Here is a 72,089-nt window from a genome sequence, read left to right on the forward strand (position 1 = left end):
ACATTTAATAAGAGGCTGTTTAATTATCACAGACTACCGTATATCAGTTCCTTTACCTATGATTTTTCATTTGATTGATTTGCAGTTTTTTTCAAGAACCTGATTATTTCAGTGTCTGTTGACTAATGTTATCACACGGTGTGCCTGGCTGCTCTAACATGTTGGCACCATCTCAAGTTTACTCAATAGAGGTTGAGTGCAGCTCCAAGCACCTCTTGACGAGCACATTTTTTAGTCTACAGTTCAAGAGGAAACATGAAAGTCATCCTCGAGTATATATCTCTTTTTTTACTTGCAATCTATTCCTACATAGAGGAGCTCATCAAACTGTGTATGCCAGTGAAAAGAAAATCTGTTAGTGGAGATATTGTCTTGATCACTGGATCTGGTCATGGCATTGGACGACTAACTGCCCTTGAATTTGCCAAATTGCAGAGTATTCTTATTTTATGGGATATCAACAAGGTACATATTTTTCTTGTATGTTTTCTGTCTTACAAATATGTGCACTATCTACTACTTTTTACTATTACTTATGTTTAAGAAGTCTTCACCTGTAGGCATATAAGTCTAATAAGGGTTTGGTCAGTGAAAAACTGACATTTTTCATCATAGTTCAATCAGTTTTCAGTCAGAGTTTGTTCAGTGTTCAGAGTTTGTTTCATGCATGTTTTCAATGTATTTTCAATTCAATTTCAATGCGTAGGACTCAGGACTGAGCTCTATCTTTTCTATGGCAATTGATGCGTGAAAAACGCTTTGCACTTGCATGCGTCTCTGAGTGCAATGCGTGTTTGAGGTGTCTCCATAGACTTGTATGGTGCGTTTTTCACAAAAGTGACTTGCAAAAGTAGAGCATGCCGAGATTTAAACGCGCGCTAAAAAAGTGCATGTGTGCGTGAAAGAAAATGCAAGTCTGAAAAGGCACATTGATTACAATGGGTCAGAGTGCAATGCAAGTTCTGTGCATCAAAAGCACGCGTAAAACCACAAGTGTAGAAGGGACCTAAGTAAACTTAAAAATGAAGGCTATCTATAATAATTATTTCATAGTTACAGACGTCTAACCTGAATAGTTGTTTCTCTTTTTCAGCCATTCCTAAAGAGATTAACCAAGGGTGCTGTCACACAGTGCGTTCTTTGTCAGTGCTTGATACGTTTTTGGTGTTTTTTTAAACATGCTAAAAACAGATGTGTTTTAAAATGCATGCTTTTTTGCATGTTTACCAGCCAAACGGATGGGAAACATGCAAAAATGCATGTGTTTTCAGTGCAAGAACTGACGAAGAATGCACCGTGTGACAGCACCCTAATTGTCCGCCTAATAGGAAAGTTTCAGGAGTCTTCCTCAGGTATTTACTTATAATGTATTAGTACATTTATGTTAATAGTTAAAGCGGTTGTCCACTTTCAGCAAATAAATTATATGTTTTGGAAAAGTTATACAATATTACTATATACTCTCTGTATCAATTTATAATGGTTTTCTGGCTCTCTGCTGTCATTCTGTAGGAAGTTTTTATGTTTACTTCCAGTGGATAGAAATCTGTCCATGGTCACGTAGGAGTACGGCTCATTATAGCACACAGCTCTGATTTACTTTCTGTGATATTAACAAGACGTGCACCTGTGTGACATCACAAGACCATGAACAGATTTCTATCCGACTGAAATAAACATAGAAGCTTCTTACAGGATGACAGCAAGCAGAGTTCTAGAAAACCATGAGGAATTGATACAGAAAGTATATTGGAAACTTGTATAACTTTTTCTTGCACAAGCCATATCGATTATTTGCTGAAAGTGAACACCTTCTTTAAGAACATACAGGAACTTACACTTTCATAGGCTTTTTTCATAGATTTGAGCAAAACACGGCAGCCTATATGCTATGGTGCCATATCATATCATAGATTATAACATCATACCTTCATTTCTATTTGGTGTTGCCTTTGCATTATTCTGAAGTAAGTGGCCGTTAGCCATTACCACTGCCCCTAGAGAGGGGCTGGGTAAAAGATATTCCAATAATTTGTATTACTTAGTGAATATGTAATATATTTTGGGGCAGGTTATTCATTTTTTTAATCAGCACAAAATATTTACTTCCCTAAAAACGTTAACATGGATCAAAAAGACGTATATTTATCAGCTCATGTATAAACTTCACACAGAAAATCACACTGTTTAAGTATTTTTTTTTACTTATAATCCCTGATTGTCTCAAATATCACTCAATCCTGATTAAGATTACTGAAGAATGATATTTGAGCATGTTTTCAGTGTTGTACAATTGGAAGAATTAAAGCTTAAAGGGATAGTACACTTTTACCAAATAATTAATAATTTTTGTGTAATACGATTTTCCATTATACTTTCTGTATCAATTGCTCACAGTTTTCTAGATCTATGCTTGCTGTCATTGGCTTTATTGTTTAATTACTGAGGATAAAAACTGTTCAGAACTCAAAGTATTCAGTATTCACATGACCATGATCACTTTTTATTCTCGGGAAATAAACAATGAAGTTTCCTGTTGAAAAAAAGCAAACAGAAATCTATAAAACTGTGAAGAATTGATACAGAAAGTATGTGGAGTAAAAATATAACAAGGGAATTTGGGGATTGTAGTTACAGTTACAGAGAACTAGGTAAGAGTTTACTTATACTGTATCTGTGCCCTCGGTATTACTAAATTAAGGGAAAAATAAAATAAATTCTTGATTGTAAATTAAACCATTGAAGAACCCATAAATCGCCATGAGCTTCTAAAAAATAGTATCTGGGACAGTTAGAGGAATTTATAAGTAATGTATAAGCTGTGCAATTCCAGTGACCCTGGAAGCTGTCCACCAGTGACCCTGGAATGCGGAAGACGTGACTACTCGTAGACAGCTGCCGGGATTCTTATTACACTATCCTATATGCCTATCATTGTGTGGAACTAGGTGAGAGTTGGCTCACATCTTAGGAGAAATGCACTGGTCATCATTCAATACACAAGGAGAGCGCTCCTTTTGTCTTCATCTTTTCTATCACAGTGGGAAAGTGTTGTATACACATCGTTCCCAACAACTGCCTGACACCTTGGCCAGTCAGAAGAGATCAGGACTTTGTTCCATCCCTACCAGCCCAACCTGAAGCTATTTGGAGAGTGCTGCCACCTCACTAGAGGAGTATAAAAACCCCTTGTGGGCCGAGGGTTTAGTAAGCATTTGAGAAGCAAGTCCAGTGTGCAGCCCCTGCAGAGCTGCCACCCAGACACACTACCAGGAAGCAGAAGTGTCTCAGGCCATTGCCTGACACCTATACTCAGTCAGGAGACTAGGCTACAGCAGAGGTCCACTGTCTGTACTCAGATCAATCTTCCCCAGCCTAGCCTGAAGTTACTACCAGGCTGTGAGCAACCCTTCCTGCGGACCAGATATCTCCTACCAGCTCTCCAGCTCTGCTGAACCTGCTGTTGAAGTTAGGCCGTTGCCTGCTGTTCCAGTTCAAATAAAGAACTGTGAGTAGATTTGCACAATGTGCCTCCGTGTGATCCCTGAATCAGGCTACTTCACTATCACGGGCTCCACATCCTCCATAACCCAGGAATTACTATATACACCTCAGGGGTCGCCCCAGGGAGAAACCTCCTTCATCAGCCTCTCCCACCACTTTTCTTGCACTCACCACTTGCTAGAGACCTGCCAGGCTGTAGGCGCGTCCTCCGGACCCAATACAAGGCACCATGACCACAGCGTGCCCAATCCCGCATAAGCCAGCTGTGAAGAAAACGCATATTTTTTTGTAGTATCGAAAACAGTTTTTCTGTAACTCTGGTTGTGGTACATTAGTTTCCTGGTTTGGTAAACTTCTGTGTTCATGAGTGTGAATGACTTCTTACTCTACTTCTCTCATTAGGCCGGCCACCTAATGCTCTATTCCCTTCTGTCTAGTATTACCACCTGGAAGCTGTGTACCAAAACCAGGGAATGTGCGGTTACAATGTAAAGTTATGTAATATACTATGTAATATATGTTCTGTTCTACTTACCTGCAGCATGGTGGGTCTGCCCTGACCTTATAAGAGGCAGGCCAGCAGCAGCACTGGTGTTTTATTGGGGAAGCTGCAGAGAATTGTGGATATTTCAATTGTATAAAAGGTGTCACTGACCAGCAATCTGGGGGATTATGATTGTGGAGATTTGTGGTTTGCCTTCTGCTGATCTGTGGAACTACAAGAGCCTGGTGTTTATTTAACATATTATGTTATACAAGGACTTTTCAAAATAAACTCCTTTGGGATTATTTTCATCAAGCAAAGCCTGGTTGTGCATTGAAAAGCCTATGCCTTAGAAGTCATATCAAAATAAATAGTAAAAATCATAGACACATTAGGTATTGCTGCGTCCCAAAATGCCCGATCTATTAAAATAGAAGCTCGTAACAGTTCGAAGTTGAAAATGGCACTTTTTTGCCATTCTAAAAAATCTAAAACATTCAATAAAAACTGATCAAAAGGCAGTACAGTCCTAAAAAGAGAAGCATTGAAAGCATCATCAAAAGTCACAAAAAATGACACGACCCACACCTCTGTACACCAAAGTATGAAAAAGTTATTAGCACCAGAAGATGGCAAAATAAAAAAAAAATTGTGCACAATCTTTTAATTTTTGTAAATGTATTAAGACATATACACATTTGTTAACCCTGTGATTGCACCAGGGATAAAAGAGTTGTCTGAACATTGATAAACTTAGCTGCTTTCTTCACAATTTCCCTGTCCATGGATAGTGCATGATATTGCAACTAGGGTTCATTTATGTATCTACAACGAAACCACATTACCGCCACAGACCATGGTCACTTATAGCGCTATTTTTGGAAGAAAGCTGTCATGGTTTTTACTGTCTGGACAAACCCTTAAAGTTTTTGAAGTCCAGAAGCAAATTTACACGGCAATAAGGTGACATGTCTTAAAGCAGGTTTTTTACCTGCAGGTTAATGATCATCATTTTAAAACTATACTGTAGTAATTCAAGTTCAAGTTTATGATCATCCGGCAAGTCTGGCTTGGCTCCTGAAATGTCAGACACAGTTGGAATCCCTAAGGAGAAGGCAGAAGCAGTAACAAACAGCCTTTTCCTTAGGGATTTCTTCACTGCATAGCTCTGAAATATCAGCCAGATCTATAGACCTAGCAGTCTCATGGTTGCCAGGTCTGCAGGGGTTAATCAGAGCTGCAGCTCTAATCAGACATTAATCCCCACAGTTGTCATTATCCCTGTAACTGGGACTCTTATTGATGCCCCAGTTACAGGTGAAAACTTAAAAGTGAAAAAAAAATAGAAATTAGAAAAATAAAACTATGGAAATGTCCCCCCTGGTTTTTTTTATGACCTTATGGGGCACAGATAAGGTAAAACACACACACAGAACATATTAATATACATTTAAAATATTAAAATATCTAATACAATTCAAAAACATTGCTATAGTCAACCCGTTTGCCCAAGACTATAAATATTATACATCAAAACATAGAATATTCATTTTGAGTTAATTTGAAAACTAAAAAAACATATACTGTATATACAGAAATATATATTTTTCTCCCAAAAAAACTAAAAATGAAAACAAGGCCCTTAAAGGGGTTTTTCAATTTATCTAGTTAATATATCTGAAACCCCCACTGATCAGCAAGTTAGGTCCTATGCTGTGGATGCCCGCCCCGGCTGTACCCTTAGGGCAGTGGTAGCAAACCTATGGCATGGGTGCCAGAGGTGGCACACAGAGCCCTTTCTGTGGGCATCCAGGCCTTCACCCCAACACAGAGTTTGCCGGCTTTCTCCTGTGATCTAAGACAGAGCAGGACGTGCCATGCTCAGCGCTATTTTAAAGCGACATCCTTGGCTGCCAGGACTACAGGGGGAGTAAGAAGGTGTGGATAGAGATGGATTGTCATTGGAGCTCCTGCTCTGAGTCCGCTGATTCTTCCTCTTCAGGGGACCGTGGAGTGAAGCTACAATCCAAATTTCTCGACCATCTTTCTATTGAATTGGTGAACTCAGGATGCCAATACATTAAAACCTGTGATACAACAGGGATCAATAGCTTACTGCCTTAGGGCGTACCGCTGTGTGCTGGAGAGGAGTTGACCCCTTCCCCCTCCATAGAGAAAAGCGGCGCACGGCCGCACACACAGGGAAAGATAGAGCATGCACTCTCTTTTCCCTGTGTGCAGCGCGGAATGAGGCACCATACTGATGCCCAACTGCCATTGCCGTCTATGGGTACGTATCCCCATCCCCATAGACGGCTGCCTGAATGTACCCTTTGACCAATAATATGAAAATTCACTAAAAATGCCCCACTTATTAAAGCCTTTTAAGTCCTGGTTAGAAAGCGGTTAATAAGATTAGGAAACAACGTGTTTTATTGCAAAATAACTGGCTCAAAATTAGCTGGTGTAAAGTATCTTTTAAATGTCATGTACTTTTGCACTGCCAGAAAAGGCCAAAGAAACCACACATAACTGTGTGAGTCTTCCAAGCCATGCCAGCATTAAACATTACAAATCATGCATTCACAATATTTATTTAGCTTATCCTTGTACAAAGGATTGATTATTTGTCAGCAGTAAAGTGAACATTGGGACACTGTACTGGTCTAGTAAGTAAGTTCAAGTCTGTAAGTTCAAGTCCACTAGATAAATTGAAAATTATTTATCCTTAATGGGACTTGCTGAAAAATGTAACAACCTATACAATTAAGTTACCATAATATAAGTTTTCTCACAAAAAAGTGAGTTTGTATAAGCTGTACTGATAAAGTTATGGCTCATGGAATGTGGAAGCAGAAAACTGATAAAATCATACATTTTAGCCAGAAAAGTAATTTACAGGTGTAGCGCCAGCACTAAATTCATATTGATGACCTATTTGTCAAATATAGGCATATAAACTTAGCAGACCTATTTGTAGTCTTTAAAAACACTTGATATTGTGCCTGGTGATAAGAAAATTACAGATAGAGGCTTGGCTATTGAAATCTACATCACAAAACTCCTACACACAGTTTATGTGCTAATGTTAATACAACTGGAGGTTTGAAAACCTGCAGTGACTTGTATGCACTTTGCCCCTCTCTCTAGAAGGGAAGCGATGAATGAGTCATTCTTTCAAAAATGTTTGTACAATACCCTAGTATTGCATTGTATTCAGGTGGGATTAGAATATCCTCCTTTCCAGTACCCTCCCAGGACAAAATTAAAAAAAAGTGATGAAATAGTGAAAAAATATATAAAATTATAAAAGTAAAACTCAAAAATACCCTTAAAAACTTGTAAGATCACTATTCACTCATTTTAGAGAGCATAAAAGTTCCATTGGCAACGGAAAAAGGGCTCTGCGATTGATAGAACATGTTAAAGTGGCACACAAAGGCAATTCTGATGCACTGTCCGTTGCAGGGTTAGAACAAGTATCTGTACCAGCACATGAAGGGGATAGAAAGAAGAAATGACTAAGGAGAGAGGCATGGTGGATAATAAGAGTGGAGCCCACGGAGCATTAGGGCTCAATGATGAAAACAATATGGGGGTGTTCCTATAAAACTCCCTTTTCCACCTTCCTATTTGCTTTTCTCCCTTATTCATATACTCGTGTTATTATATAATAATCATTATTTAAAGTTTCCAAGAGATGGTTATTTGCAACATAAGTTTGTAGTAATTCTTAGGAATTGCCATAATCCATGTCTCGAAATCCCTTACAAATTGCGTAAAAATGATATGCGTTTGTCACCTCATCTCCAAAGAAGCTTGATAAAACTTTATTTAAAAGTCACCCATACCCCTTAATGGTACCAATGAAAATCATGTGCAAACTCAACTAACTAAAAAAAAAAAAACTTTAAGAAGTTAGCAATGCCCCTTCAAGATGGTGTGTTCACACATTGGGGCAGATTTACTTACCAGTCCCTGCGCAATCCCCGAGGTGCGTTCCCGGAGGAGAATTCACAGCAGCCACGCTTCACTACGAGCATGGACCCGATATCCTGCATCTGTCGCTTCCCTGATCAGGTCTGGCGGAGTTCACCTTTCTCTTCCCGGTGCATGTAAGTGCTTGGCTCGCAACACAATTTAAATGTTAAATGCGCCAAAATCCGATCACATGCGACACAATCCACGGCGCGATCCCTGAAAAGTTGAGAAACCCGATGAAAATGCGGCTGCAGGCCGCATAATCCCCATTGTGTTTAATTATGCTGTTCTGTTCACATAAAGTTTACATTACATTTAAATAAACAAAAAGTTACTTAATTGCGATGCAAATGGGAAGCATACATTATTTGAAAGCAAACGTGGCTAAAACAATTTTACCCCAAATGAGATGTGAAATCAAAGGTAAAAGATAAAAATTATTGGAAAAGATTAACCAGTTGTCAGCTAATTATGACGGCGCAAAGAGGAAATGTGTAAGTGGAATAGAGGTCCAGTATTCCTTATGGTCCGATAAAACAGTCTATTGGTTTTTCCTCAGGCATCTACACCATTCAGAGAAGATTGCAGTAAACAGGGTATACAATACCTTAAATCAGGTTAAGATGAATAAAATAAAGTCTCCGTGCACTCCCTCTGTGTGGCGCTCTTGTGGATCCCGTTGTTGCGCTAGCGGTGTACAGTGTGTGGCTGTGCAGACCTCCGGTCCTTCCGACTCGGGAACTCCACTGCAGCACTTTCCGTTCCGCTTTGGTCCAGTAGTGCAACACAATCTCTTTTTGGGAAAAAAAGGTTTCTTTAATATTATACTCACAAACTTTTCTATTAAAAAAAGTCCTTATAAAATCTCATAGAGTCTCATGCACGTTCAGCGTTGTCTGCCCGACTCGAGTTTCGCCAACTTATGGCTTCTTCCGGGACTCCGGAAGTTATGAAATCTGTTATGCTCTGTAGTTATGAAATCTGGTCTATTAGTGTATATGTGGTAAAAAAAAAATAAAGGGGAGACAAGGAAAGAAGGGAAGGTGTGAGTGTAGTTAATGCTTCACTTTTATTAAATACTCATTAAAAATGCAGACATAACAGCTAAAAATTAAGTCACCACTTTAATACAGGTATATTCCCGTGTTGGGACAAAGGGCTAAGCTAATGTGTCCCCCAAAAATATTTTTAGATTATTTAATATTATTCACTGAGAAGAAGACCCCAGAAGAAGCTGAGTTTACTCAGTGAAATGCGGGTCTAGACGATCACTCACACTGTAATATGGGGACTCACAATTTAGGGATATCGCTTACCTAATGTTACACTGGTTGCGGACAAATCCTCTGTGGTACATAGACACAGCCGACCACTCCGATCTAGATCGCAAACGGACTGTGCTTTTGTAGAGAGACATGGAGTCAGCAGCAAGACAGGAGCTGTGCCCCATAGCAGTGGAAGAAATCTTCATCATAGACAATGCTGCACTCTAAGGCTATATTCACACTGCCGTTGCCTGCCCGTACCGTAGCGGGCAACGGCAGTGCACGGGGAGAGGAGGAAGAGGTGAGCGCAGCTCACCCCCGCCCCTCTCCATAGCAACCTATGGCGCACAGCGCCGTATTACAGGAAAAGATAGGACAGGTCCTATCTTTTTTCCGGGTACGGAACCGCTCCCGTAGGGTGCCGTGCGCCCATTGCTGCCTATGGGGGACGTATATCTGCCGTATATACGTCCCCCATACGTTAGTGTGAATGTAGCCTAACATCGTTGTCTGCAACCAGCCTGATGTGTGTGAAGTCTAGCAGCATGATCTATGTTACAATGTTGCAAATCTAAATGTTAATATAAACACAAGGACAAGTGAGCTAAATCACTCCATATAGCCTTGTTTGCAAATCAGATAAATAAAGGCTTATGTGTATGGAGTTGAACAGCACAATCTGTGTAAAAATGTTGTAAACCTAGTGTCAATACATACACAATGATAAGCTGGCTGTGTTACAAATAAATCACCACATACAACCCTTTCCTTTCCCTATCCCACTATTAGAATCCCGCCCTTTCACAAGATATAAGGGAGAACCCTTATTTTTCTGGGCAAGCTAATAATATTAAATAATCTAAAAATATTTTTGGGGACACATTAGCTTAGCTCTTTGTCCCAACACGAGAATATACATGTATTAAAGTGGTGACTTAATTTTTAGCGTGGAATGCACTGCTTAATAGTACCTCGAACGTTCAGGGGTTATATTCCCCATTTTTAATTAGTATTTAATAAAAGTGAAACATTAACTACACTTTTTCTCATATCAGTTCTATTCTTTGGAAAACTGTTTTTGTAGTAAGTTTGGTTGTGCTGATGTATTTGTGCTGAAGTATTTGTTAACTAAATATGGGTCTGATACCTTGTATCTACACTTAACAAAAAATATAAACATAGAACTTTTGTTTTAGTTCTCATTTTTCACAAGAGGAACACAAGGAGACATTTATTAGGACTTATACTCCAGGTTTTTTTGGTTATATCTTTAGTCACAGTAAGTGACCTCGTATTACTATTGGTATTGTTATACTTAACCCAATACTGATGCATACTCTGTATTTTTACTTATCTGCCTTACACTCTATTTGGACCATTGTGAGTGGGTTGATGGTTGTAAGATTTTTTTTTTACCCTGGGTTTTTAGTGTTTTTAATATAGGTGTTATTTTTATAAGTTAATTATATATATTTCTCATGTGCCCACCATCAGGGTTTTCTGCAGATCCTGTGCTAAAAATCATGGAGAGAACCAGTCTAAACTGTGGACCTCAATATGTGTAGTCAGGTTGCACCTTAGGCACCAACCCTTGCTGAATTTACTGATTGCATAAATGTTTTCAGAGTTTTATTTAATTGTACCTTTAAACATATATTACAACTTCTTTTGCAGGATGGAATAGAGGAAACGGCAGAAGAATGCAGAAAACTAGGAGCTAAGACTTTTACATTTGTGGTAGACTGCAGCAAAAGGAATGAGATTTATGCTGCAGCTGAAGAGGTTGATATTTATCTTTAGTTTTTGTTAATATAGTTCTGCTATTATGCCTTCATAATGAATAACCTGTTTTTATAATATTATAAAGGTCAAGACAACCATTGGAGATGTGGATATTCTTATAAATAATGCAGGAGTGGTGTTTGGTGTTGAATTTTTGGAACTACAGGATCATCAAATTGAGAAGACATTTGACGTTAACATTCTTGCTCATTTCTGGGTTAGTAGTAATAATGTTATTGACTAATCCCTTCAATCAACAAAGAGTCTCTAGCACATGTTTAAATCCAGGATTAAGCTGATAAATAAGTTGTAATGTTCTGTTTAGCGAATCACATTTGAAGGGGCTGGCCACTTTCAATGATGCTTTTTGTAATGTGTGTGTAAGCTTGAGGGACAATATATTGGTTATTTTACCAATATTCATCTATTAAAAGTTCTGCACCGCTTTCTTGATATGACAAGTGAAGCCTCCTATCTTTTGCCTAATCAGCCAGACATTCCTGCCCATAAAATGGTTTCATGTGATCTCTATTGGTCCATAAACAATCGCCCACCTGGTCCTTAATTTTATATTCCTGAAAACTATCATAAGATCTGGGCAGGGCAATTATTTATGGACAGATAGGATGACATGACTCTCCATCAATAGCCATTTTATGGTCAGCAATGTCCATACCTCCCAACTGTTTCGGCCAGAGAAAGAGGGACAAAAAGTCCCTCCCTTTTTTCAGAAACCATACCCATTGTCCGGCTTTTGCTCCACCCCCAAACATAGTGTAATATCGACCTTAATGGCCCCCACATAGTTTAATGCCCCTTCCTGTGGCCAAACCCTCCTAATGACCCATATAATACCCCCCTAATTCAACATGTCAATATAAACTACCCCTCATTAATTTTTTCCTCCCTTTTATTTTCTGATAAATATCCCCAATACTGGGGGCATGTGCTGGCTTACATATATACTGGGGTGATGTCCCAGAATACGTACATACATACTGGGAGCATGTGCTGGTGCCAAAAGTATTGGCACCCCTGCAATTCTGTCAGATAATACTCATCTTTTTCCAAAAAATTATTGCATTCAGAAATTATTTGGTATTATTATCTTCATTTAATTTGTCTTCTATGGAAAACCACAAAAAGAATTGTCAAAAAGACAAATTGGATATAATTCCACACCAAACATAAAAAAGGGGGTGGACAAAAGTATTGGCACTGTTAGAAAGATCATGTGATGCTTCTCTAATTTGTGTAATTAACAGCACCTGTAACATACCTGTGGCACCTAACAGGTGGTGGCAATAACTAAATCACACTTGCAGCCAGTTGAAATGGATTAAAGTTGACTCAACCTCTGTCCTGTATCCAGGGGCGGACTGGGAATTTAAAGTGGCCCTGGAAAAAACTGTAAAAGTGGCCCCATTCAGTGGGTGGGGTCAAAACAAGTGGGTGTGGCCTTGTGATGTGGGTGGAGTTACTAAACTCCATAAAAACTGTTTATAGATGGTGTAAATCAACATGTACACTGCAGAGACTCATTCTGCCTCCTTGTAAATGAATAACACTTCTATTTTAAGAGCACACAACTTAATACTGCCATATATGTACACTAAAACATACTCTGATAAACAAGAATGTAACTACTATAATACTGCCCCAAGTAAAATATATTGTAATACTGCCCCCTGTGTACAAGAATATACCTACTATAATACTGCCCCCTGTGTACAAGGATATAACTACTATAATACTGCCCCCTATGTACAAGAATATAACTACTATAATACTGCCCCCTATGTACAGGAATATAACTACTATAATACTGCCTCCTATGTACAAGAATATAACTACTATAATACTGCCCCCTATGTACAAGAATATAACTACTATAATACTGCCCCCTATGTACAGGAATATTACTAATATAATACTACCCCCTATGTACAGGAATATAACTACTATAATACTGCCCCCCTATGTACAGGAATATAACTACTAGAATACTGCCCTCTATGTACAAGAATATAACTACTATAATACTGCCCACTATGTACAAGAATATAACTACTAGAATACTGCCCTCTATGTACAAGAATATAACTACTATAATACTGCCCTCTATGTACAAGAATATAACTACTATAATACTGCCCTCTATGTACAGGAATATAACTACTATAATACTGCCCACTATGTACAAGAATATAACTACTATAATACTGCCCCCTATGTACAGGAATATAACTACTATAATACTGCCCCCTATGTACAGGAATATAACTACTATAATACTTCCCCTATGTACAAGAATATACTACTATAATACTGCCCCCTATGTACAAGAATATAACTACTATAATACTGCTCCCTATGTACAAGAATATAACTACTATAATACTGCCCCCTATGTACAAGAATATAACTACTATAATACTGTCCCCTATGTACAAGAATATAACTACTATAATACTGTCCCCTATGTACAAGAATATAACTACTATAATACTGCCCCCTATGTATATAGCTTGACAGCCCCTGCCCCCGGTGTATATAGCCAGACAGCCCCTGCCCCCGGTGTATATAGCCAGACAGCCCCTGCCCCAGTGTATATAGCCTGCCAGCCCCTGCCCCAGTGTATATAGCCTGCCAGCCCCTGCCCCAGTGTATATAGCCTGCCAGCCCCAGCCCCAGTGTATATAGCCAGACAGCCCCTGCCCCAGTATATACAGCCCCTGCCCCAGTGTATACAGCCAGACAGCCAGTCGGTCACCCCTCTATACAGCAGCCCCCTGTATACATCAGCCCCCTGTATACAGCAGCCCCCTGTATACAACAGCACCCCGTATACTGCAGCCCCCGTATACAGCAGCCCCCCGTATACAGCAGCCCCCCGTATACAGCCAGCCCAGTCCAGTACATAAAAATAAAACACATGAAACTCACCTTTCCGACGCCCCGACGCTGCTTCCCTACCTGATCTAGTCCGGCCGCGGTGACAGCTCCGTACGCGCCGGCGTCGCACAGACCATGACGTCAGCCGCTTGCCGACGTCATGGTCTGTGCGACGCCGGCCCGTACGGAGCTGTCACTGCGGCCGGACTGGATCAGGTAGGGGCGCAGTGTCGGGGCGTCGGAAAGGTGAGTTTCATGTGTTTTTAATTTTGCACCGGCCCCACCAGTAGAGGACCGGCCCCGGACTGGCCCGAAACCAATCGGCCCACCGGGATTTCTCCCGGTGGGTCTTATGGCCAGTCCGCCCCTGCCTGTATCCTTGTGTGTACCACATTGATCTTGGAGAAAAGAAAAAAGACCAAAGAATTGTCTGAGGACTTGAGAATCAAAATTGTGAGGAAGCATAAACAATCTCAAGTCCAGCTCCAAAGACCCGAATGTTCCTGTGTCTACTGTGGGCAGTGTCATCAAGAAGTTTAAAGCCTATTGCACCGTGGTTAACCTCTCGAGATGTGGACGGAAAAGAAAAATCAAAGAGATTTCAACCCCAGATTGTGCAGATGGTGGATAAAGAACCTCAACTAACATCCAAACAAGTTCAAGAAGCCACTTCTTACACAGGAAAGCCAGGCTGGAGTTTGACAAAACTTACCTTAGAAAGCCTAAAACGTTTTGGGAGAATGTTCTCTGGTAAGATGAGGCTAAAGTAGAGCTTTTTGGGAAAAGGCATCAACATAGAGTTTACAGGAAAAAGAAGAGGCCTTCAAAGAAAAGAACACGGTCCCTACAGTCAAACATGGCGGAGGTTCCCTGATGTTTTTTGGGTTACTTTGCTGCCACTGGCACTGGACTGCTTGACCATGTGCATGGCATTATGAAGTCTGAAGACTACACAAAACAGTGTGAGAAAGCTGGGTCTCCTTCAGAGGTCACAGGTCTTCCAGCAGGACAATGACCCAAAACACACTTCAAAAAGCACTAGAAAATAGTCTGAGAGAAAGCACTGGAGACTTCTAAAGTGGCCAGCAATAAATCCAGACCTGAGTCCCATAGAACACCCGTGGAGAGATGTCAAAATGGCAGTTTGGAGAAGGTGCCTTCACATCTCAGGGACCTGGAGCAGTTTGGAGAATGGTCTAAAATTCCAGCAGAGCATTGTAAGAAACTCATTGATGGTTACCGGAAGCGGTTGTTCGCAGTTATTTTGTCTAAAGGTTGTGCTACCAAATATTAGGCTGATGAGTTTTGTGTAAAATGATCAATGGTTTGATTTTTTTTTCTCTTCTGTGTAAAATAAATGAAGATATTAATACCAAAGAATTTGTGATTGCAATAATTTTCTGGAAGAAAACAAGTATTGCCTGACAGAATTGTAGGGGTGGCAATACTTTTGCCGACCACTGTATACTGGAGGAATGTGCTGGCTTACAGATATACTGGGAGTATGTGCTGGGCTACCTATTTACTGGGGGTATGTGATGGCTTACATATATACTGGGGGCATGTGCTGAGATAAGTATATACTGGGAAAGTGTGCAGGGATACGTATATACTAGGGCATGAGCTGGCCTACATATATACTGGAGGCATTTGCTGGCTTACAGGTATAATGGGGCATGTGCTGGCTTAGATACATACTGTGGGCATGTGTTTCCTTTCATAGATATTGGGGGCATGTGCTTGGATACATATATACTAGGGCAGTGATGGCAAACGTTTTAGAGGCCAAGTGCCCAAACTACAACCGCAAACCTGCTTACATATTGAAAAGTGCCAATACGGAAATTTAACATAGTTAGTGTTACTCTTCATTTGGTAGTAGCAGTGAGATCTGTCAATCAGGAACAAAGAGACAGGGCAGTGCAGGGAATAATGAGTGGCTAGACTTACCTCAGAGTTGCATCTAAGTAGCCAACCTGTTTTTTTTAACATTGCAGCCATAAAAAGGAACCATTTAGGGATAATGGCAATGCTTTTGAATCAGTTTTTAATTTAGTATCTATTTTGGGTGGGTTAATTTGAATAGCAGGTTCCCTTCAGAGGAGTTGTATTGCATTCTGATGAGACTATAATTCTCAAATAAATGGTAACTTGCTTGAGGCCTGACCTCAAATTGATCACCTATGCTTCTTAATTTGAGATTTAATGTCCTACATGCTTGTTTATGTCTATTAAACACAATAAATATAAAAAGGTGTGTCTTTATTTCTTTTCAAGATTACTAAATCTTTCTTGCCTGCAATGATGAAGAAAAATTATGGTCACATAGCTACAGTGGCTTCTGTATGTGGTCATGTTGGATTGACATACCTGGTAGATTATTGGTAAGTTGAATTTTATTTTAATGACATGACTATAAAACTACAACTCATAAATCATTAAAAAATTGATTTCTTAATGTGCTGTGATACTGTGACAACATACCTCAAATATTAAGAATTTCTTTGTAAAATCATATTTGTCATATAGAGTTTCCTGGTAGAGATAAGATAATAAGATAAGAATTTCATCTTTTGTTTTTATAAAGAGACTAAAATCTTTTTTACCATTAGGGATTTAACCCCTAGGGGACACAGCCTATTTTGGCCTTAAGGACGCGGCCCCATTCTTCAAATCTGACCTGTGTCACTATAAGTGGTTATAGCTTTGGAACGCTATGAGATATCCAGGGGATTTTTAGATTGTTTTCTCGTGACACATTGTACTTCAAATTAGTTTAAAAATTTGGATGATATCTTTTGTGTTTAGTTATGAAAAAAAACAAAATTTGGAAAAAAATTGGAAAAATTCTTTATTTTCAACGTTCTAAATTCTCTACTTTTGATGCAGATAGTCATAGCTCCCAAATAAATTCATAACTTACATTTCCCAAATGTCTGCTTTATGTTGGCATGTTTTTTTAAGATTCCACATATTTTACTAGAATGTTATAAGGCTCAGAATTTAGGTATCATTTTTCACATTTTTTGTAAAATCACCAAAACCCGCATTTAGATGGACCTGCTCAACTTCTAATTGACACTGAGAGGCCTAAATAATAGTGAGACTCGTAAATTACCCCATTGTGGAAACTACACACCTCAACGTATGAAAAACCACTTTTAAGAAGTTTGTTAACGCTTTACGTGTTTTATAGGGGTTAAAACAAAATGGCGGTGCAGTCTGCAAATTGTAATATTTTTTCACAATACACCCATTTTGGGTGGAAAATTAAACATTTACAATGGATTAAATGAATAAAGGCTCCACAAAGTTTGTTACCCAATTTCTCCCGAGTACACGGATACTCTATATGTGGTGGTAACCTGCTGTATGGGCGCACGGCCGGGCATAGAAGGGAAGGAGGCGCCATCCAGAGCAGATTTTCTATGTCACATTGTACAGGCTATAATTTTTTTCTTTTTTTTAATGTGGACCTATAGGGGCTTATTTCTTTTGCCACATGAGATGCACTTTTCTGGTACGTAATTTGGGGGAATCTATAGGCTAATTGGTGAGATTTTATTAACTCTTTGTTGGTGGAGGAAATGAAAATCATCACTTTTCAGGAAGATTTTTATGGGGTTTTTTTTTTGCCCGTTTACCATACCATAAAAATAGTATATTATTTTTATTCTATGGGTCGCCACGATTACAAAAAGACCTCATTTATATAGATTTTTTATTTTTTTCCCATTTTTACTGCATAAAAAGTAATTTGGCAAAAATGTTGTTAATTTTAGCATCACCGTCTTTCATATGCATAACTTTTTTATTTTTTGCCTCACAAATCTGTTTAAGGGCTTATTTTTTGCTAGAAGGATTGTTCTTTTTAGTGGTCTTATTTTAGAGTGCATAACATTTTTTAAATCCCTTTTTAGAGCATTTTTATAGGGTATTAATTGAAAATGATCTTTTTTCTGGAGCTTTTTTTTGTTTTGTTTTTTACGGGGTTCACTTTGCGGATCTAATAACGATTCTGTTTTATTATGCAGATTGTTACGGACGCAGGGATACCAAATATGTGGGGTTTTGTGTATTTTATTCAATTGTACTGAATAAAAACCAATTTGGAGAAAATCTTGTTCATTTTAGCATCACCATCTTTTCATATGCATAACTTTTTTATTTTTCGGCTGACAAATCTGGTTAGGGGCTTATTTTTTGCGAGAAGAGTTGTTCTTTTTAGTGGGCTTATTTTGGAGTGCATAACATTTTTTAAATTACTTTTTAGAGCATTTTTTGATAGGGTATAATTAAAAATTATCTTTTTTCGGAACGTTTTTGCGGTTTTTTTCCTACGGCGTGTACCGTGCGGGTCCAGTAACGATTCTGTTTTATTATACAGATTGTTACGGACGCGGCAATACCAAATATGCGGGGTTTTTTATTATAATGTGTAGTGTTAAGTGTTTTTGCATATTTTTACTTATACATACTTGAACTTAAACCAGTGATGCTCTGATCACTGGTTTAAGTTCAATACACTGCTCTACAATACTATTTTATTGTAGAGCAGTGTAAACTGTCTGAGCAAGCTTGCGCATGCTCAGACAGTTTACAGCCAGACCCGGAAGGGGTCTGGCTGCCATGGAGACCGGGCAGCTCCGGGGCACATGCCAGTCCTCGGAGCTGCCCAGAAGTGGATCCGAAGGGGGATCCGATCCACAACGCAAACACCCTTACACGCCGCGGTCATGTTTGACCGCGGCGTGTAAGGGGTTAACACCCGCGATCGGAGCGATTTTCCGTTACGGGATTAAACGCAGTGAAAAACAGTTATCATATTTTGATAGATCAGGCATTTTTGGAAGCGGAGATACCTAATGTGTTTATGATTTTTACTGTTTATTTATATTTATATCAGTTCTAGGGAAAGGGGGGTGATTTGAGTTTTTGCGTTTTTTGAACGGGTTAAAGATTCTGATTTTTAATGTTTACAAACACAGTGCAAGCAAACCGGGGACTGGCCTCAGCCCCGCCTCATATGCATTTCAATTAAAATGCATACTATCTGTAACCTGCAGTGTCTTGCATTTAAACAATTGCTCCAGAATTCTGGTGCAGATAGATTGATATGCTGTGAAAAAGCAATGGTTGTTAAGTATAAATTGTGCATTATCTATTGACATAGTAGCAATGCAGTAGTAGTAGTAGTAGCAGTAATAGTGGTAGGAGCTACAGTAATCAGCTTTATCAAATGTGTGTAAAGTATATATAATAGGTGTATATTTGTATGTACATGTATGTGTGTGAGTATGTGTGTATATTTGTGTACATAGTACATGAGTATGTGTATGCAATATATATGTATATAAGTATGTGTGTCTGTGTGTACATGAGTATGTATGTATTTGTATGAGTGTGTGTATGATCTCTTGTTTCTCTGGTGTGCATCTTCTACAATCCTCTTTGCAGTGCTCACCACTGCAGGGTAGAGTTGTCAGGTATCAGAGCATTCTGTGGATTGGCTCTGCAACATAGCGTAGACCTTACAAGACTCATCCACACTCACTGATGCAAACTACACTGCATTTTATAGTATATAGTAGCACTTTCTGTACAAATATACTATAATGGATACAGTGTATATGATTCTTGTGCAGGAAGTTCTCACTGCAGAGGAAGCAGGAGGAGGTTCATTAGCATAATTTTAAAAGTTGATTTAAGAAGGAGGTCATGGATAACAAATATAGGCGGTTATCTTACAACCAGTAACAGGACAGCGAGGAAATAGTTGCGCTCATTGGAAATGAAAGGGGAAAAAAAGGAAGGCCGTGCAGGCCAAATGGGTTCCAAATAAGACTTTTTTTGTTTTCTATACTTTATGTCAGTACCTTCTTCAGATAAACATGGATTGTGTATCTGAAGAAGGATCTAAAACCCTGTTATACATGGGAATCAATAGTGTTATTTGGATTCCAGTTGGTTAGCACAGTTTTTCTTTTTTGACTGTGGGGGTGCCTCTTAGTTGTTGCACAACTTGTCCTGACTTTAATTTTTAGTGATGATCCAAGGATGCCAGCAGCTACATTTCTATTTGATTATTGCTGTTGAAAGTATGGCTAAAATATGGCTAAATTAAATAAAATGGGCGGTTGAGCCTCTAAAGATCTAATTGTCTCACTTTTTGCAGTTTAATACATTTGGCTTTTTTTCAGTGCCAGCAAATTTGGTGCTGTTGGATTTCATGAGTGTTTGACTGTAGAGCTTGCTAGTCTTGGAAAAGATGGCATTAAGACAAGTTGCTTATGTCCAGTATTTGTAAACACTGGATTCGTCCAAAATCCAAGCACTAGGTAAGAAAACTTTGTATTTATTTATTTAAATCTATAAATTCAGTTTGTAATTTACATAATGAAATCAACTCTTCAGGGCTGGTTAATTTCTTTCATTAGAAAGACTTGTACAGTACCTGACAAAGGTTTCCCGAAGTGTATTCATTGAATTGAAAATTAAAACTAAAAGTCCATGGCTTTAAGGTAATCCTGGGTGTTATGGTTATTAAAAAAATGTGTATAACTTTATAGAATCTTGCACAAATCAAATTCCCTTCTCCAACATAAAATATTATACAATAGACACTTTTTCCACTCCTGTGAGGTAAGTTGAAATACACAGAGTATTCTCTAGTAAAAGTTATATAATATTTTTTTATAGAACACTGGTACAGATTTATCATCTAAAGAATTGTACTGAAGGTTCCAGGAACCCACCTGGGCAGGCATAAGACAACAAAGTACCCTGCTCCGACTCAAGTTTCCCATCATTTGGCTGAAATCTTTATTAGTGTCAGCAGCCACAATATATATTTTTTCATATATTTACGTTAAGAAAATGTCAAAATCAAGCATATCAATCAAAATCAATCATATTTTATGCTAATGAACCAGAGAAGCTCTGGTGGGTATTTCACAGGCTGTCCCAATGAGCAGAGCTGGTCTCCCCTGCACTTCCTGCTGCTGCTAGATTACACAGGCAGAGGAAGAAGGGGGATGAGGGGCTCTGGAATCACCACCAGAGCCCCTCTGGCTCATTAGCATAAAATATGATTTTATAAGGTAGGAGGACATGGATAACAAATAAAAGAAGATTATCACAGACAGTGCCTGGATCTATGAGTACTCCCGTTTGTCATGCGTTTTATGTTAGATTTCCTTTAATTAATTTTTACATTTCTCATTATTTCTCTCTTATTTTCAGAATATGGCCTGTTCTAAAACCAGAGTATGTTGCTAAGACTTTTGTGGATGGTATCTTAACCAATAAAAAGATGATTCTTGTACCTTCGTCCGTGAAAACATACTTGATACTGTCAAAGTAAGAAAAATAATTAAGTGTTCCTTAAAGATTTCTCACGCCTGTACACAGAAGAGAGTTAAGAAATTATTTTAGTTATTTTAATTCATTTGCCATATGTAAACATTTCTTAAAGTGGATGTTCCTGTTTTAAGATAATTTCTCATAAATGTTGCCATGTTGTCCCTTAGAAACAAGATAGCTTCCTCGGATACGACCACCACGCACTCTGGCAGTGGTGGCCAGACAAGCGTTATTGAACCCTGTCTGATCACCTGGCTTCAGCGTTACCACAGAACAGCTGTGGGACATGCAATAACTCCCTGACATTTTATATACAAACACCCTTTATGTCTTTGTGTAATCACTCCAGCAGCGGTGGCCGTATCCAAGGACACAGTCTTATTTCTATGGGACCATATGACTACATTTATAAGAAATTATCTTCACACAGAAACATTTTTTAATAACATCCAATTGAAGAAATGTTTATATATGAAATATGGCAAATGGATTAAAGTAAATGTGAATGCCCAGATGGGAATACCCCTTTAATAATTGACTTGTAGCATACCTCCAGATTGAGATGTTTATAAAGAGAATTCTTCCCAGAGACTGACTGTGAATAGTTAAGTCATTAGAAGCATTATTTATTTCTGAGCTGTCAACTGAGTACAGGAGGGAAAGCTGATTTACACAAACTGCTGAAAGGGACACTGTCAACAGATTTTACCCTATTAAACTACTGCCCCTTTAGGTTGCGTATGAAATAATTTAGCTATTTTTTAAAGGTTTTTTAAAGTTTATTTTTAAAGTTAAGACTTTAATGTGAAATATTACCATTTTATATATAAAACAATCTCCTTCAAAGTCATTTGAAAATGTACAGTCATATTTTGATTGAGATGAGTCAAGATTAGAAGTCGCAGCGGGAAGCTGCAGATATCCATGTACCCTACGTCTTAGTTGTTAGATCAACACTACACAGGTTCACATTTACTAAATTTACTAATTTTCTTTTTTGCGTTCACACGTGGCAATTGAATTGTATTTTATAATGCAATTCAAAGGCAATGGGGAGGAGTTACTCATGATCACATGCGCTTAGACCTTGTGATTGGGAACAAGCAAATGTTTTGCAAGTAAACATTTCAGATTAAATGTGGGGCAGTATGTTAATGTTTAATAGCTATTCAGCTCTGTAGTTCTCATATGTAGCCTGTGAATTGAGCCAAAAGGTGGCAGGTAAAATGAATTGGTTTTAAAATAGAGCTCTAAATCCTAATATCTTTTTAGGTTTCTTCCTCAGCGTGTAATCTCGAAGATAAACAAGATGCAAGATGTACAATTTTACACTAAGTTTAGAAGTGGAACCAAAATGGATTAATGATACCCAAAAGAAAAATAACAAAAGCAAGGCACAACTTTTCATGTTTTTTATGTATTTAGGCTACAAATTAGAATGTTGCTTTTAGTATAATTTTCTGCAATAGCAAAAATAAACCAGTTTCTTGTGTGTTTTCTTTAAAATGTATGTTATTGTAATATGAAATGAATTCAATTTTCTTTGTAGTGAACTCCTTTTAGCCAGTGAAAATATTACTTTTGCGGTCTCATATGTAGGTATGTGGGAATTGCCAGCTTCATCTAGTAATATTATTAGTATTAGCCATTAGTATTTTAAATGTGTTAAGTTACAATTTAAAGAGAAATCTCAAAGAGCATCTATAAAATGGCTTATTTTTAATATCCCAATAATGGCCTGAACTGATCACTAAATTGAACTTAGCCTATAATACAATCCTCTTGTGATTTACATTTGTTATAGTAGAACCATACAGTAGAAAAGTCCAGGGGTGGAAGTTTTCTTTGCTTTTAAGCAGGAAAATCGCATTTATGTCAGCCTTTTATACACGCTACTTCATATGTATGTACATTTGATAAAGAAAACTATTTGATTATGCATTCTGAAATAAAATGATCATTAAAAAAATGAAAGTTTTTTTTTACTGTTGACTACAGTATATACTATTTAATGTTGCAGTTGTATTAAAAGATGTTTAGTAATTACTATGCTTTAAATACAAAGGAATAATTAAGCCAGATACCCGTATATACTCGAGTATAAGCCAACCCGAGTATAACCCAAGACCCCTAATTTTACCACCAAAAACTGGGAACACCTATTGACTCACGTATAAGCCGAGGGTGGGAAATGCATTGGTCACAGCCTCCCAGTATATAGCCTGCAAGCCCCCACTAGTATATACCCAGCCCCCAATAGTATATAGCCAGCCATCCCCAGTAGTATATAGCCAGCTAGCCCCAGTAATATATAGCCAGCCAGCCCCCAGTAGTATATAGCCAGCCCCCAGTAGTTTATAGCCAGCCAGCCCCCAGTACTATATAGCCAGCCCCCAGTACTATATAGCCAGCCCCTAGTATTATACAGCCAGCAGCCCACAGTAGTATACAGCCAGCCAGCCCACAGTAGTATACAGCCAGCCAGCCCACAGTAGTATACAGCTAGACAGACCCATGTATTATACAGCCAGACAGCCCCATGTAGTATACAGCTAGGCAGCCCGCACATAAAGCAAACACATAAAAACAAAACAACTTATATAATCACCTTCGGGCGGTCCCGATGCCCAACGTAGCTTGCCAATGTTCCGGTCCCCGCAGCTCCTCTTCCTTCTTCTCTTTGCTGTAACATGCAGCAGAGATGCGTCCATGCGATCTGCCGACCGGCACACTTTATGATGTCATCAGCGGAGACACCGCTGCATCATAGTGTCCGCTGGCCGGCAGATCACGTGGATGCGTCTCTGGCGGCTAATAAAGCAAGGAGAAGAAAGAAGGTGAGCCGCGCCGAGCATCGGGGACACTGGATGGTGAGTATTTAAGTTTTTTTTTTTTTTAATTGACTCGTGTATAAGCCAAAGTGAGGTTTTTCAGCACATTTTTTGTGCTGAAAAACTCGGCTTATACACGAATATATACAGTAAGTAAGTGGAGACCAACAAAGCAAAATGTGGCAACATTTGCACCAAATAAATGTCCAACATACTTTGTGAAATATTTCAGACATGGCGTGATTTGTCAAGGAATGGGAATGACTAAATTTCAAGTGTGACCTAAGAGTTTTGAAGCTTCATCTCCCATCTTTAATAGATGCTTCTCCACCATCAGTGGTATAGTTGAAATTGTCTCTCTAGCTCCCACTATACCCCTGCAATCAGTGTTATTATTTTTGCATCTCTACTGCTAGATTTGCCTTCATTTGTACCTATATGTTGGGTGGATTATACTAATAATAATTCCTTTATTTAAGCTTTTAAGTATCATAGTATGCAGTTAGGTGCATACATTGTTATATCCAGACCCGGAGGAGCAGGAGGAGGAGCTATAATCAGCAGCAGGCAGGGATTTGCTGTTTCCTATTTTTTGGTTGTCCTTGGGCGCCTGGGTGCCGCCATCTTGCTGAAGATCACTGCTCCCCTTGTCGTAATCGGGGAGCGGCAATCCGTTGCTATGACAGTCTCGGGCCTTAATTGCACATTGTAACGAATGAGCAGGAAAATCCCCATATACTGCCATACTTTAGTATGGCAGTATATGGTAGGATCGATCAGACACGGTTTTTCACTGTGTTTAACCCTGTAACGGAAAATGGCGGCCAAAGTAAAAAAATGGCACTTGTTTATCATTTTGAAAAATATAAAAAATTTCTATAAAAAGTGATCAAAAGGTCATAAAGTCCTAAAAATGGTAGCATTGAAAAAGTCATCAAAAGTTTCAAAAAATGACACCACCCATAGTTTCAGAAGATGGCAAAATCCCCCTTCCCCCAATTTTTTTTACCGGAGGTTTTAATTTTTGTAAATGTATGAAAACATTATAAAACCTATACAAATTTGGTATCCCCATTACAGTACCGACCCAAAGAATAAAGTAGACATGTCATTTGGGGTGTTCAGCGAAAGCTGTAAAATCCAAGCCCACAAGAAAACGGCACAAATGCGTTTTTTCACAATTTTCACTGCATTTGGAATTTTTTTCCTGTCTCCCAGTACACGGCATGGAAAACTAAAAACCATCTCTATGAAGTGCAATTTGTTACGCAGAAAACAAGCCATCACAGAGCTCCAAGGTATCCAGAAATCAATTATGGTATTGAGGTGGGTAGGGATCATTTAACTAATACGCTGTTTGCTGATGACATACTTCTGTTCGTATTGGACCCCATCAAATACATCCAAAAATACTAACACTAGCCAGCTTTGGGGAATTCTCCGGGTTTAAAATAAGTAAGTCAATGATGGTATTTTCAGTGCAAAAGGAGCTCAAGCAACTAGGATTAAGTATTGCAGTAGATAATATCAAATACCTAGGTATAAATATCGGAAGAACACCAAACAGCCTCTACAGGTTGAACTACCCACCCTTCATACACAAAATAAATAAAATAGTTGTCCAGATGGAAATCCCTCCCATTGAACATTGCAGGTAGAGTGCATCTGATCAAATGATCATCTTTACCAGTTGTATCCACTACAAACATCACCCCTGCTATTAAAAACAAGCAATATTAGAGAAATAAATAATGCCTTCACAAATTTCATCTGGCAGGGCAAAAAAAACCAAATCTCGCAGCAGAGATTAATGGCACAAAAGCATAAAGGAGGTCTCAATTTCCTTGAGGTTCGCCGTTACAATCTGCCGTGCCTTGCCCAACACATAATAGATTGGATCCATAATACTGATCACTACTCCAATTGTGGTATAGAACAAGCTATGCTGCACTCTTGTGGCCTAGTAGTGGCACTACACACACCATACGCTAAGCTCCCACAGACAGCAAAACACTCACTGTTGCTCAGGGACACCATTGCAGTATGTAAAATTTTACGGAAAAAATTCCAGTTATGATTTCAATTGTCCAAACACCTCACACTGTGGGGAAACCCAGAATTTCCAGCAGGGACAAAGAGTAGGTTGTTTTTATCATGGCGAAATTGTGGGGAGGGAGCCCAGACTGATATCTCTAGAGGAGTTATGAGAGGAATTTAATCTGTCGGGGAGGCCAGAAATCCCATATACCCAACTGCGTACATTTTGTTCCTCTAAGTTGAGGAATTTAGCAGGGGAATTTTTACGAAATAAATATGACCAAATTCTGGGTAGCCAAACAGCTAAACAGTTAATCTCCCTCCTTTATATACTACTAAACCCCAAAGAGGAAAGCATAGGAAGAGGTCTCAACTTTCCATATTGGCATAGAAGGCTCGGGGCCAATGAGACCTCAATCTGCATCCTTCAGGGATGGACAACTAAGCATGTAATAAGTGAAACATGGAGGGAATCCTTCTTTAACCCCTTCCCAACATTTGATGTAGTATTACTGCATGGCGGGACGTGCGTTCCTGCAATATGAAGTAATATTTTACAGCAAAAGAGATGAAAACAGAAATTGTACAGAAGTGTCTATATACTTGATTATAGAGGCTGTACAGATATTTACACCAAAAGGTAGGTGCCCCATATATTGAGGAAATCTACAAAAAACCTATGGTACCCCTCAGGAAAAGGGGAAAAGATATGAGGCAAAAGAAATTACTGACATTAAAAAGACCAAATTTTATTGAATATATGGTAAAAACATATAGCAAAGATACGACATTATGTAAAAAAGTTACAAGATTACAGGATTACAGAGTGACAATACAGCAGAGAAAAAGGCAGTCATACCCGGACACAGCACTTAACCAAAAAGTAAACCAAAGTAGTTGGGCTGGTGTATGGAGGTTTTGAGGTAAGTTAATGACAAAGGTGCATATGCATTAGTAATGACATAGCAGGCTAATGCCTTGTGTGTGGCTCAACAGTGGAGCAAAATTAACAGGCCTTACCGTGTGGATAGATGGTTGTGCAAAGTGTCCGGGGATGACTGCTGCCCCGACGCGCGTTTCGGCTCCTGCTGAGCCTTCGTCTGGGGGTGGCGTCTTCCCGGTCACAGATGGTATTTAAAGAGGAGTGGACCAATAGAACCATGTTGTTGTTAGTATCGCGAGAGTCAATATCACGTGACCGCACGGACTTCGCGCACGCGCAATTCGAAGGAGTTACCGTACAATAGACTGCCAAGATAGCATATCATCATGATCGCGCATGCGTAATAGCCTCATCGGCCGGTACCGCATACATCCTACATCGTGTATATAGAACGCAGCAAGTGCCGAGCACGGTCTCAGGTAGGTATATTGAAAGGTTACAGCCTATACATTTTAATGTTTCCACGTAACAAGTACTCTATATTTATAGTCTGTTAATACATATTATAAAGTGACGAATTAAATACAGTGTCAATATTTAAAGTATTATGTTTTGTTAACATTTAAGTGGAACATCATTGTTATAAAAAACAATCCTTGATGTGAATTGATTACATTTCATATATAAAACACATAAAATTGATATAGAATTAATATTAGTGACAAGCACGTAAGAGAGAAAGAAATATATTCTATTAAAATGAAAAACAGTGATAAAGTGCCCAGTGCAGGGGGGGGGGGGGGGGTGAGGGAAGTGAGGTGCTGGGAGTGATTGTGAATAAAGTGCAAGGGATGGTGTGCTGGATTAGTGACAACACATCATAAATTATTCTATTTGAAATATGCCAAAACCTTCAAAGGGATGGAGCTGTGGTTCTGTAGATAAAAAAGTTAGATATATTAAATATGCTGGTTATCATGACAGTTTTTTCATCAGGATGTGATCTTAGGTCACGCTGAACTTGGTATCAGAGTTCATTGGTCCTCAAAAGCAGGTAAACCGGAAAAGATATGGCGTATGTATGTCTTTTGACAAAAATCTAAAAACTTGTAAAAAGAAGGAAGAAAAAGACTTCGTTACATAAAATCTAAAAAAAGAAATTGTCAAAGAAATATGTTAAAATGAGTCCTACATTCGTGGACGCCTTACATGCTATGAGAGCGCCATGCAGAGAAAGGAGGTGGAGGTTGTAGGGAGATTGGAGGTGGTGATTAGAACGGTGCATCACTGGAGAAAAGGGGCAAAGCTGATGGTTTCATTAAGACCTTTGGGATGGATGGTCCCAAGGGTCCATTTCCACCTCGTTTCACATTGGGCCAATTTGTTTTTGATTGAGCCCCCTCTGATCCCGGATATAATTTTATCGATCCCTCGGACTTTTAATAGTCCTGGGTTGGAGTCATGTCTCAACTTAAAATGGGCCGCTACTGGTTTTCCTTCAGGGTCAAAGTGTGGGTCAGACGTGGCTTTGATGTCCCTCATGTGCTCTCTTATTCGGGTTTTTAATGCCCTAGTTGTAAGTCCTATGTAAATAAGATTACATGGACACGTCGAGTAATATACCACTCCTTTTGTGTTACACGTGATTGTATGGGTGATTTTAAATTCCTTGTCACCTGCTGAATTGGTAAAGGTGGTGGCATGTTCAACATTAGGGCATGCTACGCATTTGCCACAGGGCTTACACCCCCATGCTGTCGGTTTTGCTCCAAAGATAGTCTGCGTTTTTCCTGGGTCATAATGGCTCCTTACTAGGTGGTCTCGTAAGTTTTTAGCCCTCCGGGCTGTCACGGCAGGGTATGATGTGATGTATTTTGTTAATGTCGGGTCACATGTCAAAATTGGCCAATATTTTTGCAGTATTTCTCGCATTTGTGGCCACTGTGAGTGGTAAGTGGTTATATATCTTACCTGTTCAGATGTTACTTCTTTGTTTTTCGATACTAGTAGGTCGTGGCGTGCTGTTCCTTTTGCTCTCCAATACGCTTTTTTAATTGCCCGGTTGCTATACCCTCGTTGCTGAAAACGTAACCACAGATCCTTCGCGTGCTTCTCGAAATCTTCGTTTGTTGAACAATTTCTTCTAATGCGCAGAAACTGACCAATCGGGTCATTTTAATAGAATATATTTCTTTCTCTCTTACGTGCTTGTCACTAATATTAATTCTATATCAATTTTATGTGTCTTATATATGAAATGTAATCAATTCACATCAAGGATTGTTTTTTATAACAATGATGTTCCACTTAAATGGTAACAAAACATAATACTTTAAATATTGACACTGTATTTAATTCGTCACTTTATAATATGTATTAACAGACTATAAATATAGAGTACTTGTTACGTGGAAACATTATAATGTATAGGCTGTAACCTTTCAATATACCTACCTGAGACCGTGCTCGGCACTTGCTGCGTTCTATATACACGATGTAGGATGTATGCGGTACCGGCCGATGAGGCTATTACGCATGCGCGATCATGATGATATGCTATCTTGGCAGTCTATTGTACGGTAACTCCTTCGAATTGCGCGTGCGCGAAGTCCGTGCGGTCACGTGATATTGACTCTCGCGATACTAACAACAACATGATTCTATTGGTCCACTCCTCTTTAAATACCATTTGTGACCGGGAAGACGCCACCCCCAGACGAAGGCTCAGCAGGAGCCGAAACGCGCGTCGGGGCAGCAGTCATCCCCGGACACTTTGCACAACCATCTATCCACATCTATACACACAAGGCATTAGCCTGCTATGTCATTACTAATGCATATGCACCTTTGTCATTAACTTACCTCAAAACCTCCATACATCAGCCCAACTAATTTGGTTTACTTTTTGGTTAAGTGCTGTGTCCGGGTATGACTGCCTTTTTCTCTGCTGTATTGTCACTCTGTAATCCTGTAGTCTTGTAACTTTTTTACATAATGTCGTATCTTTGCTATATGTTTTTACCATATATTCAATAAAATTTGGTCTTTTTAATGTCAGTAATTTCTTTTGCCTCATATCTTTTCCCCTTTTCCTGAGGGGTACCATAGGTTTTTAATATGAAGTAATACTACGTCATGCTTCTGGTGCCGGCTCCTTAACGGAGCCGACGCCAGAAGCTGCGGGTGTCAGCTATATATTATCGTCCGATGGCCCAACCCCCCCCACCCCGATTTGTGTCGCGCGAAAGCCGGAACCGATGCGCCAAAATCCAATCACGTGCGCCAAAAACCCGTTTTAAAACCCTGTCCCAGCGGCGCATAATTGGAATTTTCTGGATGTTCGCAGAAAGTGCAGTCCGCGGGGCCCTTAGTAAATGAGCCCCATTGTTTTGGAGTAAAAAGCAAAAAGGAGAATGTGGGTGGAAAGAAATCTCATGATGCAAAAACAAGTAAAGTCAAAGCATCTAATGTATGTACAATAATTGTCTGACCATGTACAATGAATGCATACCACCCAAAAAAATTTGTCTGAAAAAAATGGAGCCAGACTACTCCTGATAAAACAATACAAATTAACACAACTGAGACCTAAAAACACCAGTGGGTAATGCAGAAACACCAGCAACAGTCAGGCTACATGAACCTACTAGAAAGGCCAAAGGACGCAGATTCAAATCCTGACACTACTTCATTGAAATAAGTGTGGAAAAACTTACTGTAAAAAAATGTATGCCAAACAGATTGACAATGGATGGTTTTCACATATGATTTTGTGATGACACAATAGACAATCAATGAGTTGTGTCCGAGTGGACAGCACTCCTACAAGAAATTTTTTTGTGGACAAGAGACCTAATACAGATTTCTGTTCAGGCATCTAAATACAGTCAGTCCCCGGGTTACATAGAAGATAGGGTCTGTAGGTTTGTTCTTAAGTTGAATTTGTATTTGGATTAGCAATAAAGCTTCATTGCAGACATCATTTATAACTGTTATAGCTGTTTATTGTAGCCTAGGACTAAAGTAGAGAAACTTACCAAAATCCAGAGGTCCGTTTGTAAATAGGGGTCGTCTGTAAGTCGGGTGTTCTTAAGTAGGGGACCGCCTGTACTCACTTCTGTCGGGATCTCCCCTTAACTGAACAGTTTTGGAAAACAAATTCCCTTATCCAATATCCAAACAGATTTTGTACAATACTCAAACTAGCTATTAAACTCACCCTGATCCAGACCAACCTCAATTATATAAATCACTAGAAAAATATTGCAATTCAAGCCCAATGTAACAAATTAGACTGAGGTATTTGTTGAGGGGGACATGAAATAGACCCCAAAAAGACTGGGAGTCCTACATGTGTTTTTTCACAAACTGTATGTGGCTTTTATATGTCTTGCACTGAGGAGAGGCTTCCATCAGCACACTCTGCCATAAAGCCCCGACTGGTGGACGGCTGCAGTAATAGTTCACTTCGTGGACTTTTCTCCCATCTCCCTACTGCATCTATGGACCTCAGCCACAATGATCTTGGGTTTCCCTTTACTGCATCTCTGGAGCTCAGCCACAATGCTCTTGGGTTTCTTCTTTACCTCTCTCACCAAGGCTCTTCTCCCACTATTACTTAGTTTGATTGGATGCCCAGACTAACTTAGTTTGGCTGGATGTCCCAAACTTCTTCCATTTAAGCATTATGGAGGGCATTGTGCTCTTAGAAACCTTGAGTGCTGCCTTGCAATAGTTCTGTCTCTGAGCTTCTTTAGGCAGTTCCCTAGAGCTTATGATTATCATGTGCTTTGACATGCAATGTGATCTTTGAAGTCTTATATAGGCAGGTGTGTGCCTTTTCTTATAAAGTCCAATCAGTTTCATTAAATGCAGCCGGACTCCAATGAAGGAGTAGAACCATCTCAAGGAGGACCAGAAGGAAATGGACAGCATGTGAGTTAAATATGAGTGTCTCACCAAAGGGTCTGAATACTTATGACCATGTGATATTTCAGTTTTTCTTGTTTCATAAATATATCTACTTTTCAGTTTTTTTCTGAGGGTGCAGAGTGTACATAAATGAGCAAAAAAGGAACTTTTTTGATCTTACCAATTGGCTGCAATGAAAAAAAGTGAAAAATTTAAAAGGGTACTGAATACTTTCCGGACTCACTGTAAATATAGAGTAGAGGGGAGAGCCTGGGGAGCAGTTTTAATACAGAAATCAAAGAAAACAATAGTGTCTGTTGGGTCAACACCTAACAATGACCAACATTTACTAAGGTGCCAGTTTTCTAGTAGACTTTGCACATTTTTTTCCATGCAAACTGCTTGCACATGTATTTAATTTCTGCACTGAAGGGGGCGTTCCGGTGCTCAGTTGAACCATGTGATACATTTATTATGCAAAGTCTGTTAAAAGTGTGTTGCACTCTGTAGGAGCAGTGCAGGGAGTGTCAGATTCATGAAGAACGTGAACATGAAATCCTGAAACTGGCGCACTCTCCACACTACACAGGCAAACTGCACATAGAGTAGTTTGCACTGTTTTTAGTAAATGTGAGCCACTGTCTGCAACTTTTTATGCTTTAAACTGCTAGTAGACCTGAAATTAGACTTGAACTACTTAAATCAAATTTTGAATGAAAGTTTATTATTAACAAGCAAAACTGCATTAGATATGTACATTACATTGTGAATAAAAGTCAATTGGTGCAAGTAAATACTGTATATTTCTTTATTACACTACAGTAGAAAATTCTAAATAATTTCAGGATTATCATAAAATTGTTATCATAAAAGATTAATAAACAACAATAATTCATGACCTCCAGGCCAGAAAACCGGCACAAAGCCCTTAGTAAATGTGCTCCAATGTCTATTACTTTGTGTTATTAATTTTAAAACCTTTTGTATAAATCCTCCACTTGATATGAGATTTCTGTATGGCAGTAGTACGGGCTGCCAACTGTGAATCAAAACAAATGCAATTACCAGGTTGTCGCTTTAAAAAAATATATAGGTTTTAGGGGTGCCTTTACTTTTTAATCTGTTTTAGTGCTCTATTTTTGCAGGTTGTGAGTGTCTTGTAGCCAAATTTGTAGCCAAAAGGCAGTTTTTTTTGTGATATTATGATGCCTTATTCATATGAACATATGACTATGAGGTAACCTTGAAATCTATATATGTTCATCTATTAAATTTAGGAGATGTAAAGCTAATTTTTTTCAGTTTGGGGCACATTTTTTGCCATCACAATCAATACACTTTAAATTTAAAATTGCATAAAGGTGCCTATGTCTATAAACTCTTTAACCTGTTGGCGCTCAGCCAATATCGGACGCAGCGCTGGAGCCGGTTCAGCTCAAGATCTGAGCCGAACCGGCATCGAGACACACACGGGGTGCCGGCTATAACTAATAGCCGACCCTGCAGTGTAACACCCGCGGTTGGAGTGGGCTCCCATCGCAGGAGTTTAACCCCTTAAATGGGTCACAGACAGCAGCAGACATGCCTTTGGGGGGGGTCTTTCCCCCACAATCGCCCCCCCCCCCCGCACCGTTTCCGGGGGCTGCCGATATGGCAACTCTGGGGTCCGATCTGGCCCCCAGAGATGCTAGTAGGCACTGCCTGAAAGATGGCGTTTTAAAGGCATGTGCATAGGCTGACACTGTTAATACATCAGTATTGCAGAGTATTATCATGAACAAGAAATCAGATGATTGCTTGTTCATGTCCCATGGTGGAAATAGTCAAAAAGAAAACAAAAAAAGGTTATTCAATAAAAAATAAAGTAATAAAAGGTTAGTAAAAAGTAAAAATGTTTTGCCACTTGGAAGACGGCAATGCAAAAATGATAGATTTTTCCCCACATTAGGTTTTATTTGGCAAATTTAGTAAAATGTAAGAAAGAATATTCATGTCTAGTATCCCCGTAATCGTATTGACCCATAGAATAAAGATAAAATTACTATTAGTCTATACGGTGAACACGAAAAGAAAAAAGGAAAAAATCCAGTACAGAATTGATGCTTTTCTAACACTGGAAAAAGCCTCTCATCCTGCAAAAAAAATGCTGTCACATGGCTCCAATAACGATAAACCGAAAATGGCCAATGAGGAAACAAAAATCCTGGCAGCTGCATGACGCTCCTTTCCTTCTGTGCCTTGCTGTGCGCCCATAAAACAAGTAACGGCTACATGTTGTGGGTCTCTGTACTCGGGGAGAAATTGCATAACAAATTGTAAGATGAGTTTTCTCTTTTTATCTTTTGGAAATGTGTAAATTTTAGGGCTAAAAGAACATATAACAGACACAATTTGACAATTCTAAATTTCACCTCCATTTTGATGTAATTACTATGAAGATCTCAAGGGGTTAACAATCTTCCTAAAAGCTGTTTCTGATCGTTTAAAGGAAACCTACGACTTGAAGTGGCAGGTATAAGGGGGAACTACCGAGCACCAGCTCAGGGTGAGCTGGTGCCGGAGCTTAGTTTTGTTAGTGTTTTAAACCGCAGTATCGCGGTTTAAAACACTTTTTAAACTTTATGGCTGAAGCTGCTTCGGCGCAGGGAGGTACGCGCTCGGCGCACCATGCGCGCGACCGTGCGCACGGCTCTCCTTCACTTCCTATGTAGCCGCGTGCAGGTCGCGCGCATGGTGCGCTGAGCGCGTACCTCCCTGCGCCGACTTCGGCCATAAAGTTTAAAAAGTGTTTTAAACCGCGATACTGCGGTTTAAAACACTAACAAAACTAAGCTCCGGCACCAGCTCACCCTGAGCTGGTGCTCGGTAGTTCCCCCTTATACCTGCCACTTCAAGTCGTAGGTTTCCTTTAAGGGATTTAAAAATGGGTTGGTTATATAGGGGGGGGGGGGGTTGATGTTAAATATGTAAAATTTCATTCAAAACTGTATTTATCCCCAAAATGGTCAATTCTGAAAATACGGAATGTCACGGGTGCTCCCACGATCCCTGTCTCGGATCGTGGGCGCATCCATGCTCCTCCGTGTGCCCCCGCTGCAGCCCGGTCACGTCACTCACCTCTCCCGGCTCCTGCTCTTACCCGGACTGCTGTGCGCGCACATGTCCCCGCCTCCTAGGGCGCTCGCGCGGCTCCTGCCGAAAATTTAAAGGGCCAGCGCACCACTAATTGGTGCACTGGCTGAACACCTCACCTTTAAGAATCCTGCCTCTTCCTGTGTCCCCTGCCAGATTTTTGTGCCTCACAGCCTAAGAGAAAGCTTCTTGGTGATTATTCCTGCGTTCCTGTGTATTCATGCGTTCCATTGTGTCTCCGCTCCCGAGTCCTGTGTAGCCGTGTTACCTGAGTTCCTCCGTCTTGCTGTGTTCCGTGTGCCTGTGTTCCCGTTCCCACCTGCCTGGACCTCCCATTGCTGACCCCGTATTTGGACTTGACCTTGTATCTCTGCCGCCTGCCCTGCCCCTGAGCCTGGACCTGACTACGACACTGTCTTCTGCTAAGGTACCTCGACCTCGGCTGCCACCGCGGGCTAGTCGCACCTGGGAACGACCTGGTGGTATCCAGCTGCAGCAAGTCCAACCCGCTTTGGGGCGGGCTCTGGTGAAAACCAGGTGCCACTTAGACTCCGGTCCCAGGTGTCGGCTAGTTCCATCTCTCCACTGATTCTGACACGGAAAACTGATATTCGATTTGTAAATAAAAATAAATTATCCAGACATTTCAAAAATTATTAAAATGTAAAGTAGACATATGGGAAATGGGGCAAGTGTCTGCTTTCAGAAAACATATGGTTTGTTGGGGTTTACCATATTCTTTATGCTGTAATTTTGATTTCCTTTGTACTTTAAGACTGTACGAACTGATCTAGCTAATAAAGTGACAAAATTTCCAGAAATGCCTGTCAGGGAAAGGATTAAACTCCAGATCCTCTCCAATTACAAAATCAACAGGAAAAGCAATGGGAGTGCCTGCATACTGTGCACAAAGGGATGATATGGAGAATGTAATGTGACACTTGAAACATGGTTGTGTAACTGTCCCTCCCCTTCACAGATTGCATCACCAAGACAATGTACAAACACTCTGAAAACCACAGTCCCTGCAGAAGGTGTTGGCTAGCCTCTGGCTGTAAGTATTTCTTAATTTGTCTTCTGATCTCTAGGAATATTCTGTATTTAATGGGAATATACATTTTAAGGTTTATGGAAACCAGCTTGTATTAACAACGTAATAGAACGTTAGCTAATACAGACATATCACATGTCAGGTCATTCTTCCTAATAGACACTGTAAGGGAATCAGATACTCAGTGTGCACAAATCCAATGGCTTTATAAAGGGTATTAAAGCAAATCAATAACTAAAATAAAAACAAATATAGGCTACAAATACTCACCCCTGCTCCTCTTCATCTTGATCCCGGCGCTTGTCTTGACACGCATAGAAAACAAACTTATAATTAGCAGCACGGAGCGTGGGGCCGAGATGTCCGGCACTCCAGGCGACGAATTATGCACACCCCCGACTGACGTCACCTCGCTTTGAGCATAGGAGAGGGAGGTAGAAAGGACATGTACAATTAGTCGCCAGGAGTGCCGGACATCTTGTCCCCACGCTCTGTGCTGCTAATTATAATGTTCTTTTCTAGGTGATCCCAGAGTATCAAGACTAGTGACGGGCAGCGCCGAGATCAAGATGAAGAAGTGCTTGATTGAGTATTTGTGGCCTTTTTTTTTTTTAATTATTAGTGGTTAATTTCCTTTAAGGTCAGTTAAGTCAGATCACACCGTGGAAAAAAACAAGTTAATGGCCCACATTTACTTAAGCGTTTGTCCCAGTTTTCTGTGTAGTGTCTGCATCAGTTTTGTGTTGTGGCTGCACTGTGTCCGACAATACAGAAAAATGTGCCCCTAGTCAGATGCGCACCACAATTGTGTCTACGCAACAATTCTGCAGCATGAACAAAGTGCTCCAAAAAAAAATGATGCACAGTCCCAGAGTGGTGCAGGGTGCGCCAGATTCATGAAGAGCGTGCCGACAACAATTCATGAATCTGGCACATCCTGTGCAGTTTGCCTCATTTTTGATAAATGTGGGCCAGTGTTTCCAGACAAGACATACCTGCATTATTTAATTGCTTACAGTGCCATTTTCAGAATCCAGTGTATATCTGAACAAATGAACTGTTTGTTTACTATATAAAACATTAGTATTACCGTATTTTTCGGACTATAAGGTGAACTAAAAATCCTTTGATTTTCTCAGAAATCAAAGGTGCGCCTTATAGTCCAGTGCGCCTTATATATGAACCGTACTTACAAACAACAGCTGCCTTGAACTGTGCACAGGTCTGCCACCTGCTGTTCATTCACCCTTATAATCAGGTGCGCCTTATACTCCTGTGCGCCTTATATATGAACCTAGATGTTTTAGCAGGCATTTATTGATGGTGCGCCTTATAGTCCGAAAAATACTGTATTCATCTGAATTTCAGCTATTTCCCTGTAGTTGCCCACATTATTTTATACTGTTAAAGAGGAAACTAAATAAAAATGTCCTTTGCCCCTGCAACAGCTTCTTCTGGATAATACCATTGTATGCAATAAATCTTCATCTTTTGTTTACGCAAACAAGCATTTCAGGGCATTGTGTTTGTGGCCACAAGATCTAGTGCACTTTCACTTGCCTGACTTTTTGGGACACACAAGATGATGAAACTGCGAAATGTATAGGTTTTAATTTTGCAAGCATTTTATTTTATGATGAACAGGAATCAAGAATGAAACTATCAGTTCTGGGAGCTACTGGACAAACAGGTGCAGCCTTGGTGGCTCAAGCTCTGCAGGATGGACATGAAGTCACGGCTCTTGTAAGAAATGTCAGCAAGATGACCATTCAACATGAAAAACTTAAGGTACTTTAGACAGTCTAAGGGTGCATTCACACGTTCAGTTTTTCAGATGCAGGAAGAATAGTGCAGCCCCCACACATATGTGGCACGGACCCTTCTTCAAATACCTGTGTAAGCAGTTTGCACTAGAGAGAACATGCAAAGTTGCAAGCATTATGCACTCTACAATTACAGCGTTAACAAAGCATAGCAGACCAATTCAATTCAATATTGCAATGCTCTGTACACAGCTTTAATTGCTTTAACTGTTTTAAGAAAATGTAAGAATAATGAAGTTTCCTATCTTCTGCTTCCTTCTGTGGTGCTGCACTCTAAGTTTCTTTTTGGCATGCATTGACTACCAGGTTTTGGGAATTGTGAACCTGAGAGGCTAAGGTGGAGTAAGCTGAACACCTAATCAGACAATGTAATTTCTGATTTATAGACTTATTTTTCTGATAAATCTCAGCAAATGTACAGTCCATGTTTCTGTAAATCTCAAAAATTAATATTACCGTATATTCCGGCGTATAAGACGACTTTTGAAGACAGAAAAATCTTCTATCTTCTCTGGGGTCGTCTTATACGCCGGTAATCCCGACCCCAGGCGGTCGGATCGCGCTGCATGGAGAGGGCTCACGGGCTGAGCCCTCCCCATAGCCGGTAAGTCTTTGCTGCATATTGCAGCAAAGGCTTACCGGTAACACCCGCGATCGGTGCTTGCACCGATCGCGGGTGTTTTCACAGCATTGGCTGCCGGCAAAGCATGGGCGCCGCCATCTTACCTGGGATCGCCGCTCCCCGTGACGTCATTGGGGGGCAGCGATCCATCTCCATGGTAGCCTCGGGTCTTCCGAAGATCCGAGGCTATTTCATTTTAACCCCTTCATTACAATGTGCTGATAGCACATTGTAATGAATGAGGAAAATCCCCATATACTGCCATACTGTAGCATTGCAGTATATGGTAGGATCGATCAGACAACCTAGGGTTAAAGTACCCTAGGGAGTCTGAAAAATAGTATAAATAAAAAAAAAAGTTAAAAAAAAAAAAAATTCTAATAAAAAACCCTAAAATTTCAAATCACCCCCCTTTCCCTAGAACTGACATAAATATAAATAAACAGTAAAAGTCATAAACACTTCAGGTATCGACGCGTCCGAAAATGCCCGATCTATCAAAATATGATAACAGTTTTTCAATGCGTTTAACCCCGTAACGGAAAATAGCGCCCAAAGTCGAAAATGGCACTTTTTTGCCATTTTGAAAAATATAAAAAAAATCTATAAAAAGTGATCAAAAGGTCGTACAGTCCTAAAAATGATATCATTGAAAATATTATCAAATTTTGCAAAAAATGACACCACCCACAGCTCCGTACACCAAAGTATAAAAAAGTTATTAGCGCCAGAATTTGGCAAAATCAAAAAAATAATTTTTGTACAGGAGGTTTTCATTTTTGTAAATGTATGAAAACATTATAAAACCTATACAAATTTGGTATCCCCGTAATTGTACCGACCCAAAGAATAAAGTAGACATGTCATTTGGGGCGCTCAGTGAAAGACGTAATATCCAAGCCCACAAGAAAATGGCGCAAATGCATTTTTTCACCATTTTCATTGCATTTGGAATTTTTTTCCCGCTTCTGAGTACATGGCATGGAATATTTAATAAAATAAAAATTTAAGGTACAGTATGGTAACATTTACAGTAAAATGGACGATGGTAATGTTGTTGTTGTATGCCTTATGTTTATGAGCGACAGTTTTCCTGCTATATACCTGCATGTCATAAGAATTTAAATTAAAAAAAGGACCATGTTAAATTCAAATCTGTTTTTTTTTAATTTTTACCGGTGTTTTGTATGCGTTGGATAAGGGGTAGTCTTATACGGCGAATATCTATATTTTAAACAGGAAAGTAGGGGGGTCGTCTTATACACCAGGTCGTCTTATACGCCGGAATATACGGTAATTTGTTTGTTTCTTTTCTTTTCAAGGTAGTAGAAGCCAACATATTTTCAGCAGACACATTAGCTGAACATTTCAAAGGACAGGATGCTGTAGTGTCATGTCTGGGATTTCCCTATAAAATGTTTGCATCAATAAGTGGTTATACAGACTCCATGACTGCCATTGTAAGTGCCATGCGACAGACGGGAGTGAACAGGATGGTGACGATGACTTCTTGGTACACAGATAGTATGTATCTAACGACAGACATTTATATTTTATGTTAGATTTAAGAAGCAGTTTATCTGCAAAACCAAGTACAAGCGGTGCTTAACCCCTTAACGCTGAAGCCACTTTTCACCTTCCTGACACGGCCCATTTTTTCAAATCTGCCCTGTGTCACTATAAATGGTTATAACTTTGGAACACTTTAACATATCCAGTTGATTTTGAAATTGTTTTTTTGTGACACATTGTACTTCATGCTGGTTGAGAAATTTAATCAATATGTTTAGTATTTATTTATGAAATAAATGGAAATTTGGCAAAAATTTTGAAAAAAACTATGTTTTCCAAATTCAAAATTTTCTACTTTTTGGAAAGTTGGTCATATCACTAAAATAACTTGATAACTTACATTTTCCATATGTCTGCTTTAACTTGGCATCATTTTTCAAACATCTTTTCCTTTTTTTAGGATGTTAGGAGGCTTATAACTTTAGGTGCAATTTTTCAGATTTTCACAAAAATCATCAAAACCTACTTCTGGAGGGTCAATTTAGTTAGAAGTGACTTTATAAGGCCCACATGACAGGAAACCCCCACAAATGACACCATTTTAGAAACTACACCCCTCAAAATATTCAAAACAACCTTTGGGAATTTTGTTAACCCTATGAACGTTTCATGAGGGTGAAAGATAAATGAAAGTGAAATTACAGAAATGTAATTTTATCTTACTATAGATTCATTGAACACTAAAATTTGCACCTTCACAATGGGTTAAAAAGGAAAATGCATTTTACAATGTTGAGGGCAATTCCTCCTGAGTATGCGAATACCCATTTTGTCACTGTACCCTGCTGTACGGGCGCAGGGGGGCACTTGGAATGGAAAGAGCGTTGTTTCGTTTTTGGAGGGTAAATATGGCTGAAAAAGTTTTCATGTGACAGGATGCATTTGGAGAGCCATAATGGTACCAAAACAGAGGAAAGCCCCAACAAGAGACACCATTCCGGAAAGTACACCCCTTGGAGAGTTTAGCAAGGTGTAATGTGTGTATTTGCCCCAACAGGTGTTTGATTCAATTAGGCCCCAAAAAGGAAAAAGGTGAAAATTTTCTCAAAAAAGTCACTTTTACCCCAAATTTTTGTAAGCCACAAGGGATAAAAGATGAAACAACCACCATAAATGTGTAGAACTATTTCTCCTAAGCACAGAACTGCACCACTTTTGCATATAAAATGTTGTATGGGTACGCAGTGAAGCTCAGAAGGGAAAGAGGGGCTTTGGCCTTTTAGAAGCCAGATTTGACAATCATCCTTTACATGTGTCAGGATGCATTTGGAGAGCCCTAGTGGTACCAAAACAGAGGGGAACCCCAACAAGTGTCACCATTTTGGAAAGTGCACCCTTTGGAGAATTTAGCAAGGTGTAATATGTGTATTTTCCCCTACAGGTGTTTGCTTCAAATAGGTCCCTAAAAGGAAAAAGATGAACATTTTCCCAAAAAAGTCACTTTTACGGCTAATTTTTGTATCCCATAAGGCATTAAAGATGAAACAACCCCAAAAAAATGTGTACTAGCATTTCTCCCAAGTATAAAATTGCCCCACACATGCAAATAAAATGTTGTATGGGTACGCAGTGAAGCTCAGAAGGGAAAGAGGGGCGTTGGACTTTTAGAAGCCAAATTTGACAGACATCCTTTACATGTGTCAGGATGCATTTAGAGAGCCGTAGTGGTCCCAAAACAGAGCGGAACCCCAACAAGTTTCACCATTTTGGAAAGCACACCCCTTAGAGAATTTAGCAAGGTGTAATATGTGTATTTGTCCATAAAGGTGTTTGATTTAATTAGGACTTAAATAGGAAAAAGGTAAAAATTTTCCTATAAAGGTCATTTTACTCCTAATTTTTTATAGCCACAAGGGATAAAAAAAATGTAATAACCCCCCAAAATGTGTAAAGCTATTTCTCTCAAGTGTAGAAGTACCCACATGTGTATATAAAATGTTGTATGGGCGCACAGTAAAAGGAAAGGGGGATGTTTGCCTTTTAGAAGCCAAATTTGACAGAAATGTTTGACATGCATTTGGAGAACCCTAGTGGTATAAAACAGATAAGAATCCGAAAAGTGACCCTAATTTTTGAATGCACACCCCTTAGAGAATTTCGCAATGTGTAATATATGTATTTGCCCCTACAGGTGAATGATCCAATTAGGCCCTAAACATTAAAAAGGTGAAAATTTTCCTATAAATGTCACTTTACCCCTAATTTTTGTAAGCCACAAGGGATAATATATTAAATAACCCCAAAAAAGGTGTGAAACTATTTCTCCCGAGTGTAGAAGTACCCCACATGTGCATATAAAATACTTTATGGGCGCACAGTAGAGGAAAAGAGGGGTGTTTGTCTTTTAGAGGCCAAATTTGACAGAAATCCTTCATATGTGTCAGGATACATTTGGAGAGCCGTAGTGGTACCAAAACAGAGGAAAACCCGAAAAGTGACCCTAATTGTTGAATGTACACCCCTTGGGGAATATAGCAAGGTGTTATATGTGGTGTAGTGTAATACACGTGGTGAAATGAGCATTTGAACATATAGGTGGTTTCCAAATATCATGTGCAATGGAGTCCAAGATGGAAATTGCAATTATTTCTGGAAAGTTCAGTGCCCGTTATGTGGCGCCCCTTATGAAATAATGGAGGGGTATAGGGAGCAACGGGACATAACAGTTGTTACAATTATTCATTTTACCGAAATTAATTCACAACAGGTTGGGCGTGAATTGTGAATGTGTTGCGTATAAGGAGGTAGAATATACCAAGGGACCAACTAAACTTTTGTCACTCTGGAGTTGTCGCAGGTCTCTTAGTAGTATGTAGTGTCCATCCTAACTCTTCTTTTGGAACAGACTCTTTATTGAGTCCTACCATTAGAAGCAGCAGAATTCACCGGGAAAATGCTGTCCTGGCAAAACACAGGAACATCTAAACCAGAGGTACTGGGGCCCGTCCTGCTTGTCCCAATATTAGTTTCCTAATATCTTCCTCTTGAAAATGGAGAAATGATACGGCAGGACCTGCACATTGGAACAGCTCGTAAGAGTTGTACAGCGTAATCTGTACAATGTGCACGGCCAGCACTTTTGTACCAAATCTTGTTTTTTCGTAGGGAAATTTTCGCCAAGTGTTGCTCTTATTCACCCTAGCGATGCCCATTGTGACGAATATTGCTGCTTTTGGCTGGACCAAATCGACCAGCCAATAGCGGCAAACATGGACAGAGGGGGGCAACAAAACCCCTCTGGACCGCAAGGCAAAATTGGTGGCTGTCAGGAACAGCCGCCACCCTGCCCCGATCACCGTGTCTACAGACATGGTGATCGGTATTACTGACGTCATAAGTAAATTCGCTGCTATTGGCTCGTCTGAATTGATGAGCCAGTAGCAGCGATAATAAACTGGGGGTGTGTGGGGGGGACGTAACCCTTCTGGTCCATGGGGCAGGATGAATGGCCGTCAGGAACAGCCGCCATCTTGCCCCGATCACTGTGTCTGAACCGTGTTGGCAAGTCACTACCCGCCGCACCGTTCTATAACAATGCGCGTTGGGAATAGGCTATACAATCTTTGTTTATTTTTTAAGCAATTTAGACACATAATGGCTTATTTTTTGCAAGATGAGATGCACTGTAAAAAAAACCTTCATTTTAGTGGGTTTTTAGCTTATTGAAGCAATTTTATTAACTTTTTACGTGTGGAGGAAAATAAAATCATCAATTCTTGTTTTGGATTTTTAGCATTTTTTTGGGGGGTGTTCACTGTAGCATAACAATAATATATTATCTTTATTCTACGGATCACTACGATTACGGTGATACCTCATTTATATAGTTTTATTTCATATTTGTCCAATTTTATTGAAGGAAAACTAGAATAGAAAAAATTGCATTTGTTTTAGTATTGCCATTTTTATAGTGGCATAATTATAGTATTTTTTGGTTGACGGAGCTGGTTGTAAGCTTATTTTTTGTGTGACTAGTTGTTCTTTTCATTGGTATCATTTTGGTGCTTGTAACTTTTTCGGATAACTTTTTAGAACATTTTTTGTAAAGCAATTTGATAAAAAGTTTAAATTTTTGGCAAGTTTTTGGGGTTTTTTTTTTACCACGTTCACCGAGGGGGTCCAATTATGTTTAGGATTTATTGTACAGATTGTTACGGACGCAGCGATACCAAATAAGTGGGTTTTTTTTGTGATTTAGTGTTTTTTATACTTTATTACTTGTGTACAGGGAAATGTGGTGTTTGGGGGGACTTTCACTTTCTTTTATTATTTATTTTTATTTAAAAAAAACCTTTATTTATTTATTTTTACTTTTTTTACAGGTAATTACATCTAAGCTTGAACAAGTGATCTTCAGATCACTTGTTCAAGCTTTTTTACAGGTTACACAGTGCAATACAGATGTATTGCACTGTGTAATGTAAGACACTGAGCATGCTGCGCATGCCCAGTGTCTTACAGCCGGGTCCTGCCAGAAGGCAGGGACCCGGCACCGGGATGAAGATCTCGCAGCCCCGGGCACCGGCAGTCCCGGGGCTGCGATCCGAGCAGCGGACCCCCCCCGGTAAGCGCCGTGGGGGGGGTCCGATTCCCTTTAGTTAAACTTTAAATGCCTCTAACACGCCGCGGTCAGCGCGACCGCGGCGTGTTAGGGGTTAACACCCGCGATCGGAGAAATCTCCGATCGCGGGTGTTAGGGGCAGGTGTCGGCTATGATATATAGCTGACACCCGCAGCTTCTGGCCCCGGCTCCGTTTAGGAGCCGGGGCCAGAAGCTTGACGTAATAATACTGCATTTTGCGGGAACGCACCTCCCGCCATGCAGTACTATTACGTCAAATGTCGGGAAGGGGTTAAAGGGGTATTCCCATCTGGGCATTTACATTTCATTTAATTCATCTGTTATTTATTTAATTAGATGTTGTTGTAAAATAATGTACCCTTGTGAAGAAAGTTTCCCATAAATGTAGTCATATGGTCACTTCTCTAGACATCTGTCCTTAGATACGACTACCACTGCTGGAGTGATAGCACACGAAACAAATAGTTTTTGCATATGACAGAGTTACTGCATGTCCTACAGCCACCCAGTGGTAATGATCGCTGAATCCAGGTGTTCACGCGCCTAAATAGCACATGCATGACCTATACTATTACAGTGCAGGGGAAGATTGTATCCAAGGAGAAATATCTTAATATCACAACATTTATGGGAAATAGTTTTCACACTGGTACATTTTTTAATAACATTCAGTTAAATAAATTTATATAGATGGCAGATAAATTCAAATAAATGTGGATGTCCAAATGAGAATACCCTTTTAACTATTTTGTGGGGTTTTTTTATAGCATATTAACATAGTAAAAACTGTATTTACTCAAATTGACATTCCCTTCTTGTAGAAATAAATCGGTGCAGAAATGGGCATCTTTAGCTTAGAACATTCCTGAAAACCTAGACATTCTTCTTCTGTGGTTATCTTAAAAATATGCTTCATATTAGCCCTGTTGTCTTGTTTTTTTTTTTTTTAAACCAAGGGCATTTTTGGCCAGAAAATGGGGAAAAAACAGTGGTGCATCTTAAAGTCTGAATGTAGACTTGCGGGCATGTGTAAATTGCAGGTCTTGCTTCACAGCAAGGACTGAATTTTACACACCCACAAGTGTGCCGGCGTCTCTCTACTTACCAAGTGCGTGGAGGAGGATTGGGATGTGCGAATCGCTCCACAGAAGGAGGGAAAAGAGGTCGGGCTGCACTTTACAAATTAGCTCGGCGGTCATGCTGTGTGCCGCTCCACTCTTCAATCCTATTCAGCCTGAACGGAGGACGGCTGCACACTGCCAGCTACAACTAGTGGCAGAAAGTGCAGCCTAGACAACTTAGTACAGCAGCCAAGTCATTGTTAATGAAAAATTTCAATTTAAAATCTGGTGTATCACAAACTATGCACCTCCTATTAGTTGGTTTAGGTTACCAGGTATGCCAGATATTGCCAAAGACATCATACCATTCACGACAAGTGTCTAAAAAGGTGTTTTAGACACTGTCTCACTATGTGCATTTTGCCTGTGAAGTGTGCAGGGTGCGCCTGATTCATGCATTTTGGGGCACGTTCTTCATGAATCTGGTGTCCCCTCCACTGCCCTAACTTTTTTTTGATACACCTTTAACAAAGATCGTGCGACACAATTCAGTCATGATAAATGTGACGCACGGTCCGGCTGTGCACCGGAATGCCCCTTTCAGTGCATAATTTTGTGTCGGGTAAGGCAGCGAACACTTCTTAAGCAAGCAGGTTGCACTGAAAAGAATGTGCAAAGTCAGACAAAAACTGGCACAGGGGCTTTAATAAATGTGGGCCATTGTGGACAGGGCCGATTCTAGCATATTTGCTGCCTGAGGCGAATATTAAAATGCTGCCCCCCCCCCCACTCCCTGTTAAGTAAATCCTTAAACTTTACTAACAATTAACAACCCTACAGGCAGCTCCCTGACACTGTGTGACTGACTACAGGATCTGAGAGGCATTAGTGGCATCTAGTACCTTATAGATGACAATCTCTTCCATCAGTAGAACTTTATTCCGGGTTCTCCTATCCATGACGTATCAAGGCTGAATTCACGGCCGGATATCTTCAGCTCCGTGCAGCATCTCCACCCGGCGTCCCTAAAAATACCACAGTCACTTACAGTATAAAGTCTCCTGGAAAACAACACTGTGCTCCTAAATAATATATACCCCTCACAACACAACTGACCGCACGCTACCCCACATATAACACATCCCTTCATTATATAGGGATAAAATCTATATACATATAATATACTGTATCCCATATACAGCCCCTGCAGCTAAGTAATATACTGTACCCGATATACAGCCCCCCCAGCTTAGTAATATACTGTACCCGATATACAGCCCCCCCAGCTTAGTAATATACTGTATCCCATATACATCCCCCCCCAGCTTAGTAATATACTGTATCCCATATACAGCCCCACAGCTTAGTAATATACTGTATCCCATATATAGCCCCCGCAGCTTAGTAATATACTGTACCCGATATACAGCCCCCCCCCAGCTTAGTAATATACTGTATCCCATATACATCCCCCCAGCTTAGTGATATAGTGATATATAATATATACAGCACCCCCCAGTATAAAATGATTCTGGCCCCATATAATATATACTGAATCCCCCCCAGTATAAAATAATTATAGCCCCAAATAATATCTATAGCATCCCCCCCAGTATAAAATAATTATAGCCCCAAATAATATCTATAGCATCCCCCCCAGTATAAAATAATTATAGCCCCAAATAATATCTATAGCATCCCCCCCAGTATAAAATAAGTATAGCCCCAAATAATATCTAAAGCATCCCCCCCAGTATAAAAAAAGTATAGCCCCAAATAATATCTATAGCATCCCCCCCAGTATAAAATAATTATAGCCCCAAATAATATCTTTAGCATCCCCCCCAGTATAAAATAAGTATAGCCCCAAATAATATCTATAGCATCCCCCCAGTATAAAATAATTATAGCCCCAAATAATATATATAGCGCCCCCCCCCCAGTATAAAATAATCATAGCCCCAAATCCCCAAATAAAATATACAGAACCCCCCCGCCCCTAGTATAAAATAATTCTGGCCCCATATAATATCTATAGCATCCCCCTAGTATTAAACAATCATAGCCCCAAATAATATATATATAGCATTCCCCCCAGTATAAAATAATTACGGTATAGCCCCAAATAATATAAATATATATTGCATCCCCCCCAGTAATAAAGAAATAATTATAGCCCCAAATAATATAAATATATATTGCATCCCCCCCAGTAATAAAGAAATAATTATAGCCCCAAATAAAATAGCATTCCATGATCCCTCCCCCCCCCCCCCAGTTTAAAATAATTCTGGCCCCATATGATATATATAGCCCCCCCCCCCCCCGCTGTATTAATTATTAGCCACAATTAATTAAATACATGAAAAATAATAAAAATCATTCTCACCTGCAGGCAGCTGCTCCCTCGGCGCGGCTCCGGTGTTCACGCGGCTCTTCTGTGAGACGCGGCTCCGCACAGTGACACAGGCGGCGTGAGGTCGTGCCGCCTGTGTCACTGCTTAGAACGGAGCGACGCAGCTGCCGGAAAGGCGCTGCGTCGCTCCGCATATAAATCGCGCCTGTGTCTTAAAGAGACAGGCGCGATTTATTTAGCTGGTGGGCGATTCGGGCGTTAATGGACGCCCGAATCGCCCACTTTAGAGCGGCGAATTTCGCCGCCCTTTACAGGGACCCGCATTCTGCCGCCTGAAGCGAGATTTTCATCTCGCCTCATGGCAGATGCGGCCCTGATTGTGGACACAGTGCTGCTGTACTGTACTTTTGTTACAGAAAAACAGAATAGTCCCCTGGAAAGATGTCAAAACAGAAAAGGTTAAGCTATAAAATTCATTTTAAACTGGAGGTTGTAAATTATGCCTAAGAGCATGGAAACAGAGCAGCGGAGAAACCAACTGAAAAAATTAGATGGGAATGGAGGAGGCAGGAGGATCAGCTGCAAAAAGCAGATAAACCAAAACACTGTTTTTGTGGACATAAAAGAGTGGAGAACACATCACAGGAACAACAGATTTTCTGTCTCTACCAAAATGATTATAAACAAAGCCAAGTGACTTGCTATGAAGAGATGTAGTTTTGCTATGCACACCAAAACTAGAATTGCTCAAAAAATGTCTAATATTGTTTTCTTACACAAATTTGTACTTGATGAAAGAAAGAAAACTTTTTGAAGTAGGCCAGATTGGGAATATAGATGAAGTCCCTTTAACATTTGGCATTCCATCAAATAACCCCGGTGATGTAAAAGGTGCAAAAACCTTTACCGTGAAAACCTCAGGACATGAGAAAACACATTGCACAGTTATCTTTTCGTGTTGTGCAGATGATACCAAACTGCCACCAATGCTAATATTCAAAAGAAAAAACATGCCAAAAGAGTTGATACCATGAAGAATCATGTCTATGTCTATGTTCACAAGAAAGGATGGATGGACAAAAATGGCATGAAAATATTGATAGAAAAGGTGGAGGCTGCAACCACTGAATATTTCCATCAACACACCATTTAAAGTTTTCATGCGAGAACAATGGAACAAATGGATGGCTGCTGGAAGAATGAGAGTGGGAAGAGTGGGTGAAATCAGCATGACAATAATTGAGGGATAAAACAGTTGTGAGATCGTTCAAAAAATGTGGCTTCAACAATGCCTCATATATCCTATATGAAGAGAGCGAATTCAGCTTTCTACATTTGGAAAGTAGTGATAAAGATTTCTTAGGGTTCCCTGAAAACTAAAGGACTTTCCTAATTTAATGCCTCTCCTCATTTGATAGTAATGATGGTTGCTATACTGTTTTTTTTGGGGTAAAACATGTTTTCTTATTTTTCCTCTAAAACCAATTTGGGCCTTATGATGCAGTGCGTCTTATAGTGAGAAAAATACACTAATCACTTCTTGGAGTAGGTTATCCCATAGTTCAACTGTGAATGATCTTTCCCTCAATTGTTGTCTAAACCAGTTTCCCACATCCTACAAACATGCAGAATGTCTAGTATTTGGAATGTACACATAACATGGTAATTCTCTATAAGATGCCTTTTCATGTACCTACTAGAGAACTCTATATATCTCCATACAACATTTGGAACATAGTTATGCCATGTGCATTAGGCCATGCCTCGCGGAAACCTCATATATACCTATATATATGCTATAGCTAAGTGGTTAAAAAATGTTTGAAAATTTAATTTTGTTTTCTTTAGTTTTGTGTAACTAATGATATTTTTCTCAACAGCTAGTTCAGCACAGAATGCTTCATTCTTTGTGAGAAATCTACTTGTACCACTAATTAAAAGTGTCCTTACAAACATGTTTGAGATGGAAAAATATCTAGAAAAAGAATGTTCGGATCTTAACTGGACAGTGGTAAGACCTCCAGGACTTCAAAATACACCAGTGACAGGTAGGAATTCACACGTTATCCTCAATTGTAAGAATTCAAATAAGCTCAGCAGCACCAAGGTAACAACTAAGAAGTGGTTTGTGTATGCTCTTAGGCTGGTGCCACACGCACCGCCTTGCACCCACCGGGGCGGGCCGCGGCCTGATCGCATCAGCGTTTATATGGAAACGCCTGCGATCGGGAATGAGCCGCCGGTGTTTTGCGTTAATTTAATGCAAAACACAGGCCGCTCGTTCCCGATCACAGGTGTTTTCATAGAAACGCTGATGCAATCGGGCCGCGGCCCGCCCCCGTGGGTGCGGCTTTGTCTGCGTTTTCAAACGCAGACAAGGCGGTGCGTGTGGCACCTGCCTTAGGGGTGGTTTCAACAGCCCACTATAAATAATATTTTAAACAAGAGGGGCAGCATGTTAGAGTAAAATAAAAACAAAAAGCAGTTACTTTAGTAAAGGGGTATTCCCACCAAGACAATATTATTAAATATACTCAGGATAAAGGCAGCGGTAAAAAGCCAGAGCCACACAGGTGCCACCATCTTAGCTTCAATCAGCGCTCCCTGTGACGTCATTTGTGAGTGACAATATGTTGCTATGACAGCCTTTGCAAGACCTAAAGCTGTATAAGCTTCTGATCATTCGTTACAAAGTGCCAGTGGCACATTGTAATACATGGTCAGTAAAATCCCCATATACTGCCATACTGCAGTATATGGATGTACCTGTCTGACAACCTAGGGTTAAAGTACCCCAGGGGGGTCTGAAAAATATAAAAAATGTAATAACATTGAATTTTAAAATGTATTTAAAAAAACACCTAAATAAATAATATATAAAGTATAAAGTAATATATAGTAGTCAGGCATCAATTCCAAACAAAAAAACATTTTAATCTAAAAAGATAGTTTTATTACAAAAATTCTTTGGTGATGTGCATTCTATTCTCTATGACAGTGGTGGCGAACCAATGGCACGGGTGCCAGAGGTGGCACTCGGAGCCCTTTCTGTGGGCACCCAGGCCTTCACCCCAACACAGAGTCTGCCAGCTAGGACTTAAGCTTTTATCCTGTGATCCAATACAGCCCAGGACGCGCCATGCTCAACACTATTTGGCTGTCAGGACTACAGGAGGAGCGAGAAGATGTGGATAGAGATGGATTGTCATTGGAGCTCCTGCTCTGGGTCCCCTGATTCTTCCTCTTCAGGGGACCCTGGAGGGAAGCTACAATCCAAATGTCTACATCATCTTTCTATTGTATTGGTGATCTCAGGACGCCAATACGATTAAAACCTGTGATACAGCAGGGATCAATAAGCTACTGCTTAAATTGTCATGTTGGCACTTGGCGACATGTAAGTGGGTTATGGTTGTAGTTTGGGCACTCTGTCTCCAAAAGGTTCGCCATCACTGCTCTATGAGGACATGAGGGAGCCAGAAAAAGGGCTCATGATAACAGGTTCCCTTTTAGGTTGGAGATGCAAGGGCTCTAGCCAATCAGAGTTTGCATACTATGTCATGTGACCTAATAAATCAATCAGTTGCTAAATTCTGTACTATTCATTTGCAGGATTTCAGTGTTAGTTACTTTAAGAATCATGGTCATATAGAGCAGAGTATATGAATTATGTAATTCTATAATGCTTGTGGTGTTGCAAATCTTTAATTTCTTAACGCTCGTCATACATATGTGGGGTTTGCTGCATATTGCTGTGTTAACCCTTTGATTGCTGCATGGCAACCGATGTTACGGGGAGTTACATCGGTTACATGTAGTATAAAATGCATACAGAATACCGCCATGTAGTATAAAATGCATCCAGCGTGCCACCAAGTAGTATAAAATGCACACAGCATGCCACCAAGTAGTATAAAATAGATACAACGTATCGCCAAGTAGTATAAAATGCATACAGCATGCCACCAAGTATTATAAAATGCATACAGAATACCGCCATGTAGTATAAAATGCATACTGAGTACTGCCATGTAGTACAAAATAGAAGCCCTGATAAATATCACAAATGCTGCATATACATACAGCATATATACACTGTATACAAACAAACAGTAGATACAGCATATACACACACACACACATATATACACACACATACATATATACAAACATATATATATATATACACACACATATTACATATATTTACACATATATACACATATTACACATATATATGCAAAGATAAAATAACCTTACCTCTCTATTGTGTTCCTGGAAATTTCGGTGCCTTGTCCTGCAGCGGTGGTGGCGCGGTGAGGTAGCCAGGAGCGGGTAGGTCGTGAGAGCCGGGAGGCTAGGGAGCCTGGAGCTTAAGCGGGGGCAGGGGGGACAGGGAGCCGAGAGCCTGGAGGGGGGGGGGGACGTTAGCGGAGCCGGGTTAAGACGGGAGTGAAAGGGGAGCCGAGAGCCGGAAGCGGGTAGGTGAAGAACCGAGAGCGGGGGGGCAGAGGGAGCGGTAGGGGAGCATGGAGCTTCAGCAGGGGCAGGGAGCCGAGAGCCGGGAGCGGGGGGCAGTGGGAGCGGTAGGGGAGCGGGGAGCCTCAGCAGGGGCAGGGAGCTGAGAGCCGGGAGCGGGGGGCAGAGGGAGCGGTAGGGGAGCGTGGAGCTTCAGCAGGCAGCGGGGGGCAGAGGGAGCGGTAGGGGAGCGTGGAGCTTCAGCAGGGGCAGGGAGCCAGGAGCGGGGGGCAGAGGGAGCGGTAGGGGAGCGTGGAGCTTCAGCAGGGAGCCGGGAGCGGGGGGCAGAGGGAGCGGTAGGGGAGCGTGGAGCTTCAGCAGGGGCAGGGAGCCGAGAGCCTGGAGCGGGGGTCAGAGGGAGCGGAGGGAGCAGTAGGGGAGCGTGGAGCTTCAGCAGGGAGCGGAGGGAGCGGTAGGGGAGCGTGGAGCTTCAGCAGGGAGCCGGGAGCGGGGGGCAGAGGGAGCAGAGAGCGGAGGAAGCGGTAGGGGAGCGTGGAGCTTCAGCAGGGAGCCGAGAGCGGGGGGCAGAGGGAGCGGTAGGGGCGCGTGGAGCTTCAGCAGGGAGCGGGGGGCGGAGGGAGCGGAGAGCTCGCGGCAGTTGCAGCACCGCACAGCGGGCACATCACGTCTTGTACCGGGGGGAGGCAGAAGTTCTCCTGCTGGCGCTCCCGGGGCCCCGTGTGTTGTGTGAGGTGCGGAGAGGAACCGCAGGACCTTGGTCTTCAGAGGCGGCGGAGGCCTGGACACGGTGTCGGGGGCCCCGTGAACAACAATGGCGTCAGCTCGGGGCTGCTCTCTGTGGACGAGGCCTCGGCCTGGAGCCTGAGCCGACAACGGGGGGAGCGGAGCCGCGGCCCCCTGCGCGGACCGGCTGATAAACTGCAACAGCCGGGTCCTGGTCCGGCGGTTGGGGACCTCTGGGTTAAAGGAGCCACTCAAGTGCAGTGCAAAAATAATTAAAATAAATGTGGCTATAGGAATGAAAACAAAACAGTGTAATGATAAAAACAAGGTAAAAGTTATTCTGGCATCTATTAAAAAAATCATGTTTGGATTGCTAAATGGGTGTGTCCCTGTGCAATTAGTCCACCACAATCAAAGGACACCAATGGCCCTTTCAGATTGGTGTCTGTGGAACCACATTGTACAAAAGATGTGAAAACTGTGGTTCAGTAATTTCCAATGCCTCACAAAGCCATTCATTTCTAAGGGTGTTTTCACATTGGCTTGTGGAAAAAATTGGAACTGTCTTATTTTTTTCATGGAAGCGGATCATCGAAGGCAATAGAAGTCTATGGGTCAGCATCAGGGTTTTTTTTCACTGATGAGGCTGAAAAACCAGATGTGATCTTTCAAATCAGCAATGTGAAAAGGCCCCCAACTCATAGATCTAGGCACAGTGGCTGTGGTAATCTTGTATTTGTTATACAAGGCCTCCTTCCTTCTTAAATCAACACTGTGCAAGAAACACTTCCTGCATAGGGGAACACTCATACAGCCATATGCCCGGCAGCCATACCGCATGCTCTACCTTTTCCGCGTGTACAGCGCGGAACATGTGTGGCACCATCCTGCCGCCATTGCCATCTATGGGGACGTGTATACAGCCCCTCAGATGGCCATGTGAATGTACCCTTACAATGTGTGAGTTTACATAAAACAGGGTTAGGGAGGGAAGTGCTCTTAGAGCACTTCTAAGGAGGTCTTGGATAACACATATAAGAAGATTACCACAGTCACTGAGCCTTGATGCACGAGTATGTTTCCCTGGTTATCCATGCAAGATGTCTATGAAATGTTCTGTGCAGGAGTGTTGTCGATAAGCAGATACCTACTGTCAGTAGCGATTTGGTGCAGCTTTTTTATTTTCTTTTTTTAATATGGAGGTAATGTTCTTTTGTAATCTTGTCTGTAATAAGAAAATATGTTCAACATAAAAACTTGATTTAAAAAAATATGTCATTTTCTAGTGACATACCCTATTTTTGTATCTCTTACAGACAAAGAAATTTTGACTCATGAAGGATATTTTGTTCCAGATGAAAAAGGTTACCCAGTTACTAACACCGTATCCCGAGCAGATGTTTCACGCTTTATGCTCTCCACTCTAAATGACAACCAATGGACTAAGAAGATCGTAGCAATGTGTTGTAAATGATGGAAAACAATCTACAAGCAATTTACTCCTGCCAGCACAATCACATATTTAAAAGCAAATTATGTGGCTTTATTATTATTATTTTTTTTTTAAACATTTTTATGTGCATGCAATTACAGTGCAAATACTGATAAACTTTTCTAGCCATAATTCTACTATTTAAGTGTCAATTGTGAATATGGTTTTGTAGAAAAAAATGTGCATTGAATAAATCATTTAAATTGGTAATTAAAAGTGTTAGAGATACTCATTACTGTAGTACATCATGCTGCCCGCTCTGATTGGCTAGAGTCTGTACTACCTCTGCCTTCTGACAGGATGGTGTCATTATTATTCTCTCTATATCATAAATAAGCATACAGTCATTAGACTATATACATGGTCAGGAGCCTGTCTAATGCCTGTACAGGGCTGGCAAATTGGGCATGCGCCCAGAGTCCCCTCTCCTAAAGAGGCCCCTGCATGTGGACTTTTGTGGGCAGAGGATGTATTGCTCTTTTAATACCCCTTGGCTGAATGCCCAGGTGAAGATGCTTATTAACTATCGCCTGTCTCTATATTTATCATCTGTCTATCTCCTTTTATTTGTCGATTTCTTATCTATATATCTGACGATCTTCTAAAATTCTCCTACAGTCCCATATTACAGATTTCCTTCCCATACTACTGTTTGTAAACTACAAAGGGGCAGATTTATCAAGCAGTCTGAAAGTCAGAATATTTCCAGTTGCCCATGGCAACCAATCACAGTTCAGCTTTCATTTTACCAGTGCGCATGAATATTTTAAAGGGGAGCTGTGATTGGTTACTATGGGCAACTGGAAATATTCTGACTTTCAGACTGCTTGATAAATCTGCCCCATAGTGTAATTATTGTGCAGGAGTAAAGGGGCCTCTTACTGAATGTGACTGTTCATAAAATAGTACAGGCAGCCTATATCATAATCCACAGAGCCCTTTGATTAAAGGGAACCTGTCATCAGAAATAAACCACTACCAGTATGTTGTCAAGCAGTTTCTAGAACTGCTTCTAGATAATGTTTCTTTCATGGCCCAGCTTGGTGGCATCACCAAAATCAACTTAGAAGTAGGATGTAAGTTAGATGAATAAAGTCATGGAGGAAGATAGTTTTACACTGAAGTCAAATTCTCTTTCTCTGAACACTTCCTCCCATGTGATTTACATCAGTAGATCTGTTCAGTTATGTCCCTGGATGCAGGAACATCAATTACAATGAAGGGGGTGTTCTATGGCAGGGGAGGCTTAACTTCAGTGTTAAAATCCCCGCCTCCTTGACTTCATAAACCCAATTTACATCGGACTTTAAAGTTGATTTTCTGTATGATGCCACCACACCACCCCATGAAAGAAACAGCATGACAACATTTGGCTAGTGGTTTATTAGGCCAATTTATGATGATAGGTTCCCTTTAAAAAGGAAGTCATATAATTCACATTCACCATGAAGGCACATGATCTCGATTACCAATAAGAGTTGTTAATATTAGGGTATAGGAACACAAGCAATACTTTAAACTTCAAGATTGATATCTGACTTGACCAGTTTTGCCAGTATGTCACCCAACATATTCTACAAGGTTAATGTTTTCAACTTAACAATTCTAAGAGATATCCAAGACATTTTCGACACGTCAAACATCCGATATTTCCTGAAACACAGCTTCTCTTTCATACAACAAGATCCAAATGCGGAACCTACCCCTGAAGTTTCAAAGCGGTTTCTATAAATATGTGGCCTTATGCACATCACCACTGGCTCTGTTTAACCCCGACGGGACCCTATTTTGGCCTTCAGGCCCTGTGTCACTATAAGTGCTTATAGCTTTGGAACGATAAACGATATCCGTGGGATTCTGAGATTGTTTTCTCATGACACATTGTACTTCAAATTAGTTTAAAAATTAGGATGATATCTTTTGTGTTTAGTTATGAAAAAAACAAAATTTGGCAAAAATCCTTTATTTTTAAGTTTTAAAGTGCTAAATTCTGCTTTATGTTGGCATGTTTTTTTAAGATTCCACATCACCAAAACTCATATTTAGATGGACCTGTTCAACTTTTAATTGTGAGAGGCCTAAATAATAGCTAGATGACCCCGTTATGGAAACTACACCCCTCAACATATGAAAAAGCACTTTTAAGAAGTTTGTTAACCCTTTAGGTGTTTTATAGTGGTTAAAACAAAATGGAGGTGTAATACTTTTTGAAAAAACACAAATTTTTGGTGGAAAATGTAACATTTGTAATGGATTAAATGAAAAAAGGTTCCACAACGTTTGATATACTGATACCCCACATGTGGTGGTAACCTGCCGTATGGGCACACAGACGGCATAGAATGGAAGGAGGCAGCATCCAGAGCAGATTTGCATTGTCACATTGTACAGGCTATAATTGTTTTTGGTATATATACTTTTTGGATTGGCGCACTGGGTTAGAAACTTTAAATGAAAATGTCGCTGGTATCTTTAGCAAGGTGGCCTGCACCCAAACTACCAAGTGGTTTTCACAGCAGGAAAAAGCCACAAAAACATAAAAACAAAAGGATTTCAGATACCTGCGCCAATTGTGGACCTAAATGCAAAATATCTATGAGGTGCTAGAGAAGCGCAAAATAGATACACTTTATCAATATTGTAGTTTTACCATATTTCACTATTAAATGGGATAACATAAATGTGTTGCTCTATAGTAAGACTTAATATTGGTATGATGGCTACCTGGTTCCTGGAGTTTATTGCGATATTTCTTCAATAAAACAGTGTTCTGATGATCTGAATCTCCTTATAAGGTTTCCAATCGTTCACTGGTGTCCGCGTTGTTTGGGACCTGTGGAGGAAAGCCCCGGCCGGTGGCTATACCTCTACACTAGGTTCCGGCAGTTCTTCGTGTGGTGACGTCACCAGAAGTTACGGCAAGTCCGGAAGGACACAATCTCCTACGCGTTTCGGAGGATACTTCCTCCTTCGTCAGGGAATCTTGTTGCTCCGGATTGGACGTAGTTTTATAGCCCGGAACCAGGTTCGTGAACTTTGTATGATTGAATACCATATTGATGATATGTAATACAATGATGATGATATGTAATACAATGGTGATATTATACTATCATAAAAGTGTGCCTCGTGCAAAATTACACATATAAAACAAGCTACTAAAACATTTGGTCCCCAAACATGCAAGGAGAAATATAAAATTACAAACCACATAAACTGCCACACAAAAGGAGTAATTTATTGCATTAAATGTCCATGCAATAAACTCTATGTTGGCCGTACTAAAAGAGCCTTAAAAGACCGAATTAGTGAGCATAGACGGAACATTAAGAAAGGACTAGAAGATCATCCGTTGTCCAAACACTATAAAATGTTTCACCATGAATGTTTCTCCGGATCACAGTTTTTTGCCATAGAAAAAATCCACCGAAATTGGAGAGGGGGAAATTATATTGCTCAAATGTCGCGTGCAGAGAGCAAATGGATATTTCTACTGGACACATTGGCCCCAAAAGGGTTAAATCAGGAAATAGAACTCTTTGGGTTTATGTAAATATAAATAAATATTTTTACAATATATTAGTTAATGACAACTTGGATGCACCTAATTTTAATTCTGAATGATTTTATTTAAATCTTCATAGTTTTTCTATGAAATATAATTTTAAGACATAAAATAAAATAAAGTTTAATCAAGTTTTAAGTAATTAGTTACCACTTTTACGATAGTATAATATCACCATTGTATTACATATCATCATCATTGTATTACATATCATCAATATGGTATTCAATCATACAAAGTTCACGAACCTGGTTCCGGGCTATAAAACTACGTCCAATCCGGAGCAACAAGATTCCCTGACGAAGGAGGAAGTATCCTCCGAAACGCGTAGGAGATGGTGTCCTTCCGGACTTGCCGTAACTTCTGGTGACGTCACCACACGAAGAACTGCCGGAACCTAGTGTAGAGGTATAGCCACCGGCCGGGGCTTTCCTCCACAGGTCCCAAACAACGCGGACACCAGTGAACGATTGGAAACCTAGTAAGGATATTCAGATCATCAGAACACTGTTTTATTGAAGAAATATCGCAATAAACTCCAGGAACCAGGTAGCCATCATACCAATATTAAGTCTTACTATAGAGCAACACATTTATGTTATCCCATTTAATAGTGAAATATGGTAAAACTACAATATTGATAAAGTGTATCTATTTTGCACTTCTCTAGCACCTCATAGATATTTTGCATTTAGGTCCACAATTGGCGCAGGTATCTGAAATCCTTTTGTTTTTATAATTGTTTTTGTTTTTTTATTGTGGACCTACGGGGGCTTATTTTTTTGCCACATGAAATGCAATTTTCTGGTACATAATTTTGGGGCATCTATTTGCTGATGGAGGAAATGAAAATCATCAATTTTTAGGAACTTTTTTGCAAGTTTTTTTGGCTGTTTAACATACCCTAAAAATAGTACCGTATATTATATAGTACTCGAGTATAAGCCGAAACCTTATAAATATATACATTTCAACTCAAAAAACTGGGAAAACCTATTGACTCAAGTATAAGCCGAGGGTGGGAAATGCATTGGTTACAGCCTCCCAGTATATAGTCTGCCAACCCCTGTAGAATACAGCCTGCCCAACCCCTGTAGCATACAGCCTGCCCAGCCCCTGTAGCATACAGCCTGCCCAGCCCCTGTAGCATACAGCCTGCCCAGCCCCTGTAGCATACAGCCTGCCCAGCCCCTGTAGCATACAGCCTGCCCAGCCCCTGTAGTAGTAAAAAAAATAACACTATACTCATCTTTCCGACGTCCCCCATAGGTCCTTTTCTGTCTCAGACAGAAGAGGACCTATGATGTCAGATGATGTCAGAAAGGTGAGTTTTGACTTTATTTTTTTAGTTGACTCGAGTATAAGCCGAGTTAGGGTTTTTGAGCACAAATTTTGTGTTGAAAAGCTAGGCTTATACTCGAGTATATAAGGTATATTATTTTTATTCTATGGGTCTCCACAATTACGAAAAGATCTCCTTTATATAGTTTAAATTTCTTTCGCCATTTTTACTGAATAAAAAGTAATTTGGCGAAAATGTTAATTTTAGCATCACCGAGTTTCATATGGATAACCTTCTGCGAGAAGGATTGTTCTTTTTAGTGTTCTTATTTTAGAGTGCATAACATTTTTATCACTCTTTAGAGCATATTTGAAAGGTATTACTTAAAAATGATATTTTTTTACAGGGGTTCACTTTGTAGGGCCAATAACGATTCTGCTTTATTAAGCAGATTGTCACGGACGTAGCGATACCAAATATGTGGGGGTTTTGTGTATTTTATTCAATTTTACTGAATAAAAGTGTGTAACAGTTTTTTAAATCACTTTTTAGAGCATTTTTTTGAAGGTATTAGTTAAAAATGATCTTTTTTCGGAACATTTTTTGCATTTTTTCCCCCAATTATATTTTATTATACAGATTTTTATGGACTCTGCAAATATGTGGCGTTTTTTTGTGTGTTTTATATTTTTATGTAGTTATTTTTTTATTTATTCTAATGTGTAAACTTTTGTGTTTTAACTTTTTTTTACTTGTACATACATGAACTTGAACCAGCGATGCTCTGATCGCCGGTTCAAGTCCAACACACTGATCTACAATACTAATTCTTTGTAGAGCAGGGTAAACAGTCTGAACATGCAGAGGCATGCGCAGATAGTTCACAGTCAGACCCGCAAGGGGTCAGACTGCTGCAAACATCGGGTAGCCCCAGGGCACTTGGCAGACCTTGGGGCAGCTCAGAAGTGGATCTGATCCCCCAGTGAGCGGCGCGGGGGATCCGATCCATAGGTGGAAGACCCTTACATGCCGTGGTCATGCTTGACCCCGGCGTGTAAAGGGTTAACACACTTACACGCTTGACCGCGCTCTAACACCCGCGATTGGAGCCGGCTCTGATCGTGGCTGTTAGAGCACAGAGTCAGCTGGACTAGACAGTTGACAGCCGCTGCTTCTGGTGCCGGCTCCGTTCGTGAGCCAGCTGCCAGAAGCGGGATGTTATAGCACGTTCCCGTGCTTGAAGTATCTACCCGCAGGGACGTACTATAACGTCCAGGTGCACGTAGGGGTTAAGTTGTACAGAGCTGTAATACTAAAACCATATACATCTTTCAACGTATTCTTTTCTTTTTTTTTTGCATAGGCTTTCAATAAAACTTTTGTTTCGGAAGCATTGTTTCTAGGATAACATCCTAAATTGATAGTCCAGAATTATACAGATTACATCAGGGCTAGACAGAGATTTTCACAGGAACCCGCCAATAATAAGTTCCAAACCTACCTTGAGAATGCTGTAGCTACACCAATGCAGGATCAACTCTTGGTTAATCCCTGTGCTGAGTGGTTTTGCGGATAAAACAGATATAACATTATGATAATGAAGCTCTGTCCTTTCTATGGCTCCTTCAGCACTTGGTTCTGCACTTCTCCTAGTCTGAGTTTCTCTCTGCAGGAGATGATGATGCAATCACTTTTCTCCCTACCAGATAGAATAATCAATTCCTATAATGCTGTGCTATAATCAATAGCACAGCACCTAGGCCTTGTTTGCTGGCACTTGTGTAGAGTTTAATGGGTAGATTGTAATCTTGATATCCAAACACCGGAGGCTCCATCAGCCTTTGCATTCCTGCAGCTTCTCATTCTGCTGTCCAGTCGATGGGCACTCAGGACCATTGGTCATCTTTAGGAAGTTCCCTTAGGAGTTGTAACATGGATGCCGCTAGCTGGGCAAACTTCGAGGTAAACCGCAGGTAGTAGCTGGCAAATCCCAAGAAGCTCTTGACATCCCGGATGTTAGCAGCTGTCGGGTCTGGCTCAATTCCATCAGCACTCACCACATGTCCTAGGTATTTCACACTAGGCTGTGACAAATGGCACTTAGATGGTTTAACCTTCTACCCATGCTGGGTCAGGATTAGGAAAACTTCATCCATATGTGGATATGGAGTTGATCCTCATAAGTTTTGGAGTTGCTGATGATGGTATAATAGGAGGGTCTCAAAATTCTTATGTCCCAAACACCTCTCCATTAACCGTTGAAAAGTTCCCGGAGCATTGCCCAAGCCGAAGGGCATGTTGTTGAATTCAAATAAGAACATTTGGGTAGTGAAGGGTCTCTTCCCTTATCTTCAGGTGCCATGGCTTGCCAGTAGCCACTGGTCAGGTCAAGGGTGGAGTATGACAGCAAGGCTCCTGCAGCAACAGCTGGGATTGCAATAATACAGACCCGCACCACACACTGTCTTGGGGTCCAGTGAAGGTCGCACGGATCCAAGATGTCTGGTAGCCATATATGACAACTGAAACACCCCCGTCAATGCATAGTCTAGGTCAGTGGTGGCGAACCTATGGCACGCGTGCCAGACAGGGCACCCAGAGCCCTCTCTGCCGGCACGCACGCCATCGTCCTCCACCGTGTGTGTTTTATTAATGGAGCTCCGGGCAGACCACCAGCTGCTGCTACGTGCCGGAGCTCCAGTGCTTCTCTGGACATCGGAGTGGCAGAGCAGAGAGCAATATCTGCTCTGCTACACACAGCAGCCCTCCGTAGACCAGCTTCTCAATGCAGGCTGCAGCTGACCTGTTATTATGGGTCAATGTCTCCCTCTTTACTCCTTCCTTCTGAACGACCTTTAGCCCAAGAAGAAGAAACGGACCACTGCACTTGTGTCTCTCCACCTTAAAGTGCTGCCTGCAAGTGGTCGCGTGTGAGTCTGTACATAGTCGCGGATGCCTGAGGATGACAGTGAGAGCAGCCCTGCTCTGACTCAATCTCCTCATCTGTCGGCTCCGTACTACTTGTCTGAGGTAAGACATAGGGATGTAAAAAAACAGATTTGGAGGGGAGATTACAGGTCCAAAAGGGAGAATCTAATCAGTTATTTGTGTATCTTCAAGATATGCATATAATTGATTATGAGAGCCGCCAGAGTCGGGACCTGGGGAGAGACAGGTGAAAGATCCAGAGCCATTTCCTCTTGCTGTGCACTCTCTGCTCTGTGCTCAGGGCTTGTTCCGATGCTCTGCATTACTTTGTCAGTAAACAATTTAGGCTCCGTCTGGACTCACACGGGATTGAAGACATCTATGGAGACATCAGGTCATCTCTGCCTCCTCCTGCTACTGTGAGTGCACTCACCCAGGTTACACTTAATTCCACTAGTTGTGCAGGCTACAGCACTGTGGAAGCACTCCTGTGTTACAGGGTCTCTATGAAGGTGCAGTTAAGAGATAAGAATGGGGCCAGCACATCACAACATGACTCTGCTGCACTCTGTATTCCTATGCATTTAAGCAGTTAGGTACTTTTTTGTTCCCTTGTCCCCTTTCCTTTGAACTTCTGGGATTAAGGGAGTATCAAGGTACCTCCTAAGAACACTGCTTACTTGGTTCAGCATGGTAGGTCCAGGACCATGTAGGATTGTGTATATGGAGATAAGTGGGTGAATATGAGTGTATACATTTGATCTTGGCACTTTGCAGTAAATAAGTGGGTTTTGGCTTGCAATTTGGGCACTCGATCTCTAAAAGGTTCGCCATCACTGGTCTAGGTGGTTGTTGTGAATAGCACCCTTTCCATGTTAGGAGCTACCTAGGGAGCTAGGAGGTCTTCAAAGTGGAGAACGTACTAATTGCAGTTGGAAGAGAAAGCATGATATTAACCAATGATATATTTTCTACCTTTGTAAAGCAAGCTGGAAGCTGGTTGGAGGGTGCTGCAACCTGACCAGAGGAGTAAAAAAACCCTGGTGGGCAGGAGAACATGTTCAGAGTCAGGCCAGACGCAATAAGACTCAGAGACTCCATCTTGGAGCACATGTCAGTTCCAGTAAGCCAGTAAGCAGAGGTGAGAGCAGCACATGTCTGTGCTGCACAATGTCATAATATCAGGAAGCTTAGGTGCCTCAGGCCATTGCCTGACACCTTGGGCCAGTCAGGAGACTAAGTCCCCAGAACAGAGGTCCATAACCAGGACTCGGCTCCATCTACAGCCCAGCCTGAAGCTACTACCAGGCTGTGAGCAACCCTTCCCACGGAGCGTCTATCTCCTACCAGCTTTCCAGTTCTGCTGTATACTGCTGCTGATGTTAAGGCCATAGCCTGCTGTTAAAGTTGAATAAAGAACTGTAAATTGATTTGCACAAGGTGCCTATGTTTGATCTCTAAATAAGGCTGCTTCACCGTCAAGGGGTCCCCATGCTCCATCACCCAGGGATTCCCATATACACCTCAGGGGTTGCCCCGTGAAAAAACCTCTTGCATCAGCCTTTCCCTCCTTGCACACATCACCTGCTGGAGACCTGCCAGGCTGTAGGCCTGTCCTCCGGTCCCAATACCAAGCACCGTGACCATAGCCTACCCAAGGTCAAATAAGCTGTCTACAGCCATCGAAGAAAGGCTAGGCTCCGGTGGGGGATGTTGTACAAGCAGTGGCAGCTGAAATTGATTAGGTTTGGAAGACAGAGAGCTGTCAGGGGACAGTCCAGGGTTATCCAGAAGTCATTCCTCCAAATATTTTGACTTTCAGTCCCCATCTAGTACCATTTTTGTCCATATCAACAATGTTTTTTTGGCTCTTGCTACGGTTAGCAAGATGGAGGGGCTATATCTTTCCCAATTGCCTCACATCCGACAATGCAGCTTTGCTTATTGTAAGCATGTGCTGCTGGCCAATGAAACAACAGCTTAAGCATTGACACACCCACATAGGCAAATGTGGTGTTTCTAGCAAAAAGATCCGATCAGTACACACAAGCTCAGAAGATCTAGCAGGGAAGCAGTCTAGTAATGGATCCTACTGCACTTAGTACACATAAACCAATAAAACAAAACCAAATAGTTTCATAGAAAGTATGTAGATGGATTTACGATGCCAAATACGATTTATATATATAATAAGATAGATAGACATTCAGATAGATACATACATGATGAATAAACAGGGGACTGTTGTATACTGTAAGATGTTAATCTAGCAACACTTAGGAGCAGAAAAACCAATGTGTGATAGTTTAACCCAGTAGTCAGCACGCCAGAATTGCAGCTGGAATTTGTAGAGCAGAGTATATGTAAATAATCAAAAAGTGCTATTGTTTGCACACATATAAAATGTTATACAGGTATTTCTCCACTCATGACAAAAGTCGGATTAAGGACTGTGACACTCTTAAATACAATCATATGAGTGTCATATAAAGATGGTGAAAAAACAGAAATCACATCTAACTTTTTAAAACACTTGTCTGTTCACAAAAGTAATTCTTCTCTATGAAATACTCCAACTGACCACTAGAGGGCAGTAAACCATTACAAACAGTTATATACTGTACATCCACATATGGGGTGTCCTCTTACTCGCAAAAAACTGCCAAATATAAATGCATTATCTACTTTTATTCAGTTAATGTGGGTAAATATTCATTTTGTTTGAATTTCTGTAAAATGCATAAAGGGTTAACAAGCTTCCTATTCCTTCCTAGGAATGAAATGGTCCCTAAAATAAATGATTCTAAAATTTTCTTGAAAATTTGAGAGAATGCTGTTTGATTTGAGATCTTTCTAGCGTGTAATAGAACAAAAGGACACTTGTAAAATGACGCCAACACAAAGCTGAGATATGGTAAATGTTAGTGACTAATTTGGGTAGTAAGACCATCAGTTTGAAAACAGAACATTTTGAAGTTTTTTAAATAGCTAATTTTTAAAAAATGTTTACTAAATTCATCTTTTTTCATGAATAATTTCAAAATATATCAACCAAAATTTCCCACTAACTTGCTGTACAAAATGTCCTGGAAAAGCAAACTCATAAACACTTGGGTAAATTAAAGCGTTCTTAAATTATAACCGGATAAAGTTACACAAGTTGGTTTTGAAAAATAGGCCTTGGTCATAAAGGCGTAAGTGAGCTTGGTCACTAAGGGGTTAAAGCGGTGCTCTGCTGTTGACATTTCATTAAAGGGGGCATTTGCTGTGGACATATCATTAAAGTTGATATCTGATATGGACATTTCATTAAAAGGGGCATCTGCTGTGGACATTTCTTTAAGGGGGCACAAATGTGGGGTCGTAATCAAACTTAAGTTTCCTACAATACTGAGAACAAATGAGAAAAAAGAGCAAGTGTGTATAGGCAACAAAATCAAAAAACTTTATTACAATATGCAAAATACAAGAAAGTCCCACATAAATGCTTTTAAAACCACTGAAAAAGTGTACAAGTACACATATTTACAAAAAACAGAGTGGATCCGAGCCAATAACAAGGACCCACTCACAGCCACAGGTGCGTGCACAGCACAGCAGTGTAAACAATTTCCTCACACAAGATGTACACAGCAGTTCAGATGTATGGGCCTAAATGGAGTCCTATAGGGTGTGTTACTGCAAAGCCTCCAAAGTGAACAACAACATAATGACATAAGAATACCAAGGTAAGTATAAATAGAACTAAGTCACATGGATACAAGAAATAGGAAGTCCAAAAAGTCTGACATAGGACAAAACCAAAGGCACATTAGATATACAATTCAAACTAAAGTAAATGGAGGAAATGCTAAATGATGAACCTGTGGCTGAAGGCACCCCACGTGTTACGTCGCCTAATTGCGACTTCCTCAGGGGTAAGTGCCTACAGACCCGTGGAGCCTACCTTAAGAGTCCCAGAGATGCACCTCTGCACCAATCGCCAATGTCTGTCCAATACTGACACCTGTGTGGAGTAGAAACAACTAATCGGCAAATGCCGGTGGAACTATCGCGAGATTAGGAGCCCAGTACGCGCATGCGCATAAATCACAGATAGATACTTCCAATAATAAAGTGAGGAGATCTATTATGCGCGTGCGCGCCTAAATGAAGTTGATAGTCAATAACATGAAGGGCGACGTATTATGCGCCTGCGCGTGCGCCAAAAAAGAAAATTAGAGTGGTCCATTATGCGCGTGCGCGCCTCATTTAAATTGATTGCAAGTACCATTACTAGATGCAGCGACGTACAATGCGCATGCGCATGTATAAGGAAAAAAAGTAGTGGATATTTAGACAAGTGTACAAATACGGGCTAACAAAAATAAGAAATGAAATTGAAATAACAGAGTTTAAAAGAGAAGTGTCACTATACACTTAAGATAAACACTGTATGGATCAGATAGATCGAGCTATAAGTGAATAAAGTGTTAAAAGCTAGAGAATATTAAAGATATAGAGGTGCCCAAAACACTGTGAAATCAAGTATTTTACTAATAAAATACAAAAAATATAAATCTAGATATTTAAATAATTGAACATACAATATACGAGAACACTCCCACGAATGAACAGTGAAAAGAAAGAATCTCGAGAATAGAGGAATTGTTGCTGTAAAGGCTGAGTTCGGCGACAGTGGTTGTAAAACGAGGTGACTGAAATTCTGAGACACAAAAGGTTGGATAGGCTCCATGGGTCACATATAAACTAATACAAACAAGGTTATTCACGCGGATACACATATATGAAGGACTGGCAATAACAATCAGGTATAGAGATAAATTTTGGTATTGAGGACATAATCAAGTTATGTTTAAGTTATGATCTAGTGAACTGGTGGAAAAGTGATGGACATCACAGGGGCTGGAGATCCAAGGCGATCCCCAACCTGGATCTATAAAAGGAAAAGTTTACACTAATGCAGAGCTGTTAAAAGAATTAGTCTAATACTGCCATTAGGGACCCATCATCAAGGAAAGACAAATGCAACACCGGTAAAGCATAGTCTTCAAATCCCAAGGATCAGCGCGGTCCATCTTCAAAAGTTTGAGTGTATTCATGGGCCAGCGAGTTCAATTAGGTCCACTTTGACATCCCTATTCGTCAGAGGCAAAGGGTAGCTCTAAAGGACCGAAATAACCAGGAAAATCCAAGGAAGAATATCCAAGGGAGAATATATCGGATCTACAGCTCCCACTGAGGAAAAAATATATCTTTTGGTCAGTAATGAAAATGAAACCTATGGGTCCTAGTGCATCCACCATAGTGTAAGTGAAAAAATGTGTGTATATATGGGAGAAACCACAATATGCTTAGAAGGGATCGTGTGACAAAAAAGAAATAAAAATGTTTTTAAAAAACCAGAGTGTGGGGGTGTGCAAAAAACCCGTATAAGGGGGCCAGAAGAGTCCCAAGACTACAAGGGGACCCAAATAGTCCCAAGTGGAAAGAGAGTGGAGGCAAGAATAAGTGAATAGTACCAAGTGGGGTGAAGTGCCAAAGTGAATAGTACCAGGTCGGGTGAAGTGCCAAAGCCTATGGGTATAAAGAATAATAAGAAGAATGGGTGAGTAGTACCAAGTGAGGTAAAGTGCCATAGCCTATGGGTATAAATGCCCAGGGCTACAAGAAGTGTAGATGAACCCAAGTGGCCAATCAATTGTGAAGAATCACATGGGTAGAGTGCAAAAGGTTTGGACGCGTATATCAAAAAATAGAAGATATCAAACTTACCAGTTCGGTGCTGTAGGATGGAGCAACGGATTAAATGGGTGGAACCATTATCTCTGTTTGTAAAACCCTGTAAAGAGAAGATCTGAATTAATCCCCTGAGGGGCCAGGGAGCCCAAGCTGTAAATCCAGCGGGCCTCCCTTCTCAGTAGTTCAGGAACCGGGTTTTCGCCCCTAATAGTGGGTCGTACAATGTCAAGGCCAACTACTTGTATACCCCGGGTCTTACCTGAATGTTCCCGTCGAAAATGTATAGCCATCGTTGAAAGGGTTTTACCCTGGCTGAAGTGAGAGTTGGCATTGAGGATGCTAGAGAGGTGCTGTTGCACCCTCTTCCGCAGTTCTTGGGTGGTCTGACCCACATATAATTTCCGGCAAGGACAGATCAAGGCATAAACTACATTTTTGGATTTACAATTGATGTAATTTCGTAGCAAAAAGGTTTTTTGATCTGTGGGATTCTTAATTTCCTTGCATGTTTTCATCAGTGGGCAAACGGAACATCCACCACACGGGTGGGAACCAGTCAATTTCAGTCCTCTCCCCAGTGGTTTCTTGGGTCTCTGGTAATGACTGGAAGTAAGTTTATCCTTGAGGTTTTTAGCTCTCTTAGCAATAAGACATGGTTTTTCGGAGATCAGATCACATAGTTTGGGTTCAGCCAACAGAATGTTCCAGTTTTTATTCAGTATGGTCCGAATATCTTTCCATTGGTTGTTAAAAGGAGTGATAATTCCGCCCTTGAACTCAGCACCCCGAGATCTGGGCTGTAGCAAGGTGTTTCTTTGTGTATCACGTGCCCTTACATAGGCCCTGGAGATGGTCTTTTTGGGATATCCACGTTCCCTAAAACGTTGCGTAAGGTCCTGGGCATTTCTCTGAAAGTCCGTCAGTTCGGTGCAATTCCTCTTAATTCTGATGAATTGGCCAATGGGTATGCCGCTCTTGAGATGCTCTGGGTGGAAACTAGAGTAGTGCAACAAACTGTTTGTTGCAGTACTCTTCCGGTAGAGGTCTGTACCAAGATGTTGATCCTGAATGCGGATTTTCACATCCAGAAACTCCACTGAAACCTGCGAAACATTATAGGTAAGAACAATGTTAAAGGGATTGTTGTTTAGTTGTCTAATGAAAGATTCACAGTTCTCCAAAGGTCCGTCCCATATCAACAGAATATCGTCTATGAAACGAAACCACCCAATAACATGCTGGCGATACAGCGGAGATGGGTACACGTGCGCGCCCTCCCACCAACCCAAAAATAGGTTGGCATAGGAGGGCGCGCACCGTGCACCCATCGCCGTGCCAGAGGCCTGCCTAAAAAATGTTCCATCAAAAACAAAATAACTCTGTCTGAGTGGCACTACCTGGAGAGCTGAAGGCTGGACCATGTTCACACAGCAAAGATGACTTCCGGGGCGGCGCCCGATGGTTGCACGCAGGTGAGCGTGCAGGTGAGCTCCTCCGGCCGAACCCGTGGTGGGGAGATGTAGAGAGCAAGGACGCTGTAGCCACGATCCTAGGACGGGACAGAGATGCGGGCATAGTGTAACATCGAGACTCCGAGGCTGACACTGGAGAAAGAGAGAGGCACAGACAGTAACTGCCGAGCAGCCTGGTTGCCAAGGAAGCTGTGCTGTTCCGCGGTATATTCACTGGAGTCCTGAACAGCTGAGCGATCCCCTCCAAGATTGATGTCATGAGATAAGGAGACACGGAGATACTCCCCCTGGCTGTGCAGACAGCACAGAAGGAAAACCACAGAGATTGTAAAGAGGACCGAGTGAACCAGCAGGAGGATAAGTAAAATAAACTTTTTTTTTCTCTGTGCAACTCGGTGCAGCTTTGCTCTTTTGCTAAATGCTAATTATTGGGGGAATATCCTAACTATCCTTTATACTCAGAGAAATATGCTCGGAGACTCTTTTTTTTATAGGAAAACGGAACATCCCATTCATGGAAAGTGATGACTGAAAAGCTTTATATTCTTTCTAATATTTGTATGGATAAAAATGTTTGCAGCAGGTTATCTGGAACCACCTACAGAGTCTTTTCTTTAATGCTGTAATTGCGGGAGACACAGAGGCAGCAGCAATTGCTGGATAGACTGACGGTTATTTGAGACGCTGTGTATTTCTCACACTTTATACAAGGCTCTATATATTCAAACTGAACGGATACTGTGGTGTATGGCATCCATAACTTTTTTTTTTCTCTTATCTCAGCTGCCCAAGACTGTGCTTTCTCATATTTCTTACCCCATTCATGGAAAGTGATGACTAAAAAGCTTTTATATTCTTTCTAATATCTGTATGGACACAAATGTTTGTAGCAGGTTGTCTGGAACCACCTACAGTGTTGCAATTGTGGGAGACACAGAGGCAGCAACAACCGCTGGATAGAATGTTAAATTTCTATATGTGCAGAAGACTGTGACCTCTCAGATTGTCTTGCTCATCTGAATGTTCCCTTGTTTAAATTGCCAACGTTTTTCTGACCACACAGAAACATTGTATTGAACCCTGCTGTATAGGGCTGTTCTCCTGCACTTTTTTTTTTTTTCCCCCATTGAGGCAAATGCAATTTGAGCTTAATCCATCTGCTTAATATTAGACAACATAAAAGAATAGCAGATACAGGGGACTAGAATCTGGGAAAGAGAGTGAACTTATTTTTTTTTTTGTGGGTTTTTTTTTTTTTTTTCTCTCCTTCCTCTCCCTCCTTTTCTCTACCCTCCCCATTCTTCGATTTTGCCTCTATTGGAAAAAGTCATTCCAAGATGCCAGGAAGAAGCGGAAATACGCTGACAAAAAAAGGCGATACATCAAGGAGGGAGTCGATGAAGATCTCACCCGAAAAAAGAGACGCTTCAAAAAAACCTGGGTCAGAAACCGGGATAGGGCAGGAAGACAGCTCCCAGGCTAATATAAATGTTAGGGAATTGGCCGAGGCTGTGGCGAAAGAAATACTACCAACCCTGTACAGTGCAATTGACAGCGCAGTTACTAAGACCATGCAGAAAGTCAACACGGAACTGGAACTGCATAGGGGGAAAATAGATTACCTGGAACAGAAGATAACCACAATGGAAGATGAAGTTGAAAATCTGCACTCCCAGATACAGATGCTGCAGAAGGAAAAAGAACAGATTAAAGATAAAGTAACCGATCTAGAGAACAGGTCGAGACAGAACAACATAAGAATAATCGGACTTCCAGAGTCAGTGGCAACAGAGGAACTTAAATCGATTATAGCCAAAGAGATTCCGAAGACTCTGGGCCTGGAGAGGGAAATAAGAGTGGAGAGGGCCCATAGGCTGGGGCCAAGAAGAATGGGAGAGTCTGAAGGAGCCAAGCCTAGAGTGGTAATTGCAAAAATCCTGGATTTTCAGGACAAATTTGATTTATTGAGATTATTCAGAGAAAAAAGAGACCTGAAGTGGGGAAACCATAAACTCCTACTATTTCCAGATTATGCAGCGGAGACAAGCCAGAGGAGGAAGCAATTTAGCCTTCTATGTTCAAAGCTGTACAAGAAAGGGGTGAAGTTTCGGCTGCAGTCCCCTGCAGTCTTAAAGATATTTGGAGAAGATGGGGTGGTGAATAACTTTTCCCAGTATAAAGAGGCGGAAGAATTCTGCAAGGAACATTTGAAGATAGAGTGAGCAATAGGAGAGAGGAACATAGCAGCGTGAACTGAAATGGATAAGAGAAT

General features: G+C 40.6%; 2 protein-coding genes across 2 annotated transcripts; both read left to right on the plus strand.

Moving 5' to 3' along the window:
- Positions 1-203: 203 nt before the first annotated feature.
- Positions 204-23,211, plus strand: LOC140069269 (17-beta-hydroxysteroid dehydrogenase 13-like). Its single transcript, XM_072114756.1, has 7 exons — positions 204-465; positions 10,909-11,016; positions 11,102-11,233; positions 16,189-16,295; positions 20,112-20,249; positions 21,154-21,270; positions 22,546-23,211. Exons 1-7 carry the CDS (start codon positions 256-258, stop codon positions 22,634-22,636), a joined length of 903 nt encoding a protein of 300 aa, XP_071970857.1. The 5' UTR covers positions 204-255; the 3' UTR covers positions 22,637-23,211.
- A 12,814-nt stretch (positions 23,212-36,025) lies between these two features.
- On the plus strand, positions 36,026-55,020 carry LOC140069300 (flavin reductase (NADPH)-like). Its single transcript, XM_072114837.1, has 5 exons — positions 36,026-36,121; positions 37,763-37,906; positions 39,886-40,087; positions 50,015-50,182; positions 54,653-55,020. Exons 2-5 carry the CDS (start codon positions 37,772-37,774, stop codon positions 54,808-54,810), a joined length of 663 nt encoding a protein of 220 aa, XP_071970938.1. The 5' UTR covers positions 36,026-36,121; positions 37,763-37,771; the 3' UTR covers positions 54,811-55,020.
- Positions 55,021-72,089: the final 17,069 nt, after the last annotated feature.

Source organism: Engystomops pustulosus, chromosome 1 (assembly GCF_040894005.1).
Source record: "Engystomops pustulosus chromosome 1, aEngPut4.maternal, whole genome shotgun sequence".
NCBI lineage: Eukaryota > Metazoa > Chordata > Amphibia > Anura > Leptodactylidae > Engystomops > Engystomops pustulosus.

Excerpts from the sequence above, each read along its gene's own strand:
- LOC140069269 (XM_072114756.1), top strand. The coding sequence starts at position 256 with ATGAAAGTCATCCTCGAGTATATATCTCTTTTTTTACTTGCAATCTAT. Across the intron at positions 11,234-16,188 it reads ACATTCTTGCTCATTTCTGG|ATTACTAAATCTTTCTTGCC; the intron begins GTTAGTAGTAAT and ends TTTCTTTTCAAG. Across the intron at positions 21,271-22,545 it reads ACATACTTGATACTGTCAAA|GTTTCTTCCTCAGCGTGTAA; the intron begins GTAAGAAAAATA and ends ATATCTTTTTAG.
- LOC140069300 (XM_072114837.1), top strand. The coding sequence starts at position 37,772 with ATGAAACTATCAGTTCTGGGAGCTACTGGACAAACAGGTGCAGCCTTG. Across the intron at positions 37,907-39,885 it reads TTCAACATGAAAAACTTAAG|GTAGTAGAAGCCAACATATT; the intron begins GTACTTTAGACA and ends TTTCTTTTCAAG. Across the intron at positions 50,183-54,652 it reads TCAAAATACACCAGTGACAG|ACAAAGAAATTTTGACTCAT; the intron begins GTAGGAATTCAC and ends TATCTCTTACAG.